Consider the following 72,089-nt stretch of genomic DNA (forward strand, 5'->3'; position numbering starts at 1 on the left):
CTACCAACACTTCTGGCACGTCTTAAAGCGCAGGGACACGCCCACTAAAAAGCCGGTCCGTCCGCTCCATTTTTCATTGGCTGTTTTATTAAATATTTGAATAGGCCCACCCTCCGTTCGGCGTACACTTGAATATGGATGGCGCCTTTTGACCATAAAGGGTTAATTTTCCTCGCGCAACTTTTAAAATCCCAAACCCGACCACCTGTTTGTGGCTATCGAATGCCCACCAAACACGAGAGTCGCGGGCATCGCTAGTTAACACGTGGTGACCCGGCACACATTGTAAAGCCCAAGCGCGAGCCCACAGCAGGCGCCCGCTCACCCTCGTGCCCTGTCACCCCACCCCCCTCCCCCCTTCAAACTGGGGCAATCCCGCCCGAACAGCCGCACGCCTCCACCACGTGACCGACCCACCGCGCTACAAAACCCCGCCGACTGCCACACGCGGCTCTTGGGCGCCTCCGAGGAACGAGAGAAGGGCTAACGTGACGGGACGGGACTGGGTGAGTAAGTCAAATGAGGGGAAGGCGAGTCACCCATGGGTAGACCCGGCGGTGCTGCGAGGAGTGGCGATAACCGCGTGACGGGGTCGCGAAGACTTGCTGGAGGACTTTGAGGGCACAGCATCCCCGCCTTGGGAACCGCGGTCTGTTATCTGCCTGCGTGCCTTTGTGAAGTTCACAGTGAAAATGACTTGGGGTGACGAGAGAGGGGAATCCCGGGGCGTTTCTTGGCATTTAGGCTCTTGTTCAGAAAGCGGACTCTAAAAACGCCACTTGTGTTTAAGATTAGGGACCCTGGTGTACCTGGCCTTACCCCCACGAACCTTAAGTTCAGGGTTTGTAGTTGGGGTACGCCCGGCTAAAACAGACAACAAGAAGGAGATGGCGTCCGCTTTCTGAACAAGACCCGGCATTTATATGGCTGGCTTTGAAATGATTGGGTTACTGAGGCTGCTTTGTGTTTGTGTCCGGGATGAAGGAGGGGGGGACCCTCAAAAGTAGCAGCAGAAGGCTTAGGGTTAGGTGTGGGGGGCTCTGCCTGTGTTTGTTGAGGTATGGCCTTGTGTACAGAGTACAGTGAAAGTGCAAGACCCCGAAATGAGAGGAGTGTGTGTGTGTTTCACAGGGTCCCGTTGGGAGAATCGGTGTGTGTTTGACTGTGAAGGGGGCTGGTAAAGGCGGTTAATGAATGAGTGTAATGTCAACTGATAACATATCACCCCCAAACCCACTTATTCCTGTTTCTTATTGACTGACCCCGTTATCCAAGGTGACTTGCAACATTGCAGATGCCATTGGTTATGTTTCTTTTGTTTTGCCAGTTGCAGGACAGTCGGGTGAAGTGACTTGTTTGTGGGGTGGATTGGTTTAAAGTGCAAAACCTTCACCAAAACACCACGCTGCCTCCATAGAAGAATAACGATGAGGAGGAGGACTACTGTGGTGAATGACAGGCCTTGAGTTTTCTGTGAATCTTGTGTGTCTCCTAGTTGGCCGAGGGAGAGATGGCCGAGTAGTTCTTGTGTTAACGTCACCTCGCCTAACCCCACTAATTACTTTGATTTGATTTCAGGCATTTAAAAGCAGCTTCCTGTCTTTGTGCCAGCAACAATGCCACCCCCGCCAACCACTAATCTGGGTTATATTCCCCCTGATGGAGGATGGGGCTGGGCTGTTGTGTTTGGAGCCTTTATGTCCATCGGCTTCTCCTATGCCTTCCCCAAAGCCTTGACCATCTACTTCAAGGAGATTCAAGAGTTCTTCTCTGTATCCTACAGTGAGATAGCCTGGGTGTCATCCATCATGTTGGCAACCATGTATGCTGGAGGTGAGTACAAGTATCCATTCTTAAACACCTGTGTGCTGCCCGCCGAATGCCAAACTGTTTTCTAGAGTGACTTTGCATTTTTTTGTCACCTAAGTTTTTACTACTTCTGGATTCAGGCCATGTGATCATCAAGCCTGTTAGTTTCCATTGCGAGGGCCAGGAACAATAAAAAAGGAAACAAAAAGCCTGACATCATCTGTCAGTCCAACTGTTTTCTGAGCCTGTTTCTAGTAGATTACTAAATTTCTCCACAATTTGTAGTGTACCATCATTATTTAAAGGTATACGTGGCACACTCTAATGGACATAGCCTGCTTTTTTTTTAAACGGCTAAGAGAGTTGGTTATCGATCATTAGACAAGATCTGTCCAGCTTACCATCCATTTTTTGAACCTGCTCATCCAGAGCAGGGCTGCTGTGATGCTAATGCCCATCCCAGTAAGCATCGGGCAGGGTGCCAGTCCATCGCAGGTAGGACACACACCTCACACAAAATTTAAAGCTACATCCTGCATGTTTCTTAGCAGAAGGGGACAACTGTGATCTGAATCTGTTGACAGAACAGTAAACGTTATCTCGGAGCCAAATCCTGTCCAACAGAAGCCTTTGTCAGCCTATCCTTTGTTTTGAACCCGCTGTCTTGAACCTTCCTTCACGAAAAGCTGCACCTCCATCCTGCATCCATGTGCTAGCAAACATACAATGACATTTTGTGGCCATCTGTTTCCACGCCACAGGGCGGAGTGGTGGCTCTGAGGTTAGAGATCTGTGCCAGTAATCGGAAGGCTGCCAGTTCCAATCACATAAAATGCCAGAAATGACTCTTCTCTGTTGGGCCCCTGAGCAAGACCCTTAACCTGCAATTGCTCCGTCCTGGGTGTGACGTTAATCCAGCCCTGCAAACGGGTCCTCCAACTTGCAGGGACACCTTGGGCTTGGTGGCAGGATTGGCAGTCCAGCCACTGTAAAAAAACCTCACGCATTTCAGTGTGGTGCTGAGGTGCCACCCATTGCACGGCTGCACTTGGATCTTAATCGGGGTGGTTTGCTGTGTGGTGAGTGTGGTGTCAAACTGTAATCAGCGCCTGCTGACACCCAGTTTCCGCTGTGTTCCTAACATTGTTTAAAATGGGCTTTGCCCCCTTGCCCACCATAACCCACCATCTATGCGGGAGGAGTGAAAGCTTTAGAGTCGTCAAAAATTTCGATCTCCAGTTTTCGATGGATCTCGATGTTTTAGGGTCCCCTGATAGCAAAAACATCGATATCTCAATGATGAGTGTGTGTCACAGTTTCTTGAGGATGGCCTAGAATTAAAATGGCTGGACAGAAGAGTACAAAACTCTAAACTTACGCCTGTTATGAGATGAAGCCTCAAATACCGTAATTGTGCAAGTGATTATGAATTGTTCTCGTAATGAGCTATTTTATGATCAAAGAGATTAGCGTCAGATCGGTAAATAACGACTGAAATGTTCTAGAATAGTTTGGGTAACTCGGTTCCTTCGGCGAAAACCCTACTGACACTCGCGTCCGAATTTTGTTTGACTTCAGGGCAAAGAACGTATCCCATTTCGATGTACACCTCCACACTGATAGGATCACAAAAACTCCCAAAGATGTATGATTGTTCAAAAATGCTGTTAACCTTCAAACAACACACACAGGACCTCCGAGGCGTCAAAGAGGCAGGCTACGGGACTCCTTCATCAAGGACGTAGTGCTGTCTCGCTCTGTTCTTCTTATGGGTGCCATTAATGAAGTGTTCCTTCAGCAGTATCCAGCCATTGCACTGCTCTCTGGGTAATTGAAGGACGTTTGTTGGTGATTGACTTTGTGATAGGGTGGTCTTCTGAAATTGAGCTTGTTTCAAGTGGACCCTGCAGATCTGCCTTTTAATGCCCGTTGAAGGTCTTGAGTGATACAAGTGTAGTGTTTTTGCCTTTTTGTTTCCTCCCTTCCTTTGATTATAAACGTCACCAGCCTGAGGGCCACATTAGTGGAAGGTTCTGTATGTTAGATTGTGGGGTGATGATAGTTGGACTGATTTGACTTGTGCTTAATCTAGAATGTAACAGATTGACACTAACTGACCTTCAGGTTGGAGAGATGCTTGGTTTTCAATTATCTATGGAAACATTATGTGTTGTTGGGGGATTAGCTGTTTGTTTTGCCGAGACAAAAGTCGACAGAATGTGTCAACCGTGCACAATGTGCACAATCTCACCGATGACAAAAGTGCCATTTCAGGAAGCAGGATTCCTCCCTTGCTCAACCAGATCAGCTTTTGAGTGGTGGGACAGAACTGCAGACTCTGGTGGGACTTACCTGGAGTGGCTTGGCTGGCTGGCTAGCTATTGATTTATTAATCCCATTACAGCTTTGCAGGAGGCTAAATGTTTGGCTGGCGTGGCCCAGAACGTTGTAGACTGGAGTGTCATTTGTGTGAATATTTAAGATATCTGGTTGTTGCTTAGATGTGGAGCAGGCCGAGCAGCATGGGCTCACCGGTCGATGTGCGTCTGTTGTTCCGTCTCCCTTTGTTTTGTCACAGTTATAATGAGCTGCTTGGTAGTCTTGCTAATCACGCTGTTTTTAAACCTGATTTATGAATATTCAGTGTGTCGTCACAGCTGAAATGTTTGTCTTTTACCACAATCCCTAAAAAAGAGTTTCAGATCTATGCAGAGTACAGAGGTGATTATGTAGAATTGACAGGACGGTCGCTGTTCTGTCATTCTGTGTCTGGACGACACCCGCGCTCTTCTCTAACTCCCCAGTCGTCTTTGCCTTTTCTTTAAAGTCTTTTTATGACCCCCAAGAGTGTTGTTTTTTTCTTTTTTCTGTCATTCATTTAGAGTTTTACAGCTCTTAATCTGTGATGTTTCCATAATTCTCTGGTTTCCTTTTATTTATCCAGTAGCTGTTGTTTTGTCACATGTACAAAGTACAGTGAAATTCTTCCTTGCGTGTCTGACTAGCCTGCAAGACTTTGCTACCCTCTGGCGCTATGATAATGTATTAAAATTAATATTTTCATTTTATTTGCTTACCTGATGGCATGTGCAGGTGTGCGTAGTAAAGAGGCAGGAGCTTTATATGTGAAAGATCAGCTGGCCATTATTACCACTTGCTCCTTGGGAGCAGACACTTAATAAATAAAACTTCTTATGACGCAGCTCACAAAGAAATACACCTTACACAATGGAAACGTTTTTATAGTTTTGTACTTCAGCACATTCTTGTTAATCGTGACTATCCGTTAGTTAGACCTGAAAGTGGGAATTTCACTGTACTCCATTCGATACACATGATGGTACTGCTGCAACGTGAAACCAAATCCAGAAAGTCAGCAGGTAGTAGTGTGGTGCCCGGTCAGGGCACTGCCTCCTTAAGCCCCAAGGCTGCCGGACAAAGTCCTGCCGGTGACCCCGAGCAAGTCACCTCACAAGCTTGTACTCCAACTGTAACAAATATGTGTAATGCATTATGTTACCTTGGAGAAAGGCATCTGCCAACGATAATCTTATATATAAACGTCTACGCGTGGAAGAGTCTGTCTGTCCGTCCGGCCCAGAAGTGCGAGGCTACAGCATGAAGCTCAAAGAAAGCGACTCTGTTGCCAAAGTAAAACTGCAGAGAAAAGAGAGAAACTCAATTAGCCGTTAATGCACAAGCGAGGTGAGCACATCGGCAAAATGAATCTGCCGTGAAAAGAGAACCTTGCTTAGCCGCTAATGCACAACCGATGCGATTGATTGATGTGCCAGAATCCACAGTTTCTAGGAGCCTGGGCTTTCTACAGAATGAGCTTACACAGGTAATCTTATATATAAATGTCTTGAAGTGTGTCTGGCTGGCTGGCTGGCTGGCCTGAAAGTGCGAGGCTACAGCATGAAGCTCAAAGTAAGCGACTCTGTCGCCAAAGTAAAACCGCTGAGAAATAAACAAAAACTCGCTTAGCCACTAAGACACAAGGGAGGTGAGCACTTCGGCAAAACGAAACCTCCGAGGAGAGAGGAAGTCACTTAGCCACTGATAGACAACAGAGTCGAGCACATCGGCAAAACGAAACTGCAGAGAAAAGAGAACCTCGCTTAGCCACTAATGCACAACCGATGCGATTGATTGAAGTGCCAGAATCCACAGTTTCTAGGAGCACGGGCTTTCTACAGCACAGTCATACACAGATAGTATGATGATAATAAGACAGAGTGGGCATAGATGGTGTGGTCACCAGAGAGTGGCAGCCGCAGGAGAGGGAGAGTCATTTCTGGAGGATTGGGTGAAGGCAAATTGTTGCTATCAAATATGGTAATCAAGAGATGACTGGAAGACGTACAAAGTGTAATGCCAAGTTAGATACCCGTATCAAAAGTTCATCCTTGACTTTCAGTGCTTTGTCGTGACACTTTTTCCTTCATTGTGATCATTTATGTAACACCCAGAGCTCTCTGCTGTGATGATGGCGACCTCTTACTTGCTCCATCATACAGGAGACACAAAGTTCTCATGAGGTGTGGTAAACAGCGGGACTTTGGGAAACCTGAGAATTCGGGACGATGTTACTACGTTGGAGGAATTTGGATGAATGAGCTGTGTTGGGCTGATTGGCCCGTTTTGGTCAAAAGTGTTCCGACGCTATTAAACTTAGCAGTTTGCTTTCAGTCAGCAATAGAAGGCTGCACTCAATGGAATTTTTTTTTTTAATTGAGACTTTAGGCTTTTTTTTTTTTTTTTTAACTCAAATATTTAATTAGTTTTTTTTTTTATTTAATTTGTTTTATGTATCCTTCACTTTGCTGAGATATGTCATTACTGTCAAGCACATACTTGGTGCCTTAGACACAATTGTGTAAATGAATGCTGAAGTAAAGTCCTTTTTTGGAAACTGCATGACCATTTTGTTTGTCTGATTTGTTGTGACCGGACGCCCGACGTTTTTTTTGGTTCAATTGTCTCCATGTGACGAGTGCAGCGGACCTTCATTCCAGAATTAAAAACTGCTATGTCATTTATTTATTATTATTAATTTATTTGTTGGCTTATTTCCCCCTCAGGTCCAGTGAGCAGCATCCTTGTGAACAAATATGGCAGCAGGCCTGTGGTCATCAGTGGTGGTGTGATGTGCGCCGTTGCCATGGTGGCTGCATCCTTTGGTACCAGCATCATTCAGCTCTACATCTGCGTTGGAGTCATTGGAGGTACAGCACATTCTTCCCTTTATTTTAGATTGGTAAAAAGACAAGGTCTTTCTTCACAGATTAGATTCTCGAGGACTGTCCCACTTTCTTGGGCCATGGACCTCAAAGTCCAGTAGACCAGTGGGGGGGCTGGGTGGTTTCATGGCCTTGGAACTCCTACAGAGTTTGTTTTTTTCCTCAGCCCTGTGGAGTTTTGTGTGGTTTCTGTCCTCCTGGCCATCAGACTTTACTTTATTCTTTGTTACTTACTGTTGCCTAATCTTATTTTTATATTTTTCTTTCCTTATCTTGTAAAGCACTCTGAGCTCCATCACTTGTGTGAAAACGTACTCTAGACATAAATGTTGTTGTTGTGGTAGACCATCACACGTCAAGCTTCTCTGAGCTATTTGAATAATCTGTTTATATCTAAACATCTTACTGGTGCACTGGAGCTTGCTATTTTTTTTTTTTTAATATATTGATGTGGAAGTGGTTGCCCATAAAATCGCAGACCTCAACCTTCGATTGAAATCATGTGCCATTAAACATCGTCAGTAAAACTGAAATTGCAAAGGGAGTGTTTGTACTGCTTATCGGTGGCTTTGTGATCCTGAGAGCAGGTCAGAACATCAAAGTCCACAACGTAATATTGAGCAAGAGGGATCCTTCTGAGAAAACGTTCTGCTGTCTGTGTGTATGCATTGGCATGGGGGGTTGGGGGGGTTTCTGGCTGGTAGAATCTGTTGATATGAAGAGAGAGTTGCCACAGGAAAGAAAAAAAAAAAAAACACAAACGCATGTTATTAGTGAAGCAATCCTGTTATAACACAGAAAAGAGCACAAGAACACAATGTAAACGGAGCGGAAAGCTGTCGTCGTCTTATATACAAACGTCTACGCGTGGAAGTGTCTGTCTGTCCGGAAGTGCGAGCCTACAGCATGAAGCTCAAAGAGCTGGTAAGGTGGCCCCAAGTTAACAAGTCAGAGACACGACACGAGCACATCGGGAAAACGAGACCTCCGAGGAGAGAGAGACTCACTTAGCCGCTGATAGACGAGGGGGGGTGAGGATGTCCGCAAAACAAACCCGCCGACTCTCCATTTCAGGTTTTTTCCTGACGATTTCAATAGTTTCTAGGAGCTCAGACTTTTTACAGCAGGGGCTTACACAGCTAGTATAACATAAATGCCCTTCCTAGTGGTACGTCCTGGTGGGGTGATTCAGGGGGTGATACAAGTTACACATTATCTGCACGTTAAGTTTGGTCACAACCAAAAAAAATTCACAAAAGAACGTTAAACAAAACAGGGACCGATGTCACTTCTTGAATAACTTTTAAAAGCCCCATGTAATATTGATACGTATGGACATGCACACTGTGTGTTACATGTCACATAAACAGTCCCAACAAGTCACCAGCTTTAAGGCGATTCAGTGAGTCACAATGTCGACAGTTGGTCCATTAGCAGAAAGGAGGGTGACAGGCAAACCAGCAGCTCCCCCTAAAAGACGCATCTATTTAGCCTTACCAGGTAGACACACCACCCAGATGGGCTTCTGGGGGGCCTCACCTCCCGTTTGTGTGGAGCTACTCCTCGTCCACTCTCAGGCGGGGGTCTGCTGTGCTCCTTTGTAAGGAGTGTTGTGTACACTTGACTTAATGGCACAGGCTTCCTTCGTATTTCTTTTTCAGTTGGTTGTATTAGAGATTACAGCCTGGAGACAATGAACTTGACATGAAGATCTCCCAGAAATTAAAGTGTAAACCACACAAGGCTGTATGTTCAGTCGTCACTGTCTGACCCCCACAAAGCTGCTTCATCTCTGGCAGTACTGAAACAATTCCATTTATTACATGCTGAACGATTCTTCAGTCCGCCCTCCGATCGATTTGCATTTGTTCCAAAAGTGGAAGGTGGTGGATTACAGATGTGCAATGATAACGAGAGCCACATGATGGCCTCCTGCCACCCCACCCCACTCCTTGTCTTTTTCCTTTTCCACCAGGTTGACAGAGATGGTCGGCACATAACACCTGCACCCCCACCAATCCCCCTTTAATGGGGCCGCTTATAATGAGCGGCGGTCGGAAAGAGTGAGTTGGACAGAATATGAAGAAAGGCTGAAAAACGTGGAAGCAGACGTTAGCTGTGCTTTTGCAGGATTTTAGATTTCTTTTATACGTATTTCCCCGCTGGTTTCATCCAAGGGTCGGCGGTGTCACCTGAGACGTTATTAATCTTTGCTGTAGTCAACTCCAAGTGGATTAGGTCAGCCCTCCCTGTTGGCATCCATCTCCATACTGCCAATTCAGGAGATTTGCACTTGTGGGATTTTAACAGCAACAGTGGCCTCAAAGAAACACTTTTGTAATCGGGGTTATTGGGGAATTTGAACATCTTCTGTAAAATAAAAATATATGCACGGCTGCAAATCTGAAAGGCCAGAAGGATGAAAGATATTACTGTTGTAGGATTAAAGGGGTCTGTTTAATGAAGAGTCGTACACTGTGGGCCTCGTATGCGAAGACGTGGCCCGTGTAATGGACAGCCACCTCAGATGAGACCACTCCGCAAGTCTGTGTTGGAATGAACACATTTTAAAAAGGGCATGCACAGAGGAAGATGAGTAGTAAATATTAGTATTATTCCCTTTATGGTATATGGGCAGAGAATCTGTCGTCTTTATTTATAACTGGCCTGTTTTCAGCAGTGAAGTCTCACTTCATTATCTTTTAAAGTATTCAAAGGCTGCTGCCCGTTCTGTTAAGTGTTTGCTGTGAAGTCTCTTGATTTGCACATTAATCTACTCTCTCGTGCTTTATATATATATATATAATATTTTATTTATAAAATCCTATGCCTAAAAGTGCAACCATTTTGTGCAGTGATTTTATATGATGTTTTCTGTCACGCTGTAAATCGGGCTTGTTTGAAAACCTGCATATATATGTTTGGTATCATTCTTTTCAGAATTTATCGAACTTTAATGTTAGATTTTCAGATTCTTAATTCTGTTTTTTAATTATAAACTAAAGTATCAAGAAAGTCGTGGCTTTTATTTTTGATCACTTTCTTTAACAGGATCTCTTCACCGATGTTTGTATTTTGGTGATTTAGTTAGCTGAAGGTCGAGTTATGATGACCCATTGCACGTCACTTTAGTGATTTTTTCCAGTTATTTAAATGAGTTATTTTTTTAAGAAGTTATTTTATCTATGAGAATGTCAGTTAAAATGAATGGCTTGTTTATTTCATCTCTTATAAATACTCATAGTGGACCTCAGTTTAACAGAAATACTCCAATCTCACCTCTCTGACTTTGTCTCCCAACCATCCCACCTGAGCTGACCGTCCAATGTCCTCATTTCTAATCCTGTCCATCCTCGTCACACCCAATGCAACTCTTAGCATCTTTATCTCTGCCACCTCCAGCTCTGTCTCCTGTGCCACCGTCTCCAGCCCATATAACAGCTGGTCTCACCACCGTCCTGTAGACCTTCCCTTTCACTCTTGCTGATACCCGTCTATCACAAATCACTCCTGACACTCTTCTCTACCCTGCCTGCACTCTTTTTCTCTTCTCTTCCACAATCCCCATTATTCTGTATTGTTGATCAAAAGTATTTAAACTCATCCACCTTCGCCAACTCTACTCCCCCATCCTCACCATTCCACTGACCTCCCTCTCATTCACACACATGTATTCTGTCTTGGTGGTCCTACTGACCTTCACTCCTCTCCTCTCATATCTCCACCTCTCTAGGGTCTCCTCAACCTGCTCCCTACTCTCGCTACAGATCACAATGTCATCAGCAAACATCACAGTCCATGGGGACTCCTGTCTAATCTCGTCTGTCAACATGTCCATCACCATTGCAAATAAGAAGGGGCTCAGAGCCAATCCCTGATGTAATCTCACCTCCAACGCTCCTACCACAGACCTCACCACGGTCACACTCCCCTCGTACATATCCTGTACCACTCTTATCTTACGTACTTCTCTGCCACTCCCGACTTCCTCATACAATACCACAGTTCCTCTTATCACCCTGTCATGTGCTTTCTCAAGGTCCACAAAGACTAAATGCAACTCCTTCTGCCCTTCTCTAAACTTCTCCATCAACATCCTCAGAGCAAACATCACATCTGTGGTGCTCATTCTTGGCATGAATCCATCCTGCTGCTCACTAACCATCACCTCACTTCTTAACTGAGCTTCCGATACTCTTTCCCATAACTTCATGCTTCATCAATTTTATTCCCCTGTAGTTACTGCAATCCTGCACATCCCCCTTATTCTTAAATATCGGCCCACCAGTACACTTCTTCTCCACTCCTCAACATCCTCTCACTTCCCAAGATTCCATTAAACAATCCAGTTAAAAACTCCACTGCCATCTCTCCTAAACGCCTCCAAGCTTCCACTGGTATGTCAACTGGACCAACAACCTTTCCATTCTTCATCTTGTTCATCGCTGTCCTTACTTCCTCCTTAAAAAAATATATATATATATATATATATACATATACATACACATACACATACAGTACAGGCCAAAAGTTTGGACTCACCTCCTCATTCAATGTGTTTTCTTTATTTTCATGGTAGATTCTCACTGAAGGCATCAAAACTCTGAATGAACACATGTGGAGTTATGTACTTAACAAAAAAAGGTGAAATAACTGAAAACATGTTTTATCTTCTAGTTTCTTCAAAACAGCCACCCTTTGCTCTGATTACTGCTTTGCTCACTCTTGGCATTCTCTCGATGAGCTTCAACAGGTAGTCACCTGAAATTATTTTATTTATATAATATATACACACATACTAGCCATCCCCCGCAAATTCGCCCGCGTATTAGTGAAACAGGACAGCAAGGAGGCCCCACCCAGCTCCCCACTCCTGACGTGTCACTCTTTCTGCTCCCCTCAGCCCGCAGCCTCTGTCTCGGATTAGCACAGCTATATCACTCCTGCAAACAAACACTGATTCTTAGCACAATGAGAGAAGTCGCAAAATCAACCGGAATGTTCAAGCAAATTCTAGAAATACAAAGATCTAAATCTGTTAAGTACTTCTCTCGTTTGCTAACTAAGCAGGGTTAGGGTTACACCCCGAGGCAGATGTGTGAGTGAGGAGGGCCCCGCAGCCCAATGAGTCTCTCGGATTTGCGCTAATTCAGCGCTTCCCGATTCATTTTACCGTCGCACCCCAAGACGGACGAGGCTGATTTCGCACCCCCTTGGTTTGAGAAGAAGTATGAAAAAATATGAGGTTAATGCAGAAAGACAGATCACCAATTGAAGCTTTATGAATAATGGATACTTTATTCTCCATCAATAATTGTTTTGGTAAAGCCATACTCGGTGTAATCCCCAATTTGTAATTTTTTCGTTACTAGCCATGATTAAATGAACGGTAAAAAAGTAAGAGCAAAGTGAGGGTAACTTATTGAGGCAGGCAGGCGAGAGCACAATAGCATGCAGGCTCGATGTGGTGCGCGTCAAGACGATCTACAATGTGCGATCAGATTCGAAAAAATATATCTATTCAAGTTCTATTTGGATATAAGTAGGTTCTATTTAGTCGACAGAAATATCTTTGGTAGGAATGTAAGTTGAATTTAGTCTTTAAATTTCTATGGTGAAGAAAAATGTATGCAATGATGACTAAATTCAAGTTACATTCCTACCAAAGATATTTCTGTCGACCAAATAGAACTTACTTATATTGTAAATTGAAACAGAACTTGAACAGATACGATAATCATAACACCCACGCAGCACTACGTGCACGTAAGAGCGGAAGTCATCCGTTTTAACAAGCTGCGTATTGCACTGATACGAAATAGCCTGCCCATTTCATGATTTAGGAATGGATAGATAAATTAAGATTTTGTACAAATGTTTTTTATTTTTCTTCCTCGATGGATTCTGGCACCCCCCAGCAACAGTTGCTTGCACCCCAATTCGGGAAGCGCTGCGTTAATCGGTACCACAAGTGAACTCTGATATTCAGCATGATGAGAAAGTTGCAAAAAAAGATCTAAATCCGTGAAGTAGTCCTCTCGTGAAAAGTGGACAGACAGACAAACTGGTCTAAAAAATATATGAAATTTTGCGCTTGGACCACAAAATTTTTAAAACCGTTTCTTAGCGAGTACCTGTGGGCCAAGGGTAACCTACATTCCGAAGTTCAAGTCTTCCTGGTTCGGGAGATTTCGTGATGAGTGAGTCAGTAGGATTTGGCTTTTATAAATATATATATATATATTGTGAGCTGGAGGGCTGATCGCACCCCGAATAGAGACAAACGCCCCTGGGAAAACCACAAACCCTGAAACACTGACTACACATTGCTCCTTATCCTTGCACTATAACGCGTAATACAAGCCTCGCGTGGTACTCCCCCGACTTATAAGCCTTGCGCAGCGCCTGTCAGTTTTGGAATTGATTGTTTGCTTTTATCTCTCTCTGCTCCTAGCGGAACTGTCATCTCTGACTTGTCATGGAGCACGTTTAAGCTCATGTGTTTGCGGTGTTTGAATAAAAATCCTTCTTGTTTCTCCGACCTCCTGTGTCTCTGTGCAAATCTGTGACCCAAGCGTGACAAGATATATGGATTTGGGCAAATAAATCGCTCCTGCAAGCGTGAAAAGCGGACAGACATGCAGACGTTGGCTTATAAAAGAAAATCCTGGGACGAGACTTTTCTTGGAGATAATTTCAGGTCCTGCGAGGCAAGACTTTTTGCCAAGAGATTTTTTCAAGTCCCGCCCTCCACTCCATAGTGAACCACAGCCACGGTCCAGTCACTTCTCATTCATGTGAATGCTGTTGTCGGACACGGTTCCTGCGCTTTCGGCTCCAAGCGGGGTCGGAAATAAAGGACAAAGAGTAGATGACAAAGTAGAACGTTTGTAAAGAGGTTCAAAAACGTTGCCAGATACACATACAGAGCAGGTTAGAGATTATGAAAGTGCTATAATTCAAAAGTCTCAAAAAACTGAGAGTAAAGATTACAACAGCAAAATATATGTATAAAATAAAAAATCCAACGCCTGTATGTCTGTCTGCTTTTCACGCTTGCAGGAGCGATTTATACGCGCGAATCCAAGACAGAGGCTGCGGGCTGAAGCGTGATGTCAGGAGTAGGGATCCGGGCTGTGCCCTCCTCGCTCACACTCCAGCCTCCGTCTGAGTCACTCTACCTCACGCCACGTGTTGGAGCGCACCTTGCCTCCTCTTAGCTAGCGATACCAGTTTGTTTACTGATTTTTAGAGTTTGTCCTGTTTCACCAGTATGCAGACGGAGCCACTAGAGGACAGCTAATGCCTCTTAAGCATTAGGTTATGTATAGGAGTGCAAAGCCCACCACCCTGAGCCCAGTGATGTGCTGAATGCGGAGTCTGCATCCTGCACATCCTGTTGTAACAGTGCAGCCTGAGAGTTGGACAAATCAAGAATGGCGGCGCTGTAATGTCACCAGAAATGGATGTCTTTGTGCAGTCAGTCAGTCAGTATTTATTTAGCCGCTCTCTTGTTTTACTCGATACTGATTAGTCGTCAGTGTGTATTTTATAAAGCTGTTTCAACCTTTTCTAACATTGTGTCCCCAGGACCACCTCAAAGTGCTAAGCAGCCACTGACCTCTCCAGATTGAGTTTGTTATCTTTATTTTTTTCGTGCCTCACTAGAGTTGAATAGTTTGTTTGAATGAACCGCCTGCTGCATTGTCTCTTCATGTAATACATTGGGGCTTCGGTTTTGGTTTTGGTTTGGTTACTCAAAGTTTCTGAATGTCGCAGGTTTGCGCTTCTCCGCCTTTCTGGTGTCACAAGCCACTTCTTCTCCCCCATGTAAGTGTCTGAGCACAATTATCAGGCCGGGCACTAAAACAAGCACGATCGCTGGAGCGGTGACCCACTACCATCATAAACGATGGTAACCTGTGACCCCGGTGGTCGAGAGACTCTGTCGTAAATGACATATCTGCACTCCCAAAAACATGTTAAGAGAGGACAAGACTGGCTCCAGTGGCAGTGATGGCGGCTAAATTCTCTTTATATTACGTGTGTGTTTATAAATATATATAAAATACGATTCACTACGCTGGGTCCCCGACCCGATAATAACTAGTAGTCACTCCCAGACTGATTGTGAAAAGTGCGTTAAATCAATGCCTAAACTAAAATACAAACTCGGTGCACGATAAACAAACACGAGACGTACAAGAAGTGGAAAGCTGCACACGCCGGGTCTCCCAATGCTGTAAGCAGATGGCAGAATCGCATTAAACCGTCACGTGGCACAAGTGAGGAGGAGTCTTATGTGATCTTCTCCAGGGTATCTCTGTGGGGCTCCACTGACAACTTGGCCAGCACTTAGCGGGGTCTCCTATGCCAGGATGCTTTGTTTCTCCATAAACATATAATAATAATAATAATATAATAATCCAATATAGCTCTGTCTAACTACAAGAGTTCTCTTTAAATGCGGCTCAGCCCTGGCGTCTCCACTCCACACTGCCTCCCCCTTTAGGCATCTACCTGGTACCTTTGCGCCTCCTCATCTGTCGTTGTCCCTTACAGGTGCAGTCCTTACCTCGGCTTCAGTCACACAGGAAGGGGGGGGGGTTAGATGGGGCACTAAGGACAGCACGTGTGTGGCATAAGGTGACCTGGCACCCAGTCGAAACTTGGCCTCCTGTGATAGAAAGAGAGAAATGATGATTCAGCACACAACACAATTCAATTTATTTTTGTGTAGCCCAAAATCACACAAGGAGGGTCGCAATGGGCTTTAACAGGCCCTGCGTCTTGCCAGCCCCCCAGCCTTGACTCTCTAAGAATACAAGGAAAACCCTTAAAGGGAAAAAAATGGAAGAAACAAAGGCAGTTCAAAGAGAGACCCCTTACTGGTAGGCTGGGCGTACAGTGGGTGTCAAAAAGGGGGTCCATACAATAAATGCACCGAAGAGAACACAAGTCATCCTCCATACAACAGAGCAGAGCATCACAGCCTGCCAGAGCCAATCCCAGCAGCCTCAAGTGCACAGCGGGAGCCCAGCCTGGATGAGGTGCCAGTCCATCACAGAGCCCATCTTTGGACATGTTGGAGGAAAACTCACACAGATGCAGGGAGACCATGTCGGTGACAAGTTTGATTTGGTTGGACCCCATGTGGATTTGATACACGGTGACATCTGCTGCTACCTGAAAGAGCACGGCCTCCACTTGAAGGTGACAAGCTAAATTACCCACCATTGCCCGGGAGCAAAAGAAAGTGTTTTTTTTTTTTTATTTCCCCCCTACCTTTAAAAATTAAAATAAATTAAAAACCAATGAAGATTCACTAATGTGCTTGTCTTGTATGGATGTTTTCATCCAGTTGATGCCAACTCAAAAGCAACAGACGGGCACGGTGGTGGTGCTCAAACGTGAAGAATGCTGGCAGTCACCTCCAGCTCGCCCTCTGGTGGTCATTCTGAGTGTCACCTGGATGATATCAGGCATACAAGAGCACAAGATCACCTCCCACCCTACCCAGAAGGGGGGCCACGGTTGATTTCACCCCACAAGTGTTTTTAGTTGACTAATGAGAAACACTCCGGCCATTCGGACGTGATGCTGGACCAGACAGACAGACACACACAGACTTTTCTATATAGAGATGAAGAAGTCGTAGTTTGGTTCCATATTTGTGTGTTTTTTTTTTTTTTTAATTACATTTGGTGTCCTTTCATTTTTTTTCTGTTTAATTTCACTCTTTGCGTCACTTAAGTTTTCCTTTTCTTGTAATTTTACGCCAGTGCCCATGCAGTATGTACATGTAGCATGAATAACTGATGCCCTACTTGTGTGGCACACATGGTTATTAACCACAGGAGTCGTCTGACAGTTGAGAGGAGACCATCAGGCCTATCAAGTTTGTTTCCTTATTTGCTTCAAGCACATGTGGTGCGTATGTCACATTGGATACAAATGCCCTAAATCGATAAATAATTACAGATGACACTCGGGGTAATGTCGCAGAGGCGGAAAATGCCACATATGCCATGTAGGTTTACTTGCTGGCACTTTCTTGTGTTGACTGCCTTAGTTTGCACAGCAGAATGGCAGAGGATTAATGCCAGCTGGCACAAAGCCCCCTTGTGCTCCCCCTCCCTCGTCTCTTTTCATTGATTTATGGGACAGAGAGGTGAATGCACGAGGGCACAGAGCCCCTGAGCTGTTGAGCAACTCGAGGCTTTTGTGAGTGGCAGGCACTCTTTCACTGCCAGGGCCGCAAGAACTCTGGAGGCCAAGCCAAGTCACCTCGCTGTGCGGCTTCAGGCAGTGCACACCACCAGGCAGAGGGGCACACTGCTCATGATCCTGAGGGAAATAGCTGAATTGGCACTGGCACATACTGCAGCACCCTCACAGGGGCTAATGCCCTCTCTGTTCATGTGATACGGAGGACCGTGGCTCGCGTGGTGAAAGTGCTGGTGCATCATGGGATTCCGAACCTGTGCCGGTGTGGAGTTGGCATGCTACAACCTCAAAGATGTCTTTGTTTAGATTGATTTCAGAGCAAATCTGGATTTGAGTGATGCCTAGTAGCCCACCCAGAGCCCCATTAAAACAGATGGGTATTCCAGAAGCAGTGAGCCGATGAGACACACGTACAGTGCAGCGGGCGCGATGTTAGCTCATTGACACCACTCAGTTTAATGAACGCAGACGCCTTTCACTCTGTCTGTCTTTTGTTTGTTTGCAGGAATGGGCCTTGCCTTCAACCTGCAGCCATCCCTGACTATCATTGGCAAGTACTTCCTGAAGAAGAGACCTATGGCCAATGGCCTGGCTATGGCTGGCAGCCCGGTGTTCCTGTGTACCTTGGCTCCTGTCAACCAGCTGCTTTTTGACACTTTTGGCTGGCGGGGAAGCTTCTTCATTTTGGGAGCCTTGCTACTGAACTGCTGTGTTGCTGGCGCTTTGTTTCGGCCCATTGGCGTAACCTCCACGAGTGCTCAGAAACAACAGCCAATCGGCGAAGAGAAAGTGAACAATGGAGCCTCCAGTGAGCCGTCGAGTCGTCAGGCCGCAAACCTGTTTTCTGGGAGAGAGCCGGCTAAGCCTGCGGGCTGCTGCCAGAAAGTCAATAAATTCATCGATATCTCCCTCTTCAAACACAGGGGCTTCCTCATCTACCTCATTGGAAACGTCTTGATGTTTTTTGGCTTTTTTGCTCCCATCGTGTTCTTGGCTCCTTACGCCAAGCACCTCGGCATCGATGAGTACTCGGCAGCTTTCCTGCTCTCTATCCTGGCCATTGTTGACATGATCGCCAGGCCCGGCACGGGAATGCTGGCCAACACGAGGTGGATCAGGCCCAAGATCCAGTATTTCTTCAGTTTCTCAGTTGCTTACAATGGCGTCTGTCACCTCCTGTGCCCTTTGGCCTCTGGGTATTTGGGGCTTGTGATGTATGCTGTCTTCTTTGGCTTGGCATTCGGCATGGTCTGTGCCTTGCTCTTTGAGACCCTGATGGACCTGGTTGGAGCGCAGCGCTTCTCGAGTGCTGTCGGACTGGTCACGATCATCGAGTGCTGCCCGGTTCTGCTTGGACCACCCATTGGAGGCAAGTAGCACCGCCACACTGCTGTAGTTGTCTTTCGTGAGATCTCGGTGCCCACTTTGTAATGTTTGTTATGAAGGGTCTCTCGGTGTTATGGGAAGAACTTGGTCATAAAGTCTATGTCCTGGGGCACTTGTGTAGAACCTCAAAGTCGCAGATTAAAGTGTGGCCTGCAGGAATTGGATTATCACCTAGCGAGAGAGCGCCAGTAATTGGTCACGCTCATTTGCTGTGACCCCTGAACAATCGCAAGAGGATTCGCCGGCGTCCTCTCAAATGATGGAACGCTTTTAGCAGTGCAGCGCGGGGCTGGAGCTCCTCGGTGGAGACCCGGCCACTCGTGGGCCAAGGCGTGGGCTCTCACGTTGACCGATTGCTGCTGCCTGCCGTATTAAGACAAAAAAAATTACAGAGCTGCAAGGCAAAATTTATCACCCTGACACACAACATTTAATTCTAGTTCCTCAGCTTTAATATATTTCTGGAGGGATACAACAATAAATAAGGAGGTGTGTCCGCAGGCTGCTGGCTGATGACCTCTGCGCACGAGTGTCGCTCTGAATGTGTTCAAAATTACATTACAGCTCCTTGGAAATGGACGCACATAACAAGGGGGAGCAGGGAAGAATTACAACAATCGATAAAGCGGGCCTCGCCGTTCTGGGGAAATAATGACATTTGGTTTCCTGTCCTAACTGTTCATAATAACTCGCTTAAAGCACCCGGGCTGGTGCTCACCCAAGAATGGCACAGTGGCTGCCGCTGCCACCTTGGGGTCCCTGGCAGGGTGGCGTTTGCAGTTCGAATTCTCCATGTGCTCACGTCTGATGGCTTTCACATCCTAAAACCAGTCGGTTGAATTAGCTGCCTGCTGTACATTTCTTGGTGGTGTTGGCATGGAGTCAGAGTTCGTTAGGTGAAGCTTTGTGCCCAGAGATGCCAGCATAGGCTGCAGCCCCCCAGTTTTGAAGCATTCAGAAACTGGAGACATTGAGAGCAATGCGCTGCAGTCGAAGTAACTCTGCATCGGTGAGCCTTGAGTGTTTAGGCCTGGCGACACAAATAGCCAAGCAGAAGATGAAGGGCTGAGTGGTGGACAATCGTGTTGTAGCGGTCAAGTGCCGCTAAGTTTCACACCGTCAATGTGACGGTGATTTATTTATTTTAGTGGAGGATTACCAGGGACAACCCCAGCCTTGGAACGACACACACACGCCGCTACAGAGACCAAATAAAGCACGCTGGGAACATTAAACAATAAAGAATATAATGAAATTAAATGATCTAAATGCAAACAGTATTACCACCCCGACCCTTTCGGCGATATTACATTTAACATATAAACACAAACAACCCACAGCAAAGTCCATGTTAAAAAACCAAACTGGATGAAATGAGAAGTGATGAGATTGAGTCCAGCGATTTGTATGTAGAAAGGGAATGGAAAACTCAGTCCTACCAGTAGTTGCTGAAAGGATGAAGATGGATAGATGGTTCAGGAGTGCTCCTTTTCTTGCAGGAAAGCCAATGAATCCAAAACACAGTCCTCAGTACACAGGTAGACCGATGATCCAGACCCCAATAAACGAATACAATCCAGGAACACAATGATGAAATATGGCTGAATTAACGGCAGGCAGTCCAAAGATAAATGCAACACACAACGTACAACAACAGAAACACCTTTTTTTCTCTTTTGGCCACCTGCCCTTTTAACCTACTTTGACCACCTTTGACCCCCAACAGCCCCTGCAGGGACTGCTGGGAGATGCAGTGGTAACTACTAGCAGCATTGCTACATTGTAGTCATAATAGGGAGTTCATGTGGGCCGGGAGGAACAATCGGTATCTGGGGAAGGTCCTTCTAGATGAGTCCGTCACTACCCGAGAACATCACGGAGACATCGGCGTATATTTACATGAAATAATCCACAAGTACTCGCCATCTCGAGGTTTAGAGTTCACTCCCAAGGGCTTGGTGATCAACCTCGGCATTACCATTGGTAGCCATTGAGGATGCTGCTCGAGCTAAAGTGACAACTTCTGTGACGGAAGCTCAGTCTGAAAAGGAGGAAACGTTTTATTAGGTGCAAACAAAAAGCCAGCGGCACTTTAGCACTCCACGTCACCAGCAAGAACTTGGCTCGGGGCGACGCCGCCAACTCTCTTTCCAAATCCAGTCATCGTCCCTCAAGCAGCTGATGGTGGGATCAAAGCCACCATCTCTGCCACCGCGCTAAAGGAAATGTCCACCAGCCCGCGTCTAACTTGGACGCCATGCATGCCTATGGCTGTGTTCACGCGTTCTCTTCAGACGGAAAACTCTGCAACTGCAACTCGAACATTCGGACAAAACAACGCTACCAAAGTGTCTGAGCTGTGATGTAACGCCGACCCATCACCTCAGTCAGTGGTTTCAAATAAAACTAATAACCTGGCTGCTCAGCCCGAAGTGCCATTTTTTTAGTCTAAATGCATTTGGAGTGAAGCGATGCGTATTCAGGACATTGATTTTCTTCTTTATTTCCACATTTAGCTTTAATTGCAGACTAAGTAAGAGAGAGACAGCAATCTTACCTTTTTCAGAGAAGTCCAACCATTGGTGCAGGTGAGGAGGGAAGGTGACACATCACAACTGGGAGGTCCGCACAGCCCGAGGGTGCGTGAATGCAGCATGTGACAGAGCCCGTTTCTGCAGGGGACCCTCGCTTTTCAGCACCAGGTACAGTCGCTGCCCTCCATGAGTGATCTCAGACGAGTCCCTGGTAGTCACTACAACAACATTTATTTCTGCAGCACATTTTCATACAAATGATGGAGCTCAAACATAAAAATTAGGCAACACTAATTAACAAAGAATAAAGTTAAGGTCTGAAGGCCAGAAAAAAAACAAAATCTGCAGGGGGCCATAAGACCACCCAGCCCCCCTAACATCAGTGACGTCAGTCAGGCCTCCTGGCTTTCAGGCTTCACGTTGAAGAATTAGACGATGAGGTCATGTGGACCTCTGGGCTTCAGTCCATCAATGGAGGGACTGCATGGTGCCCTGGTCAGGTGGTGGGGCACAGATCAAAGACCACAGAAAAAGCCAGAACAAGAACAGCAGAGAATAGTAGGGGTTAGTGTGGAGTGTGGAGCCATGATGATGATGATGATGATAATTCAGTGCCTATCCAGAATATCAGGGTTACAGTACAGTGAAGCTGTGAGCGAGCCATGTCACAGTAACGGGTTGTTAGCCATTTTATAAAGCGCTCTACTGCATCAGCCTGGTGAATTTCTATCGGTAAGCCCGTATTCCAGATTTTAGCAGAAGGCGCCCACCCGCCCGCCTCACCGCTTCTGTTAAGTTTAGCTCTTGGACTTCTAAGCAGACCCTCATTTGAAGATCTAAGGTTACGATTTGGAGTTTAAGGTGACAGGCATTCTGGGATGTAATGATGGAGCAGATGATTGAAGGCTTTGTAAACCATCAGCAGGATTTTAAAGTCAACTCTAAATGACACGGGTAACCAGTGTAGTGACGCTCAGACTGGCGTGATGTGCTCGGGTTTTCTTCTCCTAGTTCAGATTCTGGCTGCTCCACTCTGCACTCGTAATCGACTGAAGTCTTTCTTGGGTGGTCCTGAGAGGAGTGCGTTGCAGTAATCTAGTTGACTAAAAACACAAGCGTCAGCTCACTTTTCAGTGTCTTGTAAAGTTTTAAGGGGTCTAACTTTTGTGAAGAAATGCTGTCCTAGTGATCTGATTAAAATGTGATTTAAAATTCAGGTCCGAGTTAATAATGACCCCTAAATTCTTGACTTTTAATCCTAATGCATCAAGTTTATTTCTAATACCCTCACTATTTTTATTTTTGCCAATCACTAAGGTTTCTGACTTCTTATTTAGTCTGAGAAAACGACTCCTCAACCACTCAGAAACACAAGTAAGACATTGGGGGTCCTCAGTTGTGGGTCGTCAGCATAGCTGTGGTGGCTCACGTTATGCCTTGAGATAATCTGACCTGATTGAGACCCAGGAGAGAGCCTTGTGGACCACCTTGTAGAATATCAGGGGTCTTTGAAGTATAATTATCATAAATAACAAAGCAAGTGAGACTCGGACCAATTAAAGACCCTCCCAGAGAGGCCCACCCACTGACTAAGGGGATTTCTAAGAATATTGTGATCTGTGGTATCAAATGTGGCACTCAGATCTGAGAGGATGAGAACAGATAAATGGCAAGGCCCCCATACCCGCCCCGAACCCCCCGTCTCTCTCATGCCATCCTAGCTAAGGCGTTACGGGTGAGACGTGAATACGAGTTGCTGCAATCACAGCTGGGCTGCCAGTTTTGCTTAACTAACGAGTCTTGGTTATCTTAACTCCGACGTCTCACCAACACGTAGACGTCTACCCTCCTACATTCTGATGGGCAGTAGACATTGTGCTGGATGTAAAGATGGTGGCGTGATGAGCAGGTCTGATTTAGAGGACAACGTTTAACTCGGGCTCTCCTGGGTAGAGGAACTGGGCGGCCTGCACTTTGTCTGAACACGGCTTTACTTGAAGTGGTCTGTTGGTGGGTGCAGCTTGATAGGGCATGGGATGTAATTATGAAATGGTTGATGTCTGAAGGACTTCAGAAGGGACACGACGCATATGTGGCCTGCCATTGAGGTGCCCGGGTTCAGAGATACGAGATGACTCTCAGCCCATTGACGGGTGCCATGGCACTGGTTTTGTACAGCATGTCTTGGGCACTGTCACCAAAACACTTCCAGCTGCTGAGTTAATGTTGAATTTGTTTGTGGTTGAAACCTGGAGTGGTGCAATGAAGCAAAGAGCATCGTATTTAATTTGTAAGATTCTGTGATCTTGTAAGGTGCCCTTTTGAGCCTTGGGGGAGGTCAGTGGGCAGTAAAGCAATTTGTTATCTGGGGGCCGTGCCTCCCGGGTCACAAAAGGCACATAAATGTGAAGGTGCCAGGCCCAGTTATGGCAGTAATTGAGTTGAACCTGCTCGTGACGGACGGCGTGGAGTGTGACTGCGTCTTGGTTATTTGTCGTTTAATGAGGTCTAAATTGATCAGCTGCTTCAAGGTTCACATTTAATGAAGTAAATAAATAGTTTCCTACACCCTCGGTCATCGCACCTAATTCTCTAAGGCTGGTATCATTACATTTACCCTCATTACAAGCTTCACTGTGGTCCTGCTGGAAAAAGCCGGAGGTCATTCTTAATTGGTGGAGAGACTCACTCTTCTGTAATTAGCCATTTCAGGGGGTTTAATGAGCCAGGCTGGAGAATGAAATTCATGCAGGTGTGGGCGCCTACCGAGTTAGCCTTATGAGCGCCAATGAAAGCTATGAGAATACAATGAGATCGCCGAGTAGAGGAGCAAATTCCCAGGCTTCCTACTTGTTTAGAACCAACCTCGGTGCAGTTCACCTTTTATTGCTGTAATGTTGCTTAATGACATTGTTTTGGTGCTGGGGAAGTTGGCCAGTTTGTGTGTTGGCACTGGGAGAAGCTGACCTGATCAGTAGTGATGGCCAGTGAGGCGTAATTCAGCCGACCACTGCAACATGTTTTATGTTTGTGTTGTTTTTGACAGGCCTTCAAAGAGGTGACACGATTCGCTGAGAATTGCTTATAAATTTCAGCAGAGCACCAATAGCTTTTTGTCCGAGTTTACGAATTTGACTGTTTTGGTTTAGTGATTTAGGGTCTGCCATTTTGGTTTACAATTCATAGCTCTCTCTCTCTCTCTCTCTGTCATCTCAACTCAAAACTGTGTCGTAGTGTTTTGGCTGCTTTTGATAAATAGTAAACACGTGTCAGCCATCTTGTGGGAAACTGGCTTTGTTTTTTAGTTCCAAAGACATACACGGCTGCTGGGGCCTCCTATGTAAAGCCTTGTTAGATTCCATGTGAAAATTCTGCTTATGCTTGAAATTCAAAACACGCGTGTGCGCACACACACACACACACACACAATGAGATTCATAACACCAACTCTACGCCACGTGCCACGCCACATCTATATCTCTCTATTATAAAAAAAGAAGATCACGAGACGAGACGAGAATGTTGCCAAGAAATTTTTTCAAGTCCCGCCCTCCTCTCAACCCACGCCCTCTCACGGTGCTCTCACCTCTCATTGGTGTAAATGCTTTTGTCAGACACACTTCCTGCGCTCTCAGCTCTTATACATTTTAATATTTTCCCCACTTCAAGTTCCCAATAAAAGACGACGTATTCTGTCGAAATCTTATTGAAGAATTTCATCCTGAAGGGTTATCAATAGAAGAAATGAGTACACGGGCAATCTGAGCACAGAGAAGTCAAATGAATTAAAGTGAAAATTGTCGATCGGTTACACGGCAAATTAGTTAAATGTGTATCGATAGACTCTGCTGAGACAGTTGGTTAGAAGGTGCAGAAGATGAAAACATCAACTTACAAAATCACAAAGAATATCTACAACCGTTAACACCGTCTAATCTCTCACCGACTGAATTACTGTTGAAAGAAGGACAAATCGTAATGTTACTGCGTAATTTATGTCTGAGTGATGGGCTATGCCAGGGTGCCCACACTTTCTCGGCTTGCGGGCTACTTTTAAAATGACCAGGTTGAAATGATCTATCTACATTAAAAATGAGATGATATATTATATTATATTATATATACACACACCGAGTATACTTTATACATAAAATGTATGTTGTCGTACCTTACATAACTGAATAGCCTTTATGGCACAGTAACAATTCAATACATTTATGGTCACTACAGTATTTGGATTTAATAATCGTCATGTCGGTAAAGGCTGACTCTCATAAATAAGTAGAGCCGAATAATGCAGTTGAGGAGTTTTTGAATTCAGCCGAGTAAAAAATGACGGCTCCCCGATTAACTGCGATTTTAGTTCCCTCTCCTTTCTCTTTCTCAGATCGCTTTTTGAAGGACGTCAGTTTCGTAGTTTGTATGAACAGTTCAGAAGTGCCTTTCCACATTTTCCTTCTTTGGAATAGCAATGACAGATTGACAGATCAGACAAACGCACTTCGATTGTGACATTGTGAGAGAATAAAATCCTCTTTCAGTTCCACATCCAGCCCATAACCAACATTTTTTTTTTTTTAAAATCCCTTCTTCAGTCGATATAAATTGGAAGGCTAACTAGATCACTTAGATAGCCGGAGTTTTGCAGTAGCTCGCGTGTTTGATTGTGCGTGCGGCGGGATGACCAGTGTGTTAGAAGAGACGAGATCTCAGACTGGCCGCCCTGTATGTCAGTCACGTGGCGAATGCCATAGGGAGGATATATGATAGACTGACACTTAAAAAAATTTTTTTGAATGCAACGGGATCTACCGTCACTACCTTTGCGATCTATCGCGATCAATGTCTTGGGGCACCCCTGGGCTATGCAGTAGGACAAGATCAGTTGTATTCAAAATTGGTCGAACGATTCTGACATGTAAAATTTGAACAGGTGACCAGAAAGGTAATGCAGTACATCTAACATTAGACACCACAGGAGATCTCGATATGCCATTCATATTAAAACGTTTATGCTATGACAATTAACAAATCACAGGGACAAACATTTGACAAAGTCGGAGAAACGATATTCACTGACAGGGCAGTCAGTTGAGTTGTCATGATGTAACTCCAAAACGTGGAATCAAAATTCAATGCGATATTGACAAAATGTTAATTCCAAATATTGTTTTTTAATGAAGTTTTACAGTAAAAGTTTAAAAAGTATTTATGTGTTAATTTCAAAGCCAAACAGAACGAAAACGTATAACACAACAAATACCTCTAACGCAACATGAAACATAATTTACTTTCAGTTTCTTACGTTTTACTACTTTTAACTCTGGTTAATTTCTCGCTGTAATGTAAAATGTCCATATATAACAATTCCCATGAAAACAACATCCCCATACGCGAGCGTCAGAACCACAGAGGCCGGGCGTTGCGCCCGCCCAGGGGTTGGTGAGTGAAGTGAGGAGGGGGCAGAGCCCGCTAGTAGATTTATTTTTTTATTTATCTATCTATAAAATCCAACGTCTGTCTGTATCTCTGTCTTGTCTGTCCACTTTTCACGAGAGAACAACTTCACGGATTTAGATCGAGTTTTTTTTCTATAATTTGTTTGAACATTCCGAGTTCACTTGTGGTGCCGATTTATTTGTGCGAATCCGAGAGAGACGCAGTGGGCCGTGGCCCTCCTGACTCACGCGCCAGCCTCAGGCGTGTCTTACATCCGCTTAGCTAGCGAACAAGAGAACAACTTGACGGGTTTGGATCAGGTTTGAACATTCCAGTTGATTTTCTGACTTTGTTGATTGCACTAAGTATCGTAGTTGGGTTCAGGTGCCGATTTATTTGTGCGAATCCGAGAGACACGCAGCGGGCTTTTAGGCACTCCACTTGCCATCACCACCTGCCCGCCCATAACCACGTCGGTCTTAAACACGCCTTATTGGATTATTCACAATCGAGTTAGGAAGTCGATGGCCCGACAGCCCGCCAGGGCGAATTGCAGAGAGGGGTCTTGCCAAAGAAAGAAGAGCCAACAGTGCAAACATGGAGTCTGCGCCACATAAACGCTGTCTCATTGCCAATCAAAGCCTTTGAAACTTCTGAACTGCTTGTCATTCTACTTCAGTACACCAGAGGAGCAAACGTCTGACACAAAGATCTAAAAACTGGGGCTCTTCTCCAAACTCCTGTCCACCACCGTAGACTGACGTGATGCTCCGCTGTGTCCGACAGTCGCCACGTCTGAACTCTCACTTCCGCTATTTAATCTGACCGTACCGCGAGAAGCAGATGTCAGGGGCTTATGCTGACCTCATAGTGCGTGGGCACTGCCAGTCCTGTCATACAACACCCCCCCGACACAATAGATGGGTTACCGTTAAGCGTATACGTTGGGAGACGTGTCACTTTGGCTCTCTGTCCCACATAAGCCTCCATATTAAGGAACAGAGCCAGCTGACGAGTCCTGGCTTGGTGTTTGCTGTCGAAAGGCGCTATAAAAGGTTAACGTTGTTAGTCTGCCCTGCTGCCAGGATGAATCTCTGTTTGTCTGGACTTCACGTGACACGTGACTCTCCAAAGACACCCGCTGGTGACTCTACATTGATGCCGAGCGAGTAGGGTGGACTGTCCAGGGTTGCTTTCCTGCCTCAGGCCTGAGCTCAGGATCCTGGCATTAAAACGAGTCTGCCCTCCTGCCCACCATCTCACCTCCTTTCCTCTTGTTTTCCAGGTGCCCTCGTGGATGCGTTTGGCGACTACAAGTACATGTACTACGTCTGCGGTGCCGTCATGCTGCTGGCGGGCATCTTCCTCTTCATAATGAACTACTACAACTACCGCCTGCTGGAGAAGGAGGAGAAGGAGAGAGAGAAGGAGGAGGAAGAGGAGAAGGTGGAGCTGGAAATCCCAGGATCAGAGGCCTGCTGTGAGTCTGAGGAGACAAACGAGAAGCCCACCACAGCAGAGCAGGAGGAGGCCTGAGCTGGGGGGGGGTCACTGGGGGGTCATCTTTGTGCAAACGGCCTGTTCAACGAAGGGCGGGCTGCCCACCCATCATGTGAATTAGCCATCATGTGAATTAGCAGTTTGTGCCCAAGTGCCCCTGGGTATCTGGTGACAGGCCGCACATTGTGCCACACACCCAACCTTTACAAACCCCAGTTTTTTTCTTTTAATTTTGTGTGATTTTATTTATTTTTATGGACAGTTAAAGCCAAACAAGTCTTATCAGGGCACCCAAAGTATGAGCAGGTCCTGGTGTTGCGCCCACCGCCTTGTTTTACCCCCTTGAGAGGTGGAGGGCGTCTTCAGGAATGGGTTTTTCTGGTGTTTTTTATGCTAGGGCTCGCGAGCGGCTGCAGGTCATAATGGTGGTGGGTCGCTGCTCCGACGATCGCACTTGACTCACTAAGGGGGAGCTGGTGGGTCACAGAGACACCTGAATCAGCAGCGCTTGGTGACACAAAAATAAAAAAATGGCTGATAGAGCCTTGCCCAGCATTCCGGTGGGCACTCTGTGTGTGTCCCCCCCCCTTTATTGGTGTTTCTTTTTAGTTTATTGATCAAGAAGTGAAGTGGCAAAGGTGGTCAGGCCTCTCGACTCCAGCAGCCCGCTTCGAGATCCGTTGCTTGGTCGTCGTCATCCGTGTGTGTGTGTGTGTGTGTCTCTCAATCGGCGTTGTCTGGGGTCAAGTTCTACTTTGCCCTTAGTGCTGCCAGGCCAGGAGGGGCTGCCATGATTACACTTAAAAACTGTGACAAGTGACGACACTGGGGCATTGGGCCTCACACCCCCCCGCCAGCTCAGCCTGTTAATCGAACTCCTAATCGAGGTCGGCGACTTCTTGCAGCTGTCGAGTGTGACATTCCTGATGTCACTCCTGTACGTGAAACCCAATAAAAGACTCGGTGTTCAGGTGGGGGTCTTTGCGTTGTCTTTTTGTGAGGATGATGATGTTAGGCACGGTGTGGGTACCGTGCCAGGGGCACCACAATGCTGGGTAGAGCCATCCCCTTGGCCTGGGCAGCAGACAGAGGGCACTGTCACTCCAGGCCACAGCAGCCTTGAGTCTCCACAAGTGGCAAAAGAAGGGAGCGAGAAAGAGAAAGAGAGACCTGGGAAAGAAAGTAAGGAGAAGGCTGCTGTCTCAGATTTTTGCGTCTGTTTTTCTCAATCGTTTTAAGTGAACCCTCAGAGTCCCTAACGTCACTTCGTAAGTTTATTTGGATTTTTTTTATCGCTTGTTTCGTTTTTTTTTTTTGGCCCCCTGTTTCTTAGGCTGTGTCGGAGGTCGGACACCGCGGGTTCAAAGCCAGCCTGACGGTTCGTCCCCTCATCCGAGTCGCGCAGTGAAGCCCCCCTCGCCGCCCCCTTTGTTTGTCATTCTGGCCGCCTCTGCTCGTCCATCACGTGCTCTGTGGGCTTTCATGCTTCTCCCAGTCGGCCGTCGGACCCTCGTCAGTGTTCTGAGACGACGAACAAGAAGTGCGGGAGGCACAGCGGAATGGCGGCTACGTGAGGCTCGGCCAGGGAGCGAATCTCCCAGCATGCACCACAAACTGCGGTTTGTTTTGGTGTCTTCTAACGGAGCTGTGTGTGCACGTTCAGTCCTGAGGGATGGCGGCAGGGGGCTGAGGAGTGAAGGGTGAGGATGCCCAATACCCAGCAAGGAGCCAACGCAAAGGTCAGAAATAAAAGAGAACATCAAAGCCGAAGTCCTAGGAGAGCCCAAACACCAGAGGGAGGCCACGCGTTTGATGACATCAGGGAGGTCCATGAGCACAGCTGTGAGGTACACGTACTGATATAGCGCCTTTCAGTGCTCAAACGGGGACTGTTGAACTTTGGATAGAAATGTCCGCACGAAACACTAAATTAAGCATCGAGTTAAAGAAGAGACAATAAACCAAAATATAAAAGGCCTGGGCAGACGGAGTTGGGGGGCACCAGTGCCCCTGAAGTTGATTTTTAAAGTCGCCAAAGGGATTCACAAAATGGTCAACGGGAAGCAAGAAGATAAAGCAAATAAAATAAACTGCCAGAAAGGAATTAACTAACTCGGAATGTCCTTCAGTAACCTGAAGCCGAAATAAAACTCAATGAGAATTTAAACAAGAAAAAAACAAAAACGTGCGGGCGTTAAGTGCGACCCCTCACCGTCCACGCAGAAGAGCCCCGCTGACCGACCGACTTGCCAACATAGCGCGGGGCTCTGAGGCTCACCCACGCGGGTGCCACCTTCACACACGGGCAACCGGCGGCCATCGTGAACAAAAAGATCAAAAACTAGAGAAGTGCGTCCGCTCATCTGCTGGCAGCATTAGGGGGGTACCAACCCAGGATGGCACACCACCAGCCCGCCGCGGGGCACACACACACACTTGTGCCCATACCAGGAAGGTGAGGGATGTGGGAGAAAACCAGAATGAGACTTTAAAGAAGAGAGACGGGGGAAGAAAAATAAGTGACAAATTACAAATTCACTTCCACAAGTCGCCTTTTACACAAAGTTTAAAGATAAAAAGTCTGAATCAATAAAAGGAGAGAGAGAGACTGTTAATAAAATAAATCAACACACAAATAAATAAAGCGGCTCAAAAAAGGCACTCAGTCACACTTTAGCGGAATCCAATCAGGCAGAGTCGGCCATGTCACTCGCAGCCACCGCATTCACGGCCACCCACACGCAACAGTGACGGAAATGAGAGGCGCTGGGCACGACATGGCAGGACATCAAGCGGGCGCATTTGTGCCCTGGGAACCCCGACGGGAAATGGCTGGACGAACGGAGGAGCAAAGTGACGGTGAGAACCGACGGGCGGCACGGCGGAGTGGGCAGGGAGCGGAGCCTGGCAGGCGATATAGCGCCATGTGCTACAAGTGAAATGCTGTTAGAATGACAGACTATATAGTGCCATGCATACTGCGCAATGGGCACTGTGTGTTGCAGGTGAAACGCCTCTACTGAGAGATGATATGGTGCCTTTTATACTTAATGTGCTGTGAATGAACTGCCTTTATAGTGAAAGGCAGACGAAAAAAGGGCCATATAGCGCCTTTCATGTCGAGTGTGTCGCAAACGGATAACCTTTACAGTTAAAGACTATATAGCGCCTTTTCATATGGAGTAATGAAAGGAGGAGAAGGAAAGATTTATGCGTTTTGCCATCTCATCTGCCGCTTCTCCTCCCTAGTGCGCCTGTCACAGTGTCCCTGTACGTGGTGACACCAACGACTCTGTAAGTATGGAATTGTAGTGTGGGAGGAGGAGAAGGAACCAGAAAACACATCAGGTACCTTTAGTGACCACCGTAATGACCTCCTGGGTACCCATAACGTCGGGGTGTGTTGTCCAGCTCACCGACCTGCCGAGAGAGGAAAAATAAAATAAATAAAAAAAAGGGATTGGTTGCCTTTTGAGAAATGAAATTAAGACCCAGCAGTGATGCCCACCTTTTAAAACCCATTAAGGAGGGCCGGCCGGCCGGCCACCCATTCAATTAAACCTTCTAACGGCCGGCTGACCGCGTCCTTCTCTGGTGTCCCTTAGTAAACGGACCAGGCAGAGACGACCACCTGGAGATGCCATGCGACAAAAAAACGTGCCGATCCAGACTCGGGCGGTCTCTTGGTGCTCCAGCTTGACAGGCAGATATTAAAGACACTACACTATATACAAGATATAGGCTATAGATAAACAGCTGTGAAAGGCACTATATAATAATGACATAAACACCATTTATACCCCACTGATAGATTTGAAAGGCACCATATAGCAGAAACATCTAACAGGTAAATGAAAGGCACTACACTAAAGAAAGAATTCCATAAATCCTGATACATTTTTTATTTTGGAGTGCCAACGAGCAGCACAGTGCATTTCTGTATTTGAAGACCCCCCGAAGCTGAGAGGTTTACGTTTACGTATCGGGTGGCAATGGGCACTGCGTGAGCCCAAACAGGCCGAGGTCTTCAGCGGAGTATTTTGTTTGAAAGCGCCAATGAATGCCATCACGTGCTGCCAGATCAGAAGCCACGCCCAAACTTCAACAAAACCCCCAGCGAGGGATACCCCAAGCCACACCCTCAGTCCTCAACAACGTATTTGCATGGGCAGGCACCAATGAGAATCATCGTAAACTGTCCAATTTCAATGGGCACGCCCATCCCCTTCATTCACACGTCATCAAGAGTCTTCATTTCAATCCTCAGATGGGCAGAGATGCCCAACACCCGAGTTAAACTGGCACACCCGAACTGAAGCGTCAAACGATGCAGAAGTAGGGAACACGTTTTAAGAACAGCTGAGTCTATTGTGGCCGCCTAGGTCGGGGTGCCAGTTTACTAAAGGGCACACATACACTAATAAAGTCACCGCTGCATGTGCCCTGCTGCAACCAACCTCACCCGGGGCGACAATGACGTGGTCTGTGCTGTCCACTTGGCCAGTGACGTGTTTAGCTTTGAAGCTTTAAATAAAAAAGAAGGCCCGCCGGTTGATTGGGTATCTTCGTGTCTGAAGGTTGGCTGTGGCTGTGTCTGGTTGGGGGGTCTGGGCGTGCGTTAGATGGGGGTTACTACATCTTGTTCTAACGTTCTACATGTTGACGAAGACCGTTATTTGAACCCGAGCCTGTGGAGCTGACCACTAAATGCGATGCGTCTCTTGTTCTTCCTCCTTATATACGCCTTTATGCTGCACACCCCCCCACCCCCCGACACTTCGATTGCCATCTTAAATCATCGTCCCCGACGGCCACGATGGGTTTTACTGTTAAAAATATGGCGGAGTGTCAGGCGGAGTCCATTACACGTCGAGCTCGCCTGAGTTATTAGCGCTTAATGTCTGTTCCGTTATCTTCTTTATAGAATTAAACGGCAGCTTAAATAATTAGGGGGTCTTAAAACACCGCCGGGGTCTCCAGCAACGAGAATCGTAAGTGAAGACAGAAGAGATACAGGTGGTAAAGTGAACTAGGGGACGAGCCATTCGTGCTGCCATTATATAGCGCCTTTCACTTTACATTTACAGCCTTTCAAGGTCTCAATAACGGGCCACTCACCTCTTTGGGTTGTGTGGGACCACCGGGGAATACCGTCGATGAATTAGGAACAAACGATTCGCTGGCAGCCCGCTGAGCTCCTTCTTGTCTCATCCGCCGTTCTTCGGGGTCTTTCACATTTTCACTGGCCTCAGTCCTCCCCCTAATTCCCAAGCCCAGACCCCCCTCCCATTATCCGCTGTGAAGTCTGATTATTAAATTAAATCAGCTTAGTTACAGTCCGCCAGACGGGGGGTCATGCCACGGTGGCATGCTGCCCTGCTGGATACTCAATCACATATTCCGCTACATTATTTTCCAATTTTCTCTCGGACCCCCCGGGGAGGCCCAGTTTCCCTCTAACCATCTGCCTTGATTGCTGGACATATTGGAGATCAAAGCGAGGGCTAAATGACGCACACCCAGGGGGGTGGCAGAGTGCTGGCTGCCCAGGTGTGAAGGGACACCTCTAAGGGGGCAACTGGCACAGCACAGACTGGTGCCTTCTGCCAGTCCTGCCATGCTCAAGTCTCGTGGCACAGCCGTCTGTTAGCAGAATCTCTAAGTGGATGGCTGGGCCTGCCAAATGGGACGTTCAGGCTACCTGCTGGTCTACCTACCAGCTTGGGGGACTTGGGGTGACAACTGAAGAAGCCAGTGTCACTGCGTGTCTCAATGTTCCAGCCTCCTGACCTAGAATGTGTGGCTCTGGGGGGTCACCGATTTTTGTTTTTTTAGGTTTAGGTGGTCTGCCTTACCCCTATCCGATGTGGCTACAGGTGAACTGCCTCCCTGGGATTTCAGGTGGCAGTTGACATCACTGGGTGGAGTTTCTGGGGGTCTGTCTGCCTGCCTTCTGCCCAGGTTTGTGCCTGTGACCATGTGGTGTCTTGAGTGCAGTTCCACTTCAGCAAATGTCCACTCCTGCCATGGCTGCCCATGTGCTTCACTGTCCACTCTACTGAACAATACACCTGTGTACATACACTATAATACATCTACATGCTCCACCGATCCCTCTCCACTTGGACAGAGGCAGTAGTGCTGTAAGAATTATGTTTCTGGACTTCTCTAGCGCCTTCAGCACCATCCAACCTCTACTTCTTAGGGACAAGCTGACAGAGATGGCAGAAGATTCACACCTGGTGCCATGGATCGTGGACTATATTACAGACTATCTTACGTCTCGGGAACTGCAGGTCCGACATTGTGGTCTGCAGCACAGGAGCACCGCAGGGGACTGGACTTTCTCTGGTCCTGTTCAGCCAACATACATCAGACTTCCAATATGACTCGGAGTCCTGCCACGTGCAAAAGTTCACTGACGACGACACTGCTATGGTGGGCTGCATCAGGAGTGGGCAGGAGGAGGAGTACAGGAAGCTAATCAAAGACTTTGTTAAATGGTGCGACTCAAACCACTTACACCTTAACACCAGCAAGACCAAGGAGCTGGTGGTGGATTTTAGGAGGCCCAGGCCCCTCATGGACCCCGTGATCATCAGAGGAGAGGGTGCAGACCTTTAAATACCTGGGAGTGCAGCTGGATGACAAATTGTACTGGACTGCCAATACTGATGATCTGTGTAAGAGAGGACAGAGCCAACTATACTTCATTAGAAGGCTGGCATCCTTCAATATCTGCAATGAGATGCTGCAGATGTTCTATCAGACAGTTGTGGCGAGCGCCCTCTTCTATGCGGTGGTGTGCTGGGGAGGCAGCATAAAGAAGAGAGATAAACTGGTGAGGAAGGCAGGCTCTATTGTAGGCACGGAGCTGGACAGGTTGACATCCATGGCAGAGCGATGGGCGCTGAGCAGACTCCGGTCAATCATGGAGAATCCACTGAACAGGATCATCTCCAGACAGAGGAGCAGCTTCAGAGACAGACTGCTGTCACCATCCTGCTCCACTGACAGTCTGAGGAGACCCCACACTATGTGACTCGGGGGGTAAACGTTAACATTATACCAAGTTATTGTCTGTTATACCTGCATTGTTACCACTCTTTAATTTAATATTGTTTTTTATCAGTATGCTGCTGCTGGAGTATGTGAATTTCACCTTGGGATTAATAAAGTATTTATCTATCTACCTGGCTGTGCCTCCTTTGGGTGTGCAGCACATGCAGAAATCAGGCCCACCTTGGTGCTGGGCAGCAAAGCCCACACCACTGAGGCTTTAGATGGTGGCTGTGTGCTCTTCATGTGCTGTGCTTGTTGGCATTAGAGAGGGTGAAAACCTGAAAGAGAGTGACCAGCGGCAGCCACTGACCTGTGCAAGCAAAGACTAGAAGAGCTGGCAGTGCCCAGTTAACACTGGCACTGTCATATTGAGAATAAAAAGATGATGTGGGGCACAAAGAGAATCAACAAGTATGCAATCGGAGAAAGTCACATACACCCCACCGAGTGAAAGGCGCTATAAATGTGATTGTTGCACAACAGACAAATGGGGCCATCACGTCTCTCACTTACTTCACTGCATGAGGACCCCCAGTTCATTTCTCAGCTGGGACGCCTTCTTCTTCTCACTCCAATTTCTTGCAACGTTCCCATTCTTTGAGCACGGGAAAGGCGCTATATAAATAAAAGGTATCCTCACCCCAGTGCCAATGCCACTTTCCGCTCCTTCACAGTATGCGACTGACTGAGCGTCTGCTGCCCTCTACAGGTCTGCTTCCTGCTGTGCGCCAATTACTGACAGGATGGAGGAATCCTCAAAGTCCACACCATGTATTCATCCACCCAGCTGTCCTCCTGCTTTGTCCTCTGTAAGGCAATAGAAGTGCCAGCCTAGGTCTGGATGCCAGTCTGTCCACAGAGCACAATCACCAATGTACAGTACCTGCCATTGACATCGAGTGATCACTTTGTGGACAGCCAAGATTTGAACCCTGGTCCCTGCAGTGGGAAGGCAGGACTAAGTAACCTAATAAGTCCCATCTTATATAGCACCTTTCACAATAAGCATGAGACCCACACTTTTGTAACTGTGGAGATTCACCCAAGAATGAGCCTGATGATGACCAGAGGGTCCCTATATGGTCATTTGCATTTGTGTGGCCCTTGGAGGCACATCCACCCCCACACCGATGGCAGAGGAGCAGAACAGGGTGCTGGGCAGAGCCCAACAAAGGCAATACTGAAGGGTCAGAAGGTGCAGTCAAGGATGACACTATCACCCATGAAGGTCATTGTAGCAGTGGCATTGTCCCACATGAAGGCCAGCTGCATGTGACGTTCATGTACTGTGAGGAGCCATTAATCCAGGAGCACCTTGAGGTCCCTGATGAATTCAGGAAGGGGTACAAAGTCCCAGACGGACAGGATGAAAGATAAGCAGCAGATGGGCACAATGAGGGCTCTTACACCCGGGTCACTTGGTGTCCACCTTCTTGCCTGCAGCGTAGACGTCTGCTCACACAGAGGTGGTCACTGGCCTGTTATTCTTAATCCTTTTTTATGGCTGGCACATGGCAACTGATTAACTCAACACATTTTGCCGTTTGTCATAAAATATACAGCACCACATAAACAATGACCAGCAGCATGGTGGCACACAAACCCCAAGGACACCGGCCACTGCCAAGTGTTTATTGTAGCCGTTTATTTGAAATGGCACAAAATCAGCATGGCCATTCCTCCTGGGGGTCCTCCGAGTTCAGTTCATGAGGGAGGTGGTGAGTGACAATGACAGCAGGGCGGAGTCCTACAGACTCAAAGAAGTGCCTTTGCTTCAATCTCAGTGGCTCCCCCTACTGAGGTTTATCATAAAAATGTGTAGAGGCCTTTGCTACCACACACACATATAAAAGAGGGATGAGCACAGGGGATCATAAAGGCAGTTAGACCTGCGATGTCCAGTGGCTGTCCAGCACTACTAGTAGACAGGATTGGGAGAGAGATGCCCACCCTGTCAAAATCTCTCATTCTCAAGGCCCACCTTTCCCTTAGTCTGATGACACCTACGATGAAACTTCAGAGTCGAGAATGAAAAGCTGGGTGCAGTAAAATTCAATCTTGAGCCCCTATGCTTGTGGCACTGGGTGGTGTGGGTATTCAAGTGGGCCAGCAGGACACCTGTCATCGGCCAACAGACCACTAGGGGACTCCTAAGACGTCCTCATCTTTACAGTCTTTGACTTCTCTTTTCTTGTGCCACATGGTTGCCAGTTCAATACTCAGTACCAGTTCAGCTTTAATCCACACAGTCCAGGTCAGGGTTGGTGGGTGTTAGAGTTGACCACAGAAGTTGGGGTGGGGAGGGGCAAGACCCTATCTGGGACAAGCTGGCAGCCCACCATAAGCCACCTGACTGCGTACACACTGTAGAAACAACATTGACTATGGAAAGGCACTATACATTTTAAAAGCAGGAGTCTGCCAATTCAGTCATTGCTTTACCTGTCAAGAGCCACGAAAAGGCACCATATAAAACGTAAAGCTGCCAGTGCAGCCACCAGAACTGACCATGTGACTCTCACTTTACCTGTCACACTCACTAACCAGTTACCACTTAACAATAAAACTGGCTCTGGTACGGGCTGAATCCTCAGCGGTCAACGTAGACCTTGGCGTAAACAGGGCAGTGCACCACCAAATACTGCAATGTATTTTGTAAAGCATTTTAAAAATGCACTGCATTTATCATTCCAACTGATGGTGGATCAGAAACAGTAAAACGCATTACTAGAAATGTTTGTGATGGATCTTCTGTGGGAACGACAAATGCAATGATTTCATTACTACAAACTTTTGTGATGTGCCACCTGTTGGAATGACAGAGACACAGCAACTGGATGGACACACAGATACTTATCCTTTTTATTAAGGAGGGTAAGAGGAATGCAAGCCCACCCTTCAGAGCCCCTGGCACCCCACAGCCAGCCAGAGCAGATGTTGAGTTACAACTCAAAGTCCAAGGCTGAGGCCGAAGCTGATGCCACCACTGAGAAAAAACATGGAGACAATTCTAAACCAAAGGACTAAAAATGTGCTGGTGGAGTGCAGGCTGGTAGCATCACATGAGCCCACCCATCAATGTATGAGCCTGACGCCCCACTCATCCCCAGCATGAAGAGGAGCCCACATTGTTGAACCGTATTGTATCTGTGAGGGGCCATTAGGGTGGTACTCACCATGGAAAGGCGCTATATGAGGCATGTACTGACCGTGTAACCTTCAGTGAGTCACTGTGCCTGTTGCAGCTCACAAGGGCTTTAATGGCATTCGTTGTATAAAGGCGCTCTATGAGACCGACCCCTGACTCCATGAGTGGCTTAGATGGTAAAATCAAGAGACAGGTGTAGTGTGGAACAGGGGAAGGCGCTACATGAAACTGTCATAACAACTCGCTCATTCACCTGCTCGGATAAATATCCCCATGTTTTGTGGGTTTCCTCCTGGTCAAAGGGTCTTTGCTCACAGGGCCAGTTCCTCCTCTGGACTGGTGCAGTGTGCCCTGTGATGGACTGGCATACTATCCTGGGCTCCTGCTGATGTTTCAATCCGGCTGAGGATTCCATCAAGTCAACCAGTTAGGGAAAGAGGCTCGGGCAGAGGAATAGTGAAGCCAATGGGCACAAAATCTGGGCTCAAAGCCACGGGCCAATCTTCATGCCGCAGTGTCTAGGTATTGGACATGTTTGATTGTAGCTGACATCATCTGTCCGAATTTGTCAAAATTTAGACAGAAGATGCTGCCACAAACAAGTGAGTACATGTTGAATCAGTAAGCCATCATTATTATGCCAGGCCACATGTGCATTTTAACAAGGGGTGCGGCGTGCCAGGCCGTCATATTCTCATTTTAATGCCGTTTTATCAAATTGTAAAAATCATCTGTGACAAGCCACTTTCGCGGGTGATGCGCTCAAAAGTGCCAGGTGGCTCTGGGGGCTCATTGGAGAGCATTTGACATCAACAGCAGTTGACGTGTACGGGTCTCACTCGCTCAATGGGACCTCACCTGATGACAGGAGAACGCAGGTTGGGACAGAAAAAAAAAAAAAAACACTTCAGAGATCCGTAATGGCTGGCGTAATTGGCATTAGCGGCACAAGGTCACCTTCACCCTGGCACATGATGCCCCAACACTGATTAGGTAATCATTTAAATAATGAAGTGCAGTCACTTCTTTGGATGTGTCAGGCAGAGCGATGATTTGACTTGAGTAGGAAAATGGCAGGATGAATGGCATGGCCATCTTGTGTGCCAATGCAGCATCAGTGCTTCTGATATTCAAGAACTTCAAGGCTTCATTGTGCTGCAATGGAACAAAACGAATTTGAGATGAAAACAAGATAAAAAAAAAGAAGGACGTGTACAAATGTTTAGGCACCCCATTAGATGTTAGGCCTCAATGAGATTTCACCCCATGTAGTGTGGACTATCATTTGTGCCAAATAAATACAAAGGCAATTATGACATAAATAATCACATGGAGAAGTGCAACGGTTCTTCAAGTGCTGCCTTGGAGTTTAATTAATAAAACTTTTTCAAAAGTGGAGTGCAACCAGAAAGTCAGCGCCATCTTCACCAAACCAGAAACAGAAAGTCAACTGGCATAGCGAACACAAAAACACTCCACAATGGCAGGCAGGGATGGATGGCTCCTTGCTTGGCCAAATGGCCCATATAGTGGACATCCCCACTGGGACGCCTACCATTCCCTTTCCTAGGCAGAGTAACAAAATGGAAACACAGGAGAACAGTGTATACCCCCAAAGTCACACGGCAAGGCTGATGACGTAATCCGACATTAACTGCGTTGCCGTGCCCACGATGCCCACTGACCATCACAGTGAGCTCCAGCACCTCATCACGTACGAACAGAGCACTGAGTCACCCTGTTGTTAAACAAAGGCAATCTTAAAATGACATAAAACCTTCAATAATTACATTTAAGGTAACTACATTAGTGAAACCAAATAAAATGATGAAATTGTGTTTCATAATAATTAGACAACTTTTATTATATAGTTTTTCATAACTGAAGGACTCTTTCACAATTTATAGATCACTGCACTTTTTCATAATTGCCTTTTTATTTTTTCAATTTAAGTGTTCCAGTAATTTATGTCACTTGTCTGGTGCAAGAAAAAAAAAAACAAAACAAACAAATTAGAAATAAAAGGCAGAAATAAACTAAGATTCAGATAAATACTGAAGCATGTAGAAGTGCGCACACCCCAGTTTGACTGGATGATTCAATGAATGACCAATCAACAGGCATCTTGTTTGTAGGGTCACTACTGTCATGTGTGCAGAAGACAGGGGAGTTTGTAGTTGCTCTCTAGCGCCACCACCAGTGAGAAGAACTAACACGACGACGACTTCTGCCTTTCTTACCTGCAATAGCAACCATGCTGTGAAATAATGGTAGCCCTGACTACATCGCCCTGTAGTGCTTGAACTGTTCGTTCTAGGTTTATAAGTCCTTATTGTCACATGTGCAGAGTCCAGTGAAATTCTAATGGGCATGTGCTAATCAACATGGTGTGTGCATTGTTACAGATGCTGTACACTAGATGGACAAAAATCTGCGGCCACCTGATCATCACATTTATATGAACTTGTTGGACATCCCAATCCAAAACCACCAGAGCCCCCTGCCACCCACCCTGCTAGGGGGATGATTAGGAGGCCTAGAATGACCAGGCCATGATGGGCAATTTAACCAGGACATTAGGGTACAAAATATGACTACACAGAGTTAGGACTTTGTTTTTTTTCAGTTTTCTGCAATAAGATGCTGCAGATGTTCTACCAGACGGTTGTGGCAAGTGCCCTCTTCTACGCGGTGGTGTGCTGGGGAGGCAGCATAAAGAAGAGGGACGCCTCACACCTGGAGCAGGCTCTATTGTACGCACAGAGCTGGACAGTTTAACATCCGTGGCAGAGCGACGAGCGCTGAGCAGACTCCTGTCAATCATGGAGAATCCACTGCATCCACTGAACAGGATCATCTCCAGACAGAGGAGCAGCTTCAGTGACAGACTGCTGTCACCGTCCTACTCCACTGACAGACTGAGGAGACCCCACACTATGTGACTCTTCAGTTCCACCTGGGGGGGTAAACGTTAACATTATACAAAGTTATTGTCTGACATACCTGCATTGTTATCACTCTTTAATGTAATATTGTTCTTTATCAGTATGCTGCTGCTGGAGTATGAGAATTTCCCCTTGGGATTAATAAAGTATCTATTTCTCTTTTATGTCCCATACTAAATTTTTACAATACAGTGTCCCTGTCACTGTTCTGGGGCACTGAGATCCACTCAAAGACCACAGGGTCTGTGCCCTCCGCTGGCTTCACCAACACCTCCTCCAGTCGCAATCCAAGCTTTTCTTGGTGGCCTCTCATCCAAGCCCGAGCATTCTTAGCTTCATGTTTACTATCTGATCTGAAGTGCATGTGGCATGGCTGCTGATGTAAAGTGATGGCTACACTCTACTAAAGTGGTCTAAAATGTACAGAAGTCAGCATAAACACATCACTTACTGTACCTCTGTTTTTTTGGCCGGACTCCTTGCTGGCAGTCAATGAGTTACTCAATTCAGCTTATTTAAATTGAACTGGCAGTGTTTGTAGGCTGCGGCTCCCCTGTGTCAATAAATGTGATAATGTGGCTCCAGTAAATGAATGAATAAATAAATTTGACTTGAATACGCATGAAGACTTACTGACACAGTCATCTTCTGATTACCGAGACCCACACCACCGTAACAGAGGTGGCACACAGACTGGCGTCTGCACACTGCCCTGTAGTCAGGTCATTCTCATGCTCAGCCATGTCTGAACTTGGCTTGCTATATTGCATTGCTTTTCAGTCTCGGGTTCTTTACTCCCCATTTATCGATTAAGCTCTTGTACTCACTTCAGAGTGACTATCCTGCCTCGTCAATGGAGCGGGATGCTTGTTCTTTGTTTGCGGAGCTCCAACCACCTGCACAAAACCAGAAATAGGACAGTCATTACACCCCAAAAATATTAAGAGCCATTAGAGCACACTAGACAGGCCACTCATGTCACCTGCGGCCTCAGATTGTAATAAAGAGAAGCTTCAGAGCCTTCATTTAGCACCTCACTTTGGAGTCGGCAGCTCTCAGCCCTCCGAGCACAAACATGCCGCGTGGAGGAGGACCAGTGAGCTGCTGGGAAGTTTATATGCAGAGGAAGCAAAAGAAGGAACGAGCAAATGATCTCATTTCAAACATCCTCCTGGGGATTTATCTCATTTATATTTAAATATGCATATTTCTAACAAAGACCATGGCATGCATATTCATTTCATTTACACTGTTCTCTGTCCCTTCCTTTAATAAAACTAGAGACTTGCTTTGCATATACAACTAAATAACTTTCTTTTTCAACTGAAGGTTCACTTCATTGAGTGGAGTCGATTTGCTACACCACCAGGGAACCTTCAAATATTTAGATCTTCTCATCTGACCGCCACAAAACCCAACATTTTTTTGAACCAGATTAGCATGGACTTCCACCCCATACTGTATCCTAAAATTTCAGGGATGTCAGATGGTCCTAATGCCCACTGTTTTCGTCACCTCTTCTCCAAACGACCAGAGCAGTGGGACAACAAACGATAAAAACTTCAAGCACCAAGTGAATCGACTCAAATGTTTCCCTGATCATTTGCCAAAACTGAGGCTAATCTTGAAATGGCTCAAGCTCATAGCCAACAAATGGATGCGTTTCTGGCAGAGCATTCTAAAGAGACTCCTTTTATTTCCTTCACAAATACGTAACCTACAAAACGTCTTGTTGGTAACAAAACCCTGCATGCAGGGTAATTCCAAACTGGCTGTAATTCATGCATTTCCACCTGTAATACACTACAGTCATGTTCACACTATTGTGTATCATGTACACAGAAAGTTGCTCTGTGTTTACTGACATACAAATATTGAATAATGAGCAGAAAGAAAGACAGACAGAATGGATTTTGTGTGTGCCCAGGGTCTAATCTAACATATACAGTAAATCTCAATGTCTGTGTCCATGTGTGTTCCTTATACAACTCCACACACTTGGTCCAATCTCAACAAGATCTGACACACAAATAACACTTTATCAGGAAGAGGCACAAGTCCAGTCTGGAAACCCCGGGGGAACCTTCTTTTTTTTGTTTTTACTGCAGTGAGTTGGAAGAAGAGAGCCCATTTCTGGATATGAAGCCCTGAAATAATTTACTTTGTCTCTGGGAGGGTACACTTTAAGAAATATAATTTACAGAATTTGCACATTTCTGTCTTAAAATGACTTACTCAGGCATTGGCAGGTGCTGCTGCTAGTAGAATCAATCAATCAATCATATAAGCTACTGTTTCTTTGTGCAAACTAGGGGTTTTAATCCAAACTACATTAAAGTGCATGTGTATACTTCTGAACAGCATGTTAGCAACAGAGAGTTTGTGATGCCCAGAGTTAGCTGCAGCCTTGGCATTTCCTTGAACCTGGGACATTGATAGTCAGGATCAGGATACAGAAACAAGCAAGGGTGGTGCAAAACTATAAAGAGAGGGCAGTGCCAGTTCTTCACTAAATAAACAATCCAATAAAACAGTGTTCTTCTGGAAGGTGAATAATCCACCAAACAGCGAAACACCTAGAATAAAATCAGTCGGGATCAGTTCTCACTAGCCATGAACTTCTCTGTGCATCCATTCTGCTCACCCAGGGGTCTACTCAGCTGTTGGTCATGAGAAGCCTGGTCAACCATGTTCATCTTGTGTCCTCACCACCATCCCTCAGTGTCTGTGGGGATCTCCCGTGAGCCCTGTGCTCTTGTCCCATCGCCATCCCTTGTTGTCTGTGAAACTTTACCTTCTGCTATTCGATGTTCTGAACAAGTGCCACTAAACCTGGAGCCCCATTACTCAGCATGGGTCTTCCCCGACTGCCCTGCCCCTGTTCTTTGTTCCAGCTCGGCCTCCATGCTGATATTTTCTGCTTCACTCATTGTCTTTCAAAATATCCAGTTTTGTACACAGAGTAGCAGTGTATGTAAAAAACTACAGTATACTGTACGCCTTGTAGTGCATGCCCTGTACTTCTGGGATGTGCATAAACTGTCTTGCTTTGTTTGCTTGCACATATGAAGTGATTAAAGAAATACCACTTTTATATATATAAAAAAAAACAAAACCAACAACACGCTTGGTACAATAATTAACAACAAAATAATAACAACATGAAAACTCTTTATATAAAAAAAGTACATATACAAGGGCACCCAAAAATTCCATTTTTTTTTTTAACAAGGATGGATTTGTTCATAAAAAGTGTTAATCATTGACATTACACTGACCTGTTGAGACGTCTACGGGAATGCATCAGGGAGAGTATGTCCAGAGAAGCAGCACACCCAAACCTGGATTTGGCACTGTGACAATGCACCTGCACACACTGCATCATCACCCCCACCAGATCTCACTCCCTGTTACTATTTTTATTCCTAAAATTAAAGCAGAGACTGAAGGGAAGAAAATTTGCTACACTGGAAAATATCTTGGACAAAATACAAAATGCAAGAGGCTATGATCATAACAAAAGACGGGAATGGGAGAACTGCAGAGGCGAGGGTATTGCATTTCAAGAAAGGATTTTAGAGGCAACTGAAAAGGATTTGTTGCAAGTTTTTTTTTTAAAAACATTTCCAGGAATTTTTGAGCTTCCCCTCATATAAAAGGATTATGACATTCATCCAAGGTAATACTGAATCAAGAGCCAGATGCACCTAAACCAAAATTACAAACATGGAAATCAAACCAGCACATGTATATCTGAAGTGTAAAATTCATATTAATCACAGTAAGGTTCTTATATAGTATATACAGTATGCACACATTCAGACAGCTTAGAAATGCAGTCAAATATATCAGTTGTTGTTTCCTGTGCCGTGTTAGCCTAAGGAGCCCATTGATATTAAGGAGCCAAGCAAATACACAAAGATTCTTTATGTTTTAACCTCACTAATCACGTACTGGTTTTCAAGGAGTGTTATTAGTTACATGGTGGCATAGAGAATCATGCTTTACAGCAAATATCCACAATTCCCTCCTCTCTCCAACACTACTAATTAGATGAACTTGAAACTGCACAGATCCAATAGAAAAGAACGTCACACTGAAGAGAAAGGCACAGCTGGTGACCACATCCTTATCAACACTCCAAACCCCAACACCAAATCGACTCTCCTTGATACACATTTCTAGTGTCAGCTCTGTGTGCAAAAATACCTCACATCAGTGCTCATATTGAGAGAATTTTAGGAATCTCTACACATTTTCTAAAAAGAGAATGTGATTTGGTCCACATTTAAAGCGATACTCCCTTTTGAAATTCTGGTCCTGAATTTGGAAAGCTCTCTTTCAGCTTTGCTGAACATAAGGGCACATCATTTTTTCTGTGACTCCAGTTATAATAACTGTGATAATTTTAGTTGGTACTTTAGCCAAAATACTGAAATGTTTCCAAATGTGTTTAATACATTCAAATTTGGATTCACTGGCCACTTCTTTTCAAACCACTCTAAAACGGCACTGACCTTGTGCCTTATATTTATTGCTGCATCTTTTGTCTTCATTACAGAATGCAACCACCACCAGGATTAGTACTTAAAGTGATCTGTAAAGGCTGAAATAACAGGTTAAATTACAAAATGTTGAATTTATGACAAAAAACATAAAACTTACCCTTTAGTCTTTCCATTAATATATTCTCAGCGTTTGGAGAAACCATCTTCAGCAGTTTGCTTCTGTTGTGTACATGAAGCTCAATCCTAAAGGCCATATTTGTTTAGAAATTAGGATTCTGTTATTTCACATCACAATATGTCATGGGACAAAACATTTAGTTGGAGATTCTTTGTATGCAATATTTACCTTAAGCCTGAGACTCCCTGTTCTGTTGAGATGCTTTGCCAAGCCATGGCATTATCTCTGGCATGTCTCACTGATCAAGTGCCACACTTTGGATTGTCTAGAGTTTATCATTTCCCCATATTTTAAACTTATCATGACTTTCATGGAGCTTATCGTTTCTCATCTGCCCATAACATCTTGCTCCAAAATTCCACTGGCTAATCTCTGTACACTGAAACCATGTTGAGTCTGGCCTTTAAATTTTCGGCACAGATGAGGGTTTCAAATTGCTGTGCTGTGTCTTTGTAATTCTGCTGTTTCCTTAAGTAGACTTGGAGGCTTTCCATCTTGCACAGTGTAGGTTGTTTTAGATTTCAGTAACAGATGTTTAAAAGTTTCTCTTCACAGTTCTGATATTCTTCTCAACCATCCTGGTATTGACGACTGCTCACTGCTTTTTTTTTCCCCCCCTCCAATACATTCCAAAATTATTATTATTTTTAAGACCAGGGTATATACAGTGTTATTTACTTTTCTTCCATGGATGTTTCTCTAATTTTTATGTTGGCTTAGTTTTTATATGTGCACAATCAATGTAACAGACAACACCTGGCCAATAAGAAAGGCATTATAATTATCCCATGAATATGTTTACCTGAAATGGGTAGGAACCCAAGAAACAGTTTTCAATTTAATGCCCTAAAACTTACACACGGCTTTGCCTATTACCGATCAATATCAGCAGGTAAGGCACCTTTAACTTGCTGAATGATGGCGTAATGTATATGACAATATGCAAATGCCTTTCAAATTCTGCTTGTAATCACCCACACAGTAATTCCAGTTAATGTGAAGCTGAAATCTAAGTTTAGTAGTGTGTGATAACTATGAATGAGAACTGCAGATACTCCTTTCTCACAACAGCAATATTCTCACAGGTGCAGAGCAAGCACAAAGACATTTCCCCCTGACAGCTTTTTGTGAACAGGAGGCTCAAACAGATGGCCATTGAACATGCAAATATGAACACTTCCTCCATCCCTCTCTGTTCCATGCAACCTGAGAAACAGGCTGGCAAGAAGGTATGCATGAAAGTGAGCTTTCATAAGAAGTGCATACGTTAGGGCAGAAAATGACTGCAAAAGTCAAGCAAAGAACACTGGTTTTCAGACATCTACCAGACATGAGCTCAAGTATTTATCTCTTTATTTGAGCTTTCGATTAATCCAAAAACATATTGCTCCCTCTATAACCTATCAAAAATTATTAATAAAAGAGTCCACATTAACCGTTATAGGGTATAAAACAAAACAATGTCTTCATGATAATTTTCAGTTCTACTTGGCACATCATAATTCCAATCTCGATTAACATTCTGAATGCTTGACCTTAAATAACAGAAAAAAAGTAAAAATCATAATTTGTTTTCACGGCAGAATACAACTGTTTTTCTTCCTCAAATTAAGGCTTTTATAATGTAAATTAAAATGAAATTCACATTGCAGGTTAGAAAAAATCTGAACAGTTTAACCTAAACTTGCCTGAAGAATGTAATGAACTAGACCAACCTTCTGTTCAGGAAAATGAACCTGCAAAATATCGGTCTTAACCACAGTGATAAAATATTCATCTACCTAAACTGGCCTTATCCATTTATAGTGTTGTGGGGAGCCAAAAAGCCACACCAGCAGCATTAAGAGCAAGGCAAGGTCTGTCATGTGATGGGTTGCCAGTCCATTGTGTAAAGTAAAAGTGAATTGCTTCATTTTATAACTTCCTAATTTGTGTTGAATTTTAGCATAGAAAATACAAAAATATGATCACCTTTCACCGAACATCATTAATTCTTTAGAATATCTAAAAGTGTATTATTCATTAGAAAAATTGTAAAACAAAGATTAAAATCTTGTAGTAAAAGGCCAGGCCCTGCCCACTTACATACTGTACTGTACCAAACCCAACACACTCACACTCTGCATTATCAAAACCATTTGGGATCACGGAATGTGAAGACGTACCGTTTTCACAATTCAAGGCCTCAAAATTGCATAAAAACATCTTATAAAGTGGACTAAGGGATATTAATATATCCATTAAAAACAATGATGCTTATACAGAATTTCAGTCTGAGGCACACGGGTATTACAGTTTAGAATTTCTCTCCTAGGTGGCCACTACTTTTTAGCAACACAGGCCACAGCCTTCTTAGCAGCATCATCAAGGTTGCTTGCAGACATGATGGGTAGGCCACTCTCATGTAGAATGCGTTTTGCTTCTTGCACATTGGTTCCTAGAATGAAAAGAAAAAAACTATTATAACATACTAGAGTTTTAAATAAAAAGATAATGCCTTCATAACACCACTGAGATGCTTCTCTAAGGCCTGTGTGCTGTCCTGTCATTGACAGGTTCTGAGTTATGTGTAGAAGGTGGTGAGGGTTATTAAGCGGTATTGTGGATGAGGTAAACTTTGAATTGCACGTTTACATATACATATGAACCTCAGAATATACTTCAAATGAACATCATGATGGCACCATTATATGAACAAGAGTTCTAACTAACCTAATACTTCTGCAAGCCCAAAATTAGATGTGTGTGACTAAGTAAAAGTTACTGTAGCAAAACTACTTCTATTTTAAATGTACTTGTTGGTGGTGTTAATGTTGGCATTTCATGGCTGTGAGCATATAAAAAAACAAACAACCTTAGGCTTGTAGCAGTCAAATGCACATGCATCAGGAAAGATGAATGATAAAATCAGATTCACATTTAGCAGTTTGAACCAGCAAAGGCACAGTGCGTTATGTTATACTGAGGTCATTATCAGCATCCATGACATTTAAAATTACTCTTCAACTAATCTCTGTCCATAAACAAAAACATACACAATGAATATAAATGTAAATAGAGCAGGATTATTAATCTTATCATTATGGAAGAACAATCTAGAGAAGAACTACATAAATCATAAAATACACCTGGAAATATGGAAGTGTGTGAAGTTTTAAAGGCTTGCTTAACATGCGAAAGACAGAGGATAGCCACACACAGCAAAAATAGGATGGTAGGGATGGTAAACTTAAAGAACTGGAAGAATTAAACAGAAGAAATAAAAAAATGTTTAAGACTTAAGAAGGGAAGATACAAGGAGAACACCATTAGTTATCAGAAATCACACTATAGAATTGTGGGCACTTCTAAATCTTGACTGGATAATGTTTTGGCAACCCAAGGTGAATAGGAATTGACAATTCAGATTTTTCCCCCAAACAGTTTCCATGCTTTAACTATTCCTAAAAAGTGCTATCCTCCTAAACTAAAGAGACAAAAATGCGCTTTACACAATGGTTAATTTTTTGTATCACATATCAATGGAGCAAGTTACACCATCTATCAAAAACCAAGTACACATTTCAAGAAAATCTACTTAATAAATTATTATAACTGTCAGTGAAAAAGATGCATACTATTTAACATCTTTATTTCACTGATTTATTTATTGCGTTCCACATGTTCATATTTGATTGTTAATATCACGTCTAATAGTTGTTAAGTATGCTGTGTACAGTGTATACAGTTATGATGAGTATGTAATATGTAATCATGTGTTCATTATATTTTCCCTTTTCTTCTGTCGTTATCCTATTCTGTATTGCATTCTTTACCTTTGTTCCCCTTACTTGAGAAATCTGTTTAGTTTATTATTGTGTCTCGTTTGCTCAGAGAACTGGTTGAACGTTTATTACATTACTTAGTTGTGCTACCTGTAAAAGATTGGTTGAAATCTAAGTAATCAATATATGACTTCAGAGTTAACACTTGCAGTGATCCATCTATTGGAATGCATTTTGTAATGCAAGTAGTAATAAAATGCACTGCATTTGCCATTCCAACAGATGGTACATCACAAACAGTTATAATAATAATAAAATGCATTAATACAAATGTATGTGATGGACCATCTGTTAGAATGACAAATGCAGTGTACATTATTACTTCCAACATGGTTTAGGCACCTACGTCATCAGGAAACAGAAAAATGGACCTCAAGGTTACTATTATGGAAGTTCACTTAGAGCACGCATGTCGTGAATGTAAGAGCTGTAATAAATAAAGTTCTCCTGCATACTTTAAAAGAAAGTGTTGTGAAAACAAGACATGGTGTCAGAATAGAGGACAGTCATGGATTTTGTTGGAGTTCCCTCGCCACGAATTGACTGGGATTCTCTTAACCTGCTGGGAGAATGGAAAAAGTTCCTACAGCACGTGGAGCTGATGTTTTCTGGCCCGCTAAAAGGCAAAGACGAGAATGAGAAATACAGCTACCTGCCCCTGTGGACTGGGGAAAAAGGAAGAGACATTTTTAACACATGGATTCTCACCCAGGAGGAAGCCAAGGTACTGAAAACTTATTATGACCGCTTTGAGGCGTTTGTCATGCCTAAGATGAATATGATATTCGCGAGATACAAGTTTAATGAGAAGACGCAGGGTATAAATGAGACTTTTGATCACTTTGTAATGGAGTTAAAATTGCTGGTGTAGGACTGTGCTTATGCAAACGAAGATGAGATGGTCAGGGATAGAATAGTGTTTGGCACAAACTCAGCGAGAGAAACTTTTAAGTGCCGCGTCTGAGCTAACATTAAATAAAGCCGTGGACATCACATCGCACAAGATAGCACAAGCACAGCTGAGAAACTTTGATGCATGTACTCCGAGCGGCTCACATGAACTGACTGTGAACGCAGTACACAGACAACAAGCAAGAGCTCCAAAGAGCGCTGAACAAAAAACGCATTACACAATTGAGAAGGCAGCAAAAGAATATGAAGCAAGTGACGCATACAAGCATATTCATAAGTGCAGCTACTGCTGAAACAAAGCACACGGTGGAAAAAGTTAATATCCAGCTAAAGGAAGACCATGTAAAAAATGTGGTAAATTGAACCACTTTGCTAAAGTTTGCAGGACTGGGAAAGGTAAACCCGTGCATGCAGTGTGTGATGTCTCCGATTAGGAGGAAGACGAGCTGTTTAGTGATGCAGTAAGAAAGGAACCACCCTCTGAGGCTGAACAAGCCTTTGTAGACATCAATAGGAGAGCAAGATGTAAAGCTTAAGTTTAAATTAAGTTCATAGACACGCTGTCGCTAAATATTCACAGGCAAATCCACAACTTAATACTGGGAATGCCTGTTAAATATCTAGACTACACACTTACATTAGTTTTCTACTTCTTACAAGTTAGTAAGGCCAGCTGTTTACAAACATAGTTATCTTCACTCTTACTCTAGTCAAAAACGTCATTATCAATGTTATGAGAAGCTTTAAACCACACAAGAATTTATAGCAAATATGGAGTTTCACCCCCATCAACCTGATGATTACTCCCCTCGAAGCATCCCATATCAAAATGGGAACAGTTTAGTTGGGAAAGACAGACCTTCACTGTGAACACTATCGTGCTTTTAGGTACATTCACTGAATGGTAATGTAGAAAAAAATAACCATATGTTATTAACTCCAGCAGATTACTAATATAAATCAGATCCTTCAGATGTGAACTTTTAGGCAGGTCAGGGTTGCCAAATGCTGGTTTACTGAAACCAGACCGCCTATATTCATCTTCTAAGCACATCAGTATTTCATGTATATCCTGACCTGAAACCAGACATAAAGGACATAGGAACAGTACTACATGCATATTTTTATTTCCAAAATGACAATTAGCTAAACAGAGCTCTGCTCATTTAGATGCTTTGTAAAAAACATTTTAAATGAGGATTACAAATGCAAAATATTATTATATGACCTGCTATATAATAAAAACTTAAGTATTACCATTTTCAAACTTGTCATGATGGAAAACAAGCTTTACAGGAGAAAGATCATATCTAAAAACATCATAAACACAAAAATAATAAAATGAATCAAATAATTGACATTATTTATTGAAGTACCAGCCTGTTTAATTTAATCAGTGTAACTGTAACAAGGCTGTCATACAGATTTTGTTTACAAATGAAGTGTTTATACACGAAAAGAAATAACATTTGCACTCTTCATAAATGCTTCCCTTAGATCTGGCATGTAACCCTGAGCTGGTAACCTGGAAGACTGGCATGGGAATACCCATGAATTTTTGTGTATTGGTACTGTATGTTCTCATTGGTCTACAGCACGGGTGCCGAACTCCAGGCCTGGAGGGCCACAATGGCTGCAGGTTTTCATTCTAACCCTTTTCCTAATCAATGACCAGTTTTCACTGCTAATTAACACCTTTACCCTTCATTTTCATAGGCCTGTTTTTAAGGATTCAGTCCTCTGAATTGATTCACTTCTTCACTAAATGATAGCTAAACAGAAATGAGACGTGAAATGAGCCAACTGATCACCAGCTAAACTGGGGCTTCAAACTCCAACCAATTTCACTCCAATCACTTTCTTAATGAGAAGCTGATTCTTTCTGTTAATTAAACACGTTATTTAATTCCACAGCACACATTTCTAAAGCTGTTGTTTTTCTACTTTTTCTAAGAACGCCGTCATAATGCTTTGGTGACCTCGGAAATCAGCATTACTGATGAGAGACCTTCACCTTTCTTTATTTTCTCATATTTTGTGATGGGCACAGGTGAGCTGGTCATATGGTGGCCTGTTTTGTATCTCACTGCTGCTAATTAAGGAAAAAGAAATAACTATTTATTTTTATATTAACTAACTGAGTCAAGTTAATTAAAGAAGTAATCAGTGCTAATTAAGAAGATGGTAAGAATGAAAACCTGCAGCCACTGCGGCCCTCCAGGACTGGAGTTCGACACCCCTGGTCTACAGTGTGGATATTCCACACACATTCTTGGATTCATTCCAATATGTTTAGGCGAGATCAAACAGTTCCCTTTCACACCCTTGGTTGAGGTTGCCACCTGATAATTTCTGCATACAAGCATTAGTATTAAAATGAGGGGCAGCTGTCTACGTAGTGGCTGAGATGCACCATTCTCCTTGGAAAGCTTTTGTTTCACCAGTCGTACCAAGATTCAACTACAGCTTGAAATCGGATGGATAACAATAAAATATACCTTATTTTTGTATAGTGCTGAGTACTTGTGCCTATGGGAGTTTTCTTCAAATGGCCTAACATTTGCAAATGTATCTGAGATTGTTGACTGCTTAATATGAGACAGAATTTTTTGTTTATTTTATTCAAATTAGCTCTTTTGAATAATTTATCAAGTATGGTCTAAATTTGTTACGTGCCTTAATTTTCAGCCACCACAGAGAGGGCAAGGATATGACAGAACATTTATATATCTCTGTCAACATCAACTACTGCACTAAAATACACTTGTTGGTATGAGTTGTGTCACCAAATCTTCCTTTTCAGCATTTTTCTTTTTCGTTTTCCCGCTTAACCCTGCTTTATTTATAGTGGACTTACTTCATTCTAGTTCTGACATTTTGCAACCAAGCTTAATGCTTGCCATTTGCAATGTATGCATGACAGCAAACACACACTTTGGTGCATTTCTCCAAGTTTCTTTGTAATTTGGTGAGTATGGGAAGAAGTGCTGAAAACACACTTTGCTATTGCAATATTGCACATGTTCATATGGTGATTAGGAGTTAGAGTGAAGCTTTCAGAATACTCTGCTCTCAATATGCTATTTATGCAAAGCATTGTCTCTAGTCCTGTTAGAGTTGACCAAGTCAGGTATTTAATTGTAACCTCTGTCAGAAAGAGCCCCAAGTGCATTGCAGAGGACTGGTCTTAAACAACTTCTTCTTCCAGTCAAGTTTCACAAAAAGAACTAAGTAGATGAATACAGCTCAGCGATTTGCAGAAAACAGACACACAGAAAATCCAGGGCAATAAAAAGTAAGCAGTAGGTGAAATGACACATTACATTATTGATTACATCAGCTTACAATGGACACAACAACTCTTAAATGAACAAGCTGCCAAATTACACATAACTAGAACTTTGTACATGACTTCTAAATATAGGTTACTTGTGATATGCCTTGTCAATAAACACATATTAATACATAAACTGAATATAATGCAAATATATCAACCTTAAGCTGCTATTAAAGGATACACTTCCTTCCAGAACAGCTGTTTACAGATTCCGGCACATTTACTAGCACACGGCTCTCATAAGAGTGCTCATGGGAACAGTCTCACTGGGATACATGACAAACGTATCACTCATCCTCCCTTGATCTTATACCTTCTGCAAGAGTTATGAATTCTGAGACCAAGAGAAATGGAAGCTGCCTCTAGTGGAAATGTGAGGGATGGTTGCTTGAATACCATGGGCTACTCTTTGTGAAAATTCCCATCACCACAATGTATTAGTGCTTAGACAGCAGGGATGAGAGAGAGAGAGAGAGAGAGAGAGAGAGAGAGAGCGAACACTGCCATTATCAGATCATTTCAAATTTGATGTTTATTCTCCGCAAGTAATCCAGGTAATTAATAGTAAATAACAATCTTGCCACAGCAGCAGTGGTCATTCTGTCTGGCAGCTGCATCTCTGTTTAAGGTAAGCATCTTGAAGATAATGAAATGTTTTACTGCACAGTCTAAGCAGAGCAAGTAAGGCTCCTCTGAATGACAAGTGCTAAAAATCTTAATATGTGATGCTTGCTTCAAAAGAAGATTACTTTCATATTAATTTACATAAATCAAAACTGTTCTGTCAGTCTTGGTTACCAGTAAAAAGGTCCATAACCAGCATGTTCTGAGAACATAAGCTTTGATTTTATATAATTTGGCACTCACTTAATCCCTCAGATGAATGGTTTATGCGCTGTGGACTTTGAGGGAGGGAATGATAGGCAATCTTTTCAAATGCCACTCTACAGAAATCTAATAAGGAAAGCCTCCTTCAAAATGTTAAAATCATAAAAGCCATGTTTTTCTTTAGACACAGGCTGAAATTGATAGGACAAAGTTCATAATTTACATATTAAATGCACTGCCAGGAAATGTAATGTTTCAAACATGAAATGACAAGGCTTCCAGTAATGTTCTGCATTTTCAATAGAACTGTGAAGCATCAAGACAGGAGAGCAGCTTCCCATTAACCTTCTGCCACTGGGTGGTGGCAAAGATCTGTGCACAAAGCCAGGCACCCTGCTTTGCAAGATGCCTTAAAAATCATTCATTCAAGAATCTTAGGCTTGGAACATTTCCTTGCCTCTTCCTGATTTCAAGCATTAAATGAGTGACACATTGCATCTTTGATTATTCCAATTTGCATTTATGTCAAGTGTTTTGTGACATACATCTGCTCAATACCTGCAGCTCAAGTATTCAAAAATTTTAACAGAAATGCTTTAGAGACACAGAGCAAATTGTGGTTGTAAGCAATATATTTCCTCTGCCTGTCCTTTATAGACTGGATGTGTGATGCAGGTGTCCCACGCTATGAGTGAAGGGAATTATGCTTCAGTAAATGAGAACTAATGAAAATTCTAGGTTCTGGCAGTTCAGAACACAGAGAGAAATATTTATTTAGAATAATGCTGAACATAAAACTGTTTTACAGTCAACCTGATAACACTTTCTTTTCCCAATGACAAATAAGTGAGCATATTGTTCTGCATAGCAGCCCACGTTTTTTTTTATAAAGATGTACATTTGACAACACAGGCATATTTCACTGCTGTAAAATGAACAGCAAAAAATATTTCAGAACAAATTCTCTGCCTTAAAGTGGAATCCTAGATTGCAGAAATACTTGTCACCTCACATCTTCTGGCCTGTAAAAATTCTTGGTGAAGAGCACACCTATGAAAGTTGTCTGTTAATATTACTTCTGCTCTGTTTCGTGTTTTACATTAAACAAGTGTGTCAGTTAATGGTAAAGTCAGACACAGAAGCCAGTAGAAAGGCTGAATGCTGCTTGCCAGAAGTACTTACAGTATATTGCCTATAGAATATCTGTATCATTTTTCAAAATATTCAGAACACTGTGAAAGCAAGGTGCATTTGATCCATTTTAAATTTTAGTTTACACACTACAACATAGTGTTCCAGTGAAAAAAAGGACACTTGCCCGTATTTTAAGAAAATAAATTGATATAAAGATCAAGAAAACAGTTACATTTTATGTGCACAGCCTTGGACTAGTTGATGCAAGTACCCTCTGCTGAAAATTTATTTGGAAAGGTCTACCCTGAAGTACCATAACTTGATTTAACAATGTCACATGACAGTATGACTGCAATGGGGAAAATAGTGGGTCCGATTCAGTCTGAAGATTTTCATTTAAATTCAAGTCAAAGCTCTGAACAGGCCACTTGAGATCCTTAATTTTTTTTCTGCAGTCCCCATACTATTGTCATGCTTCTGGGTCATTACCATGTTTAATAATAAAGTTAAATCTCAATTTCAGGTTTACTGTAGACACTAAGCACACAAAAGCTTCCATTTCCACTTTGGAGGAATGGAAGAGTAGGACCCTATTCTCTATGGAGATATGGACTGAAATTGGATGGGTAACTACTAGCAGACAAAATGTGAGATTAGTGGTGGGTGAACACCAGTGCCTACACAAACTCACTGTACTGAAGGAGACTATGGAGGTTCAGTCAAGACTGATCCCTATCATGCAACAGAAGATAAAACTAGGCACACTATACTAACTCCAACCTTTCTGACAACATTCTTCAAGCCACCATGGCGCAATGTCAGAGGCTTCACCTCATTCACTGACATCTGAGGTTTGTTTCCTACCTTGCTCCCTGTGTTGGCTGGGATTGGCTCCAGCAGACCCTCGTGACCCTGTAGTTAGGATATAGCGGGTTGGATAATGGATGGATGAATGTATCACATATCTATGATCTGCTTCTCGCAACTGAGAGGACATGGCAGATGTTTGCCAACTGTCTGACCAACCACAAGCATTACCTGGTAGGAAACCATCCAAATAATCAGACTTCGATTCAGACCTATGAAACTAATACTTGGATCTTCACCTTGTCAAGTAAGCCAACCAGACGCCGTGGCACAACATCATAGGCTTTGCCTCAGGCGCTAATGTCCAAGGTTTAATCCCTTTAAGGGGAAGCAAAGGTGCGCACACCTGATGAGCCCCAAATAAAGCGAAACACATGTTGTGCTCTCTTTGCATTATTTGGCTGGTACTGTATCACATATTTATACTTTGAGCAATGTCTTTTATGGTAAATAATATTCAGATGCAATTTACATGTAATGTTCAATATTTTACAAAAATGCACATATTTATACTATCAATGCTTGTTAAGTGTTTACCAAAAGAATGACAATTATTAGTATACCATCTTTAAAATTATAAGCTAAAAACAAAGCAAAGGAATGCATGTGAAATTGACTAGAGTTGAAAATTTAGCATACAACTGTTATAGCAATCGGGTCTGTAATGAAAACAATTTAAGAGGAAGGAGGAGTGAATATATTTAAACATTAATAATACACAAAATACAAAAGACACCCTGCTATGATATGTACAAGAAACAATAGTTCTAAACCTTCATAACTGAAGGTAGAGTTGCTTAAGAATAATATGATCCTGGCTAGTGAAGGCGTTCAATTAATAATTCACAATAACTACATAGCAGGGTATTTTCACTCTCACCCTCCATTAAATCAGCTTACAATTACTGTATTCATTCTGCTCAAACATGCGTTCTCACACACACACACCAAATAGGAAATGCTCTCTTAAAACCATTCAGACACATTTTGTTTCATATACAGCACACAAATGGTGACAAAAGGCACGTTCATTTTGTAACTTTTGATTAGGATTGAACGACACTCATAGAAACTGATTGAAGGAACAATATACATGCACGTACTCTTGACTCAGTTCAAAAATTCCACCTTAACAAGTTACATGATGTTATATGGTTCCTCACTAGCATGACGCTGCATCATCTGGCACAATTCAAACTGCAGTGTCACCTATCCATCAAATTACACTTCGAAAGACACTGAGAAGAACCTTACCATTGGTTTTCACTACATGACAATCAGAAGAAATTTTAATGCAATGGAATTTACAAATTAGAAATGTGAAGACAAAACCAACAAAACTTCTAAACTTAAATAAATGGTGCTGTGCTTAAATCTGTCCGTAAATTGCAACTAGACAAGATACACAGGGGGAACAATTCATTAGCTTCACGAGCACAACTGTGCAATATACAGCAGAAAATGACATCTCACTTACTATAGATATTAAAGGAAAACAGCAGTAATAACAGGATTCCATATTGGAGGACACAGGATGTCAGGCTTCAAAGATTAATAAAGAAAACGTGAGCTTATGTTTGACACTCATGGGTAAACTGGTGAGATCTGCAGTGGCTGCTCGTTTAGCATGGTACAGGCAGAAGGATGAATGGACGTGGACTAAATGAAGCTGCATTAGAGTTATTTATTTGTACGGCATAGCACAACTGGTCTTGGAGAATGCTTGTCAAGAGATCAAAACTACATATTTAAAACTTCTTCAATTCCTTTTTTTAAAGAACAAAGGTTGATGATCAAATTTACCAATGACCCAATATAAGTCACTGTCAGTGTATGGACTTTTTATGCACTCTTCTGTAGTGGCGAAGCAGGTTCAGAAAGTGGATATGAGGAGAAGCATATTCACTTCTTTTTTAAATGGATAAATGACAGTTAAATATTCGATTAAAATGTCGCCAGCATCAAGACATTATATTATGATTGTTCAGTGTTAAATTGCAGAATGTGCAATACTGAAAGCACTCTCTTACAACAACATTGTATACATTCTAGAGATGGTCCTTCATTAAATTTTTTCTCCAACCGCTTGAAATGTTTTAACATAATTTGTTTTGTTGCTGTACAAATTGAAAACGAGTGTAAAAATCTCCACAGAAAATGACTTTGAGTGAATTTTCCTTTCTATCAAGGTTTCAGAAAGTAGAGCTAGTTTGACCTTTACCAAGTCTCTTTCCCCTATAATACCCAGAGTGCAGACATATGAAAATATCTGTATTATGCACTTAGGATCTGAAAGTCTTTTTGGATTTAAATAAATGGTATCGGCTGAAGTGCCTACAAATAAAACAGGCAACTGAAATTGACCTACAGTGCTTAATAACGCCATTTTAAGTAGAGACCTTAATGAAAAGTGAAATGTAGGAATTTTGCTATTAACTTGGTATGTATGCATTTGGAATAAATGGACTCACCTTTTCAAAATAGACTAGGGAGTTTCACTCGCCAACCTCCCGGCCTGCGCTACACACCAGCCACTTTGCGTCTCTGTCACTTACGTATGTGGATTTCACTTTCACCAAACAACAAATCTTTTAATTCTTGCAGATATGCCTCTTCATTGGGAAGAAACACTACTTCTCCCTGATGGCAACACGAATCAGACGATCTACAAGTCTCTGATTTAAAGTTTAAATCTGAACAATATATTCCATCTCTTTTCGCTGTTCCGTTATTTCACCAAGAAATAATTTCCATTTGTTTGCACTAATGCGATCTTTACTATCTTAACCCTTACTTAACCCTACTTTTGAGACTTTCAAATTTTAGTACTCCCATTATCACTAACCTGCTCTGCATGTGTATCGCGCCAATGTTTTTGAATTCTTTATGACGTTCTACTTTGTCATCTACTCTTTGTCTTTTATTTCCGGCCCCAGGTGTGGTTATATCTGAAAAAGTTTTGTCTCGTCCCGGATTTTTTTATACAATATAGAGATACGAGATCTCTATTTTGAAAACACCAAAATTCTGGTTGTCATGTACATTACAAAAGAAAAAAAAAAAAAATAACCTACATTCCCTGCCTAGAAATAAAGGAACAAACTATTAAGACTGAAAATGACCAAATTAGAATACACTAGAACTTAGGGAAAATGGCAGCACTTATTCTGTGCTGCTGTACCACACACCAATTTGTTTGCTATGAGAGTAAAGTGGTTGTACTTAAAATAGTACTATAGTTAGTTATATTAGATCAAAGAGACTGTTTCTCCATAATGGTTTAAAATAATGTGAAAGTCCCAATGATTTAATTTCTAAAGAAGACTGTATTTGCTGAAATGTGTATGAAAACAAAAAATAAATACATGTTAAAAATTAAAGCTTAATCAAAAATGGGATAAAAGCAGATTTCTTTTGCTTCTGTCTAATACATGTGATAAATGTGTGATTTATGTACCCTATTAATATTCCAGAAGCAGTTTTTTAGTATCTTTAACAAAAAATGGGGCATGTATCCAGGGAATCAAAACTCTCCTAGAAACTATGCCAATAATTTCCACAAAAAGTTTCTGAAGCAAGTCAGAACTACACTGGAAAGTGAAAGGTAGTTAATCTTGCATTTGTAGTAGGAGTTTCAAAGCCTATCCAATACAAAAATTAAGCCACTATCCTACAGAGAGCTCTAAAGTTTGCATTTTCCAGCAAAAAGCAAACGATAAATGTGCGAATGACTTTTTGACATGAGATGTATTTAATGAACAAAAAAAAAGTGCATTCCTGAACATCCTAGGCATTCAGGTGCAGTTATGTGAATCACAAAGAACACGCACACTAAAAGAGAAGCCATTTATGCACACATTCTCCTTACTACTCACAAGGTAGACAATAATAAAATGCTAACAATTTCATGTCTCATTCAGTCACGCTTCATTTCTAAAGGTGGTTTTGCAGGACACTACATGAAAAAAATGACACCACGTATATCACTTTCCAATGCAGAATGTTTATCAGAAGAAGACTGATCTAACAACAGCTGCTCTCCACATTTTTTTAGCAGACAAATTCTGTCAGCTGTGTTTTCTACTTAACATCTGGAGCAAGCGAGAGTTCTGTTAATACAGATAAAGAATACCATTAGAATGGCAGAAACAGCTGTTAGATTTGACATGTCTTCACTTTAACAAATCCTTACCTATCTTTAACATAAAATTAGAAATAAAAAAAAACATTAAATGAAGTGTGGTAATTTCTTTAGGTTTAAAGGTGACATCCTGCAAACAAACCTATTTGCATGTACCCCTTTTTCATTAATATGAATTAGTTTAAGTTTTTGGCATTGCTATGCATGCAACATCAATAAAGTGCCTTTAAACTGAAACAGATCAAATATTGATATATTTTTTGAACCTACTCACTGGAATATATGTTGCCTTTCAAACATCTAATCACGTCACAGTACATGAGGAGGGGAAGACACCTGAAGTCTGGGCCAACTCTGTATCTGTTAGATCATCTATGAAACTACTGGACCTCAGTGAACAGAATATCAAAGAGATTTTAATCAAGAGTACAGGAACTGTATCAGAGGAATTAATTCATTTAAAACATAACCTATAATAAAAACTGTTTAAAAGAAAAGAAACTAGAATATGATTTGGTATAGTATTCAACTGTAACAGGACGTTTAAAATGTCATCTCCCTTATTGTTATGATCTTTAATGCTCTGGTTGAAAATGAGTCTTTTCAAACATTACAAGCACACAAACTGAGCATCGGCCACCTTCTCTGCGTCCTTAATTGTCAGAGTACAGGCAGGTTAATACAGTCCTGTAACCACAAAAATCAGAACCAGCATCAGCCCTTGTGTTTTTAATCCATTTCTTTTTCTCAGTGGCATGTCTAATTACCTTGAACCTGTTTCTGCTAAGGGTAATTGGAAATCCAGAAATAACAAACCATTTGTTTAAATACAGGAGTGCAAACTGAGGTCTGTAATTATAAAATATAAAGGACTAAAGAATCAGAACTTTCACATATTAACGTCTATACAACTATTCCTGTAGGATGAATACAGATTTCATATTTCAAGAAATGCAATGAGAGCTGCTATTGGGCAGGTGATAAATATAAAATTCATCTAGTTTTATAAGATGCCTTCCCTTTAAGTTAACTTTCCACAAATGTCTTTGTGTATTTGACTTAACTGTAGTCTTGCTACTTCTTACTGTAGCCAGAAGCTTGTGTCCTGAATAGCTAAATGTCCAGGCTGATTGAATGCTAACTAGGAATACCAGGAGTGTTGAATGTACTTTATTTGCACTACACAGTGCGAACTGAACCTTGTTTATACTGATACTTCTACGGATACTGTATTTCTATATTCTGGCTACATATATGAATTGAGTGTGGATTTCCATGAGTTTTTATTTATTTTAGTGTTACTATATACTTACTTCTCCCTAATCTACTGAAATTCTGAAAGAAAAAGTGAAAACAAAATATTACTTATCACAAATGTAAAATAAACCTAATCTTTAGCTGCATGCATACTTAAGCAAATTACTTTAACTCCATTACACCCTCTAAGTATAACCAAGAGGTCCAGCAATTAAGGAATGTAAGTGGTAACAGACATTCTTAAAATGTCATTCACACCACTAAAAGTAAGGCCTGTAGTATAGGTAGAACTACTACTTCTATGTCCCAGAGGTTTGAGTCTTCCTTAAAAACCAAATATTGAAAAGGGCTTAAAAAATATATGTATTGTGGAGCAAATTTACATTTATCATATTAAAAGTCACTTAGTCAGAACAAGCACCTTGAATACAAATTTAAACACTCATATTCTTTTATTTTTAGGGGACCACCTGCTCATTAATTGCATTCAGAATATGTTTAGTGATTTGTTCACAGGTATATGGCACAGCTCACTGGGAGAAGAGTGACAGGCATACCCAGGACATACTGGCAAGTTTATGTCTCTCTCCATATTCCTGTCTGGGTGTTCCTCAATAACAGCTGGAGGAAACTATGGGGAATAGAGGGGGATAGTAAGACCAGCGCAGCATGCTGCTAACCACAGCCCTCACCAGCAAAGCAGAATGAAAATGGTAATGATAAAAATGACGGTGTAAAATAAAACACATAACATATGCCAATACATCATGTTTTCTGTTATCATCTGAAAATGTCAACAAAATAAAATTAGAACATGTCAATATTCTTAAAGCACACTTTCAACCTTGCCAATGATGCTCAGTATCGTTAAAACTATGCTTCTCAAAATTGGTCGAAGAAAAATAAGGAATTTACAGAAAATGGTGCAATGGCCATGAAGTACAAAGAGGCTATTATTTGGCACATGGTTTTACAGCATAGTGCCTTTAACAAGAACAAGAAGCTAGATGATAAATTGGACTGGACTGCCAATACTGTTGCTCTGTGTAAGAAAGGTCAGAGCCAACTATACTTCCATAGAAGTTTGGCGTCCTTCAACATCTGCAATAAGATGCAGCAGATGTTCTACCAGATGGTTGTGGCGGGTGCCCTCTTCTACGTGGTGGTGTGCTGGGGAGGCAGCATAGAGAAGGACGACGTCTCATGCCTGGACAAACTGGTGAGGAAAGCAGGCTCTATTGTAGGCACAGAGCTGGACAGTTTGACATTCGTGGAAGAGCGACGGGTGCTGAGCAGACTCCTGTCAATCATGGAGAATCTACTGCATCCACTGAACAGTGTCATCTCCAGACAGAGGAGCAGCTTCAGCGACAGACTGCTGTCATCGTCCTGCTCCACTGCTAGACTGAGGAGACCCCACACTATGCGACTCTTCAATTCCACCCGAGTTACACGTTACATTATTCAAAGTTATTGTCTGTTTTTACCTGCATTTTTATTACTCTTTAATATTGTTTTTGTATCAGTATGCTGCTGCTGGATTATGTGAATTTCCCCTTGGGATTAATAAAGTATCTATCTATCTCTCTCTCTCTTTATCTATCTATCCATCTATTTACAAATGAATTGGCACAATTATGTGTCAAAACACAATGTCTGTACTAGTTTACTATGTCTAAAGTAAATATTAAGTTATAGCTTATTAAATACAAACTTCTATGACAGATAAGCTTTCAAATGCATGCAAAAGATTTTATGGAGCATAGCAAGCAGTGACTAATCAGATGTCCCAACCACTATTGTGCTTACTGACCTAAAGAAATATACTGTATGCCTTATAAGCATTGCTAAAGCCAGATATTGCTGCTTCCCAAATAATAAGAAAAACATTTTTCAGTCTTACAACTAAATATATTTATCAATAAATTCATTCAATTTTCTAAACTATTATTTATATTAAATGACTACTGTCTATTACAAAAAACGACTCCGAAAAACTCATAACATGAGCTCTCCCTGATGCTTTTCCCAGCATGCTGAGACATTTTGGCAGACTGTGCTTTGAAATGCTATCTTAAATGTAAAAAAACAAGGAAAGCACGTTTTATTGTTCTCACCTTCGAGTCGCACCACTAATGGTACAGTCATTCCAAGTTCTCTGCAGGCCTTAGTAATACCATTGGCAATGATGGCACAGTTCACTATTCCACCAAAAATGTTAATGAGGATGGCTTCAACCTACGTAAAGAAAAAGAAGTTTAATCAATCACTCTTCCCAAATGTTTTACTACAAGTAATTCCATGTTGCATTACCACAACATGATGTTCTTCCAGTGGTAAATTTCACCCAACATCTTTACTAGATTTTAGACTGTACTTATTTTAAAACATGGACAGAATAATGTAATGACACACTCAAAAACTAACTAACAAACACCATGCAATTTTCAGCCATTTGCCATTCGCACTTTTGCAGGTGGCACCTGTGGTACATCTGGCTGCTGCAAATACCTTACACCATGTCTCGGAGATCAGTGATTTAATTACTAAAAATACTCATTGAGCAGTAAATGTTTTATTGTTTACATTCATCAACAATATCCTTTTTAGTCTGTCAAATCAAATTCTTAGGTTAAGTTAAACTCGCCCTGATTTTCACAGAATATTATCTCATGAGATGTAAATCATATGCAGATAAACATAGGTCATCTTAGTGCAGCTAGTAAATTAATAATACAGGAAAGAAGCATCAATGTGTCAAAACCTTAATACATCTTTGGAAAGCCAAGCTCTGTATAAAAAGGATTAAACTGACATCATGTATATCAAATACTGTACTTTACTTTAAAATATCTTGTTTTTAATGAGGTTCTAATATCAAATTATGAAAAGGAAAATACGAGTTAAACCAAGGCTAAAATGGATAAAGCGTCTCTCTGTCCCATTCTAGCATCAATTAGGATGCCAGAATATTTAATACATTACAACACTATTATTAACACTTGTGGGATAAGAACAGGCAATCCAACCAGAGAGGAGCATGGCTTATTACCTGGACGGGAGGCCCAAGAGGAATGATGGATGGACTGGCTGGCAGGGTGGAAAGATAACTCTGTGCCCAGCCGGTATGAAATTATGGATGGACCCGTTGAAGCCAGAACTTGGGAGTGGATCCATCCCCCATGCACAAGGTGGCAGTGGTCCTCGTAAGAGAACTCAGTCGGGACTCCTGCAGGGGTGCTAGGGAGATGGAGTCCGGAAGTGCAGCCCTGTAGGGGTCCCTTGGGATTAATAGAGGGTGCTGTCGGGGGATGACTCCTCCCCACTTTCATTATGGCCTGCAAGTGTTTTCCGGAAGACGTGCGTGACCCCAGAAGCATTCTTGGGTCCAGTATAAAAGGAAGCCCACTGCCACACATGGAGGAGTCAGAGTCAAAGGGCAAAACTCAATGGGAGAACGGAAAAGAGGAAGATTTAATGGTTCATTGTGATTGTAACTATATCTGTGGCTGATTGTTGGAACAGGTCTGTGAGAAGGTACTTAAGAGGGAATAAAAAAATCCAGTGTTTTATTCCTATAGTGTGTGCTGTATGACTGTGTTTGTGGTTTGGGGCTCTCTGGCGCCCCCTTGTGGTTACACTATCATAAGGAAAAAAAAGTCTTATAAAAAGGTTGGTTTTAAGTAATGTCAACAAAGAAAAAAAAAAGTGTTAAGTCTTGATAAAAAAATCATTCTCCTTGACTGCAAACAGCAGCTTACAAAGCCAAATAAATTTGTTATAGCTATATGATTATATTTACATGATTTAGATTAAAGTAATATCTACCAACTTACCTTTCTACGCAGGCACACACAACTGAACACAAAGGCTAAATAACTTTTTACGGTTACATGGTGAGATGAAGTGAAGATGGCACACTTGCAATTTAAAACCCCATTCCTTAAGGAGAGATTTTGAAGGCAGCTGTGTCCTTCTCCTATGACCACCAGTTGTGTAGTCTGACAACCCCGGTGACTCAGTCTATCAGTCTGCAACTCGACCAAACAAAATCTAAAAAGGTTTGCTTTTCTCTGAACTTGTAGGGGTAGGCTTGTGTATGCAAGCTGACAACTAATGTATAATCACCTGGAGTCAGGGCTGTGCTATCGGAGTTGAAAACAGTTATTGGGTTACTAGAGTCCAACTCCAACTAAATGTAAATTGTAATATAATGTGTTAAAATTTCCAATTTCACATATCCTAATAAATATTTAGAAAACGTGAAAGAAAAAGATCTGAACAAAAATGCATACAGAATATAGAAATTTTGCAAATGCTGCAAAATACTGTCAGAAAAGAACTAAGAATGAAGGTTTTATAACTTTAATATAAATCAAATTTAGATTTTGGGACAATTTAGACAAATTGTACAGAAGCAGACATACATCATGTAAAAGGTGACATTAACATGGGAAACTGGTCTATAAAAGTAGAGAAACTAAGACTTGCAGCTATGCAGGAATATAAAACACCTGTACAGTCAGCTAAAATAATCTTTCAATATAATTTTTAATCTAAAAGATTCACAATTTACAATGTATTGTATACTGTTCACTTATAAACTTTCATCTATTGCATAAAGCACATTTACTCTGCTGCAGTTCATTTATGTAGAAGAAAGCATGACCCATCCATCCAATACTGAACACAGTCTAAGCTAATGGGGAACTGGTGCTTATCATGGCAGCAGTGGACACAAAGAGTAAACCAACACTAGACTAACCCTAACCCACATGCTAAAGTGCATTGGCAACGGTGCTTGTAAAAATACATTTTGTTGTACAAATACACTGATATGTTTATAAGTGAGTTCAATATTAAAGATTGATCACCAATATGCTGTTTATAACCATTAAAATTTTATTTCTATCAATATAAAGCAATAATGAAAGCTCAAATGGAAGAAGACTTAATAATCCACAAATGAAAACAACAAAGATAAAAACAAAATCAAAGCAGTAAAAATAACTAGTGGAGTCTGGATGGGAAAGGAACTGTAGGATAGAACTAAAAAGCTAAACAGTAGCCAGCAACCCAGGCACAACCAGATGTTAGAAGGCTAAATTGAGAATCACTACAGCAAGATGGGGAGTAAGCGGAAAAATCAAAAATCCATTCAGTCATTTTAAATACAAGATCATCCTGAACTTCACTGCACAATGATCAAAAACATAACAACTGGTTCAGATGACCTCTGCTAGAAAAGTTAAATCTCCTCTTCCAGAAATATTTCCTGTAAATAAGACTCCATTTTGGCCAGGGTTAAACATCTGCTTCTGTCAGGAGGTGTAAAGTGAACTGAACTGTACTCCCACACAAGAAAAAAAATAAAATAAAGGAAGGCTGCTTTGAAGAGACAACGTGGGCTTATGAAATTCTTGCAGCAAAAATATTTAGAGATGTATAAACCTGTGAGATACTCGTCTCCCTGCTAACCTCTTGAACTTAACACTTCAGTATTGCAGGGTGTCATTCATGCTGCATTACATTTTTACAACAAAATCTAATTTGTAAACATGTTACTGGTTTCACAAGTGTATCCTCAACATTTGGTTGATCAGTTGTCCCTGTATGAACTTAATCTAATATAGATTTGCTTTCAGGGACACATTAAAAAGGCAAACGAGAGGCATCGTTAGGCCGTAAAGGCTTACTTCCTTACATTTACATAGGCCCTTTTTTTTTGTTTCAAATTATTATCTTTGATTGCATTTACAAATTCATCACATTTTATACTTGTATTTGATAAATAAATGTCCTGTTACATTTTAAATCTTAACATGTTGCACATATTTTCAGCATTCTGAGTAACCTGTTGAGATAAGCTTACATTTAAAATAAGTTAAAACCAATGTTAAAGCAAATTGCCTTGCCAGCCAGAAGAATCATATCATGCTTAGGTGCAGAGAAGGCACAGGGACACACAGATCACACTGCTACTCCAGTTGGCGGACAGAATCTTCAGTTTTAAGTGCTGCTTGTGTGAGCTGAATAGAAGGTCTCTAATTAAACTAGCATCACCACTTCTTTTCTGACCTAGATGTTGAGCTGAGATACATTGGAAATAGCCCAAAGAGGTCTTGCCCTGATCCATATTAATTACCAGTGGGAGGCTTACAAATTTACAAGACATACATTATCTCACCTAAAGGTTGTTTAAAAATTGTATAAGGAAACAAAAATATATAACAGCGAGAGATCCTGCAAGAAAAACTGTACAAAATCAACTTGGTTTTATTGTGTTTACTGCATAAAAGTATAACAGAATGATTAAATATGTGGAAATAACATTGTAAGGTCGAGCCAATCCCATGATCTTATGCAATTTACAGTGTACACCAGAAGTGCTAGCATTTAACTGTCTTCAAACAAATAAATATGTCCTCAAACAGAGGAATGCAGACTGGTGATTGACAATATAAGCTGACGGAGTAAGTACATCCATCCCAAAGATATGTGGGCGCAGTAGAAACAGGACACTTGTATACAAGTAGCAGAAACCTGTTTTCTGTCCCCTCAAAAGACAACCAATGTAAAGAAAAAAGTATAAAGGTTATGTGGGAATACTTTTGTGTATTATTAGGTACATGAACAGCACTAGTTTGGATGTACTTTAATTTCTGGATGATCTTGGGAGGAGAGGTTCAAATTGGATTATACAGTATAAAAGCACAGAAGCCATGTTATAACTACTGTATAACATAATGTAACTGAAGAGCAAGGCCCTATATTTTAGAAAGCTAATTTAATAACTGGCAAATATTTGAATGTGACGATGAGTAGGACAACTGGCTAAAACCACTATGCCCAGAAAAGTGGGGCATTTGCACCCTCAAGAAATGAGAACACAATTTTAGAAACAGAAAATCTAAATAATGCAATATATAGATAATAATCCAAAGGACTGCTGTTTTGAGCACTGCATGTTCAGACATGAGGTTAGTGTTTTGGTTCACCAGTAGCAAGGGCTGTGAGAGGCCTGGCCAGAACTGTGAGGTGTTGTGCTTTTCTCTCAACTCACAGCTAAACATCCTCAACAATGGCTGAATGCCCCAGTAATGCTCTTGTCTGAAAAGCAGACCGTCACAGAACATCTTACTTCCAGCCTGCTTGACGTATAATTTTTCAAAAGGCTAAGGCTAAAATGATTATCCATCATGTGTTCACTGAAGCATCTACAAATTCAGTTTATTGCAGATCAACAAATTCAGCATAATGAACTTGAAATTGTTCCTGAATGTTTTTATACAGCTGACAATTTGTAGGCATTGAAATACATTACTGTATTGGCAGTTCATTGAAATTAATTAGGGAGATGGGAAATTTTAAAGAGTGAAAATAATATCTGATTTTTTCAAAGAGAAACCAGCCCATGGTCAGTGAGCAACGTCAATTTGTTGAAGACTCCATTTTATTGTCAATTGTTTGAATTAATAACATCTACATGACACTTGAGCACTAATCCCATTGTTAGAGACAGTAGCCCAGTTATATTTATAAAGCAAGCATTTGTAAAGTAAAGCAATTCAATTCCATTAACCATGGATACTCTGAAATTAATTTCTGTTTTATGCAGAAGTTGTTTCAAGATGGCTATTGCCTGGATAGAAGAAAAAGGAAAATGATTTGGGACAGGTGATGGAGTTAAACATAATAGAACCTGCTGTTTTATGAGTGTAAATGCTGCTGTTCTGCATTCTGGAAAATAATAATACTTGATTAGGCAGCTTCATGTGCATCTCGATACTGGGCCTCCTAATGAGAAGGCCACAGGTGGTAAAAGAAAGACAACAAAAACAGAGCCACACAGATTTTAAACCCAAGTGCCTCTAAAGGCTACTGCCTTGGCTCCAGACTGTACTTACTTTTCATTCATGATTGCACAGTTAACTACAGTAACAATCACATCATCAACCTTACGGTTGACACTAGAGTGATTTGGCTGATAAGCCACAATCATGAGAATACATAAATAGCAGGAACCCAGGAGCAGACCTGATGAAGTGGTATTGCAACAACAACCTTGAAGTCGCACTGAAAAAGGAACAAGAATGCCTTTAGTTGCTGAAGTAACCGAGGAAATGTGTGATAAGTCTATGCCAAATTATAGCATTTAAACTATAGATGCGTATTTATAGTCTGGTAGACAGTGCCAAAGCAATAAAACTCAGGGTTGGCAATTTGCTTCTGAAATATAGGGCTTAAAGCAACACAAAATCCTTAGCCTGAAACTTTGGACCAAGGTTTGGAATAGGAAAAAAAACCTACAATAACTGAAACAACATGAAAATTAATTTGTACAAAACTTTAATATTATTTTCATAAAAATAAACATATTTCAAATTCTGAACACATTCCAACAAATACATTTTAAAGTGTTCCTTTAGAACATCAAGCAACTGCCTGCTATTGTAATATGCAACCTGCAAAACACAAAAAACCCCAACAACAAATGAAACCGATAAAGAGCAGGTTACCAAATAGCAGGAACAAACTGTACAATGAGCAAAAACGGACGAGCATGGCATCAAGGCACTCCGAAAAATCAAAAGAGTAGCCTATGGTTTTTAAAAGTCCATAATGTAAATGATCTTCTCCACTACGGCTATACTATTTGATTGGTATTCTCTATTCTTTTTATATTGTTTGTATTTTTTTGTACAATGTTGTAGGGTAATGATCAGCTTTACACAACATATATGCATTTGTTTCAATTAAATCTATAATCAAATGTTTCTAATATATCTTAGTTTTTTTGCTACTTGCTAACCTGTTTATGTGTTTTGTTTTGCTGTGTCAAATGAATATTTAACTAGTGCAATAACTAAAATGAAAATTACTCTATTTGCATATTAAATACATTTATAAACAAAGAACAACTTTAAAGTGCTTCTTTTTTTCTTAACAGCTATGAAAATAAAATGAGAGAGCAACAACATTATTGAAGAAAAATAACACAGACTGCTGAATGATCATGAATAATCAAATGAAGGAGTGAGAGTAACTGCAAAGCAGACTACGAACTTTTATATCCCTACACAAGTGAAGTGCACAGTATTATTTTCTCATTTTTCTGGATTCTAAAAACAATCTTGTAGATGATCTAACTCAGCCCTTTTTCAAGGTATTGTCTATTTTCTGAGTAGATGAAGATGAAGTTGCTGCCACCTTTTCAGGTGAAAGGGCATTTTAGTCCTCTGACAATACTTTACCCATGTCAGTGAGTGGTTGAGTTATTACAAGTAACAGGTCATGCTCCACAATAAACAGGGCAGTATGCAGTCTTGGTAACATACCTGGTCTGGCAGCAGTTGTGGTAGGTATCACCCCTAGGAATGCTGAAGTACACAGGAGAGCACAAATAGCTGCCCTGAGCATTTGATCCATGTCGCATCATTACAGTATCAATCATGTTTTACTGCAGGGCCTTATAATACAGTGAAGAAACAAGCACTGGGTTTATCTAAATTGCAACACCAAGATCCAAGGCATTTTCTCTTGCCCTCTTTCCTAAGCAACATCATTAATTTTTTTCTACCTTTCTTTATTCCACTGGTATCGTCTCCATTCCAGGTCAACTTAGATTCCATTTTGATCCCACTGTGCACTCAGTATGCTCACATTGACTAAGAGAAAGCCTCTTGGGTAACACACTACCCTGTTTGCATAGCACTAGTAACTGCAACAGTACTATTACACTATTGGCCAACATTCATCCAAAACAAAAACCAGCATTATTGCTTTTTTTTTTTTTATGGGTTTCCAGCT

The 72,089-nt window shown here is 42.5% G+C and overlaps 2 protein-coding genes across 2 annotated transcripts in view; one reads left to right on the forward strand and one right to left on the reverse strand.

The window, feature by feature from the left end:
• The first annotated feature begins 406 nt into the window (after positions 1-406).
• Positions 407-29,110, forward strand: slc16a7 (solute carrier family 16 member 7). The gene is made up of 5 exons (XM_039770981.1): positions 407-506; positions 1,579-1,833; positions 6,894-7,037; positions 17,785-18,648; positions 27,924-29,110. The coding sequence occupies exons 2-5, from the start codon at positions 1,617-1,619 to the stop codon at positions 28,172-28,174; spliced, it is 1,476 nt and encodes a 491-aa protein (XP_039626915.1). The 5' UTR covers positions 407-506; positions 1,579-1,616; the 3' UTR covers positions 28,175-29,110.
• Positions 29,111-47,315: 18,205 nt separating this feature from the next.
• The window catches only part of suclg2 (succinate-CoA ligase GDP-forming subunit beta), a 145,106-nt gene continuing 120,332 nt past the window's right edge, over positions 47,316-72,089 (reverse strand). The window contains exons 10-11 of the mRNA XM_039770849.1: positions 64,397-64,517; positions 47,316-48,416 (exon numbers count right to left, since the gene is read on the reverse strand). Coding sequence (XP_039626783.1) covers positions 48,301-48,416; positions 64,397-64,517 — 237 coding nt within the window. The 3' untranslated portion in view covers positions 47,316-48,300. The remainder of the gene's footprint in view (positions 48,417-64,396; positions 64,518-72,089) is intronic.

The sequence above is a fragment of the Polypterus senegalus genome, chromosome 12 (assembly GCF_016835505.1).
Source record: "Polypterus senegalus isolate Bchr_013 chromosome 12, ASM1683550v1, whole genome shotgun sequence".
Taxonomy (NCBI): Eukaryota; Metazoa; Chordata; class Cladistia; order Polypteriformes; family Polypteridae; genus Polypterus; species Polypterus senegalus.

Coding starts and splice junctions, on each gene's coding strand:
- slc16a7 (XM_039770981.1), top strand. CDS start 1,617: ATGCCACCCCCGCCAACCACTAATCTGGGTTATATTCCCCCTGATGGA. Junction 1,834..6,893: donor GGCAACCATGTATGCTGGAG/GTGAGTACAAGT, acceptor TTTCCCCCTCAG/GTCCAGTGAGCAGCATCCTT. Junction 18,649..27,923: donor GCTTGGACCACCCATTGGAG/GCAAGTAGCACC, acceptor CTTGTTTTCCAG/GTGCCCTCGTGGATGCGTTT.